At 47.0% G+C, this 70,540-nt stretch overlaps 2 protein-coding genes, 1 long non-coding RNA gene, 1 other non-coding gene and 1 pseudogene across 7 annotated transcripts in view; 1 reads left to right on the top strand and 4 right to left on the bottom strand.

The window, feature by feature from the left end:
• LOC141418878 (uncharacterized) overlaps positions 1-1,834 on the bottom strand; it is an 8,949-nt gene extending 7,115 nt beyond the window's left edge. The window contains exon 1 of the long non-coding RNA XR_012443539.1: positions 1,729-1,834. This is a non-coding gene — a long non-coding RNA (uncharacterized lncRNA). The remainder of the gene's footprint in view (positions 1-1,728) is intronic.
• A 19,922-nt stretch (positions 1,835-21,756) lies between these two features.
• On the bottom strand, positions 21,757-29,063 carry LOC141418877 (dnaJ homolog subfamily A member 1 pseudogene; annotated as a pseudogene).
• On the top strand, positions 29,053-40,344 carry Dgcr6l (DiGeorge syndrome critical region gene 6 like). 3 transcript variants are annotated; one of them, XM_074061108.1, is made up of 6 exons: positions 29,053-29,289; positions 29,367-29,527; positions 33,517-33,617; positions 34,229-34,369; positions 34,918-35,005; positions 38,830-40,344. In XM_074061108.1, exons 1-5 carry the CDS (start codon positions 29,180-29,182, stop codon positions 34,999-35,001), a joined length of 597 nt encoding a protein of 198 aa, XP_073917209.1. In that variant the 5' UTR covers positions 29,053-29,179; the 3' UTR covers positions 35,002-35,005; positions 38,830-40,344. The 3 variants fall into 3 exon arrangements, with proteins under 3 accessions (XP_073917209.1, XP_073917208.1, XP_020016461.2); XM_074061107.1 differs by lacking the exon at positions 38,830-40,344 and adding an exon at positions 38,153-38,796 and having other exon boundaries at positions 29,092-29,289; XM_020160872.2 differs by lacking the exon at positions 38,830-40,344 and having other exon boundaries at positions 29,099-29,289; positions 34,918-37,636.
• On the bottom strand, positions 36,067-57,097 carry Prodh (proline dehydrogenase 1). 2 transcript variants are annotated; one of them, XM_020160871.2, is made up of 14 exons: positions 56,783-57,097; positions 52,392-52,591; positions 46,908-46,942; positions 46,243-46,392; positions 45,123-45,187; positions 44,785-44,901; positions 44,300-44,379; positions 43,491-43,569; positions 41,892-41,984; positions 41,624-41,770; positions 40,341-40,516; positions 39,021-39,119; positions 36,763-36,851; positions 36,067-36,676 (listed from the first exon to the last, which is right to left on the bottom strand). In XM_020160871.2, exons 1-14 carry the CDS (start codon positions 57,050-57,052, stop codon positions 36,492-36,494), a joined length of 1,785 nt encoding a protein of 594 aa, XP_020016460.1. In that variant the 5' UTR covers positions 57,053-57,097; the 3' UTR covers positions 36,067-36,491. The 2 variants fall into 2 exon arrangements, with proteins under 2 accessions (XP_020016460.1, XP_073917207.1); XM_074061106.1 differs by lacking the exon at positions 56,783-57,097 and adding an exon at positions 54,968-55,182.
• On the bottom strand, positions 48,353-48,541 carry LOC141419046 (U2 spliceosomal RNA). The gene has a single exon (XR_012443722.1). It is a non-coding gene; the product is annotated as a U2 spliceosomal RNA (small nuclear RNA).
• Positions 57,098-70,540: the final 13,443 nt, after the last annotated feature.

The raw sequence follows: 70,540 nt of genomic DNA on the forward strand, positions 1-70,540 counted from the left end.
CCACATAGTAGAGAATTTTCTTCACCAGAAGCCTTTATTTCTTCTCCAGCCACCCCTCTGTATTTAAATCTCACTGAGATTCTGCCTTCATCAGACAGGTCTTCCTCTGGACCCATTTTCTCCCCAACCTCTGCCTTGTCTTTCTCCACTTTCCTGCTGAATCTGGAAGAGGGGAATTTGGTTTTCAGTTTTTCACGTCTCACTCTCTGCTGCCTTACTGATTGTATCCTTCCATAAATAAATACTGCTAATGTCACAAAGTATCTCTTTTAAATTAGATGGTGAGAGTGTCTCCATCTTGTACTTGGAAATGAAGCAGAACGGGAGCAAGACCTCGAGGCACCATCTCTTCCCAGGCTCCTCTGACATCTCAGTCTTGTGGTTGCCATCAGACTGCTCTGGTCCCTCCTGCAGAACCTCCTTCCCCAGTCATGGTATTTCAACAGCTCAGGAATCCATCCTAGCCTCTCCCCACACCTCTCCTCTTTCTACATGGGCCACCAATGTCACATGTTTCTTCAATGACTTCAAGGCTTCCATGATCATCTCTGAAATGGCAGTGACAACATGCCTGTCTAAATTCCATTTCTGACCTGTCATCTGTCCTCAAATAGTTACAAGCACCTACAAAGATGTATATGTTCAATACATATACATCCTTCTTGTCCCTCCCTAATGACTCCACCAGGCATGGGAGATTCCCTGACACCTCCACTCAAAGACACAAAGTCAACTAAGCATTGTTACTTTATTATCTCTACCCAGCACTGACATCATCCTCCATTTACATGCCATCCCCTCAATACTCTCCTGCCACACTTTAGGGAGAGTTTCAGTGTCAGTACTTCTAAACTCCAACCTAAATTGGCCTCCCTACCTTCCCTATATCTAGAATAGAACCTGGCAGTCATTGGGCTATTTATCTAATTTGACTTTACTGTCCTCCTTCAGTATTTTATTCATGGGAAATTAGTTCCCCTACCCCTGAGGGCACCCAAGACCCTTACAGAAAACTTCATAGCATTCACATAAAACCTAGACACCCCCTCCCATATACTTTTAGTCATCTTTAGATTACTTAAAATACTTAGTGCAATGTAAACAGCAGGTAAATACTTGTTATGTTGCATTTTTTAGGGAAGTCTGTACATGTTCAAATACAATTTTTCCAAATATTTTCAACCCAAATTTGGTCAAATTTTTGGATGTGGAATACACGGATAAAGAAGGACGACTGTATATTCATTATTTGTTCATTTTTATATTGCTTTCTTCCTTGCTAGAATAACTGAGAAAAAAATCAAATCCAGAATTTTAAGGTAAAGGAAATATTCCATGGAAACATTAGCTATAAATTTTAAATTCACATCAACAATAACCTAGCACAGCCTAGAGTCTACAGTTAGATTAAACTACGATCCTTGCCTTAGAAATTCAGTCACAGGGCTGGGAACATGGCTTAAGTGGAGGCCCTGAGTTCAAACTCCAGTAATGAAAGAAGAGGGAGGAAGAGGAGAAAGAGGAGGAGGAGGGGGAAAAGGACAAGGGAAACAGGAAAAGGAGGAGGAGGAAGAGTAGGGGAAAGGGAGAGGAGGTAGGAGAAAAGAGAAGAGTAGGGAAGAGAAAGGAAAGAAAAGAAAAAAGAGGAAGGAAAAGAAAAAGAAAAGAAAATTCAGTTACAAAACCAGGAGGGTGGGCCCTGCTTGGAAATTTTTCTTCCTTACTCACCAGATCCACACAGATGGAGAAGCTAGTGATGCCACCTTGCCATCTTGCCAGCTTCTTAGAGAAGCTGCTCTCAAAATACAGAGCTCCTTTCTCTGTCTGGGTAGAGCAGGGCTCTGATGCATTCTACCTTTTATGCAGCTGAGGATCCCATCAGTCACATGATCCAAAGGACCCACCCTATTTACACTGGCTGTGTCATTAGATCTAGAAAGAGCTAATTAAGGTATCCTTTTAAACCCAACCTCTACAGGACATGGAGGCACATGCCTGTGATCCCAGCACCAGGAGGCTGAGCCAAAACCCAGGCTTTCCCATTCATGCAGGTTAACTGCAGACACAATGATTGGAAAAAAGTGTGTTCTTTAATCCTGTCATCCCTCTAAAGCCTTCATGCCCAGTGAGGTTGGCCTGTGCTGGGAAGTGCTGCAGACCAATCTCATACTTAAAAGGCCTCGAACTTACCAATATTCTCCCAAGCTGTGGGCTCCATTGACTGCACAGAGGAAGCAGGGTTCGTGATCCAGTGATCAGTGGATCCAGTGAAGTACTATCATGGCAGAGTCGGTTCAAGAGAGAATCAAAGACTCCCCATGTTTGCGGACGGAGATTGGATGAGGAAGAGGGTATTGACATCATCTCACATCATCTCCTCCTAAAAGTCTACTCTGTCCAATGTGAAAATGAGTCTGGAATGCGCAAAGGAGTCAGGCACAAATGTGACCTTGTTACCAAATTGTCATCGGCTGTGGTGCAGGTGGACCTCATGTCCCTCTGATGAGGGGGCACAGAGCTGTGTGTCCCTGCCAGTGATGCAGGGCCTAGGTCTGTTCTGGAGGAGACATTGGGCAGACCCAAGATGGAGTCATCTATGCTCGGGAACCTGTGAACGATGTGACCAAGAGAGAAAATCTGAGGAAAGTTCCAGACAGGAGGAAAGAGACTGGGGTGGAGGAAAACAGTTAGGACAATTAACAAAAGTTGAAGCGGGTCCTCCAATTGGATTATAATGTTGGAGCAATGTTGATACTCTGTTCCCAGAATGTTGTTTTTAGGGGAATCTTTCCTGGAGTATTTTCTGGGCAGTGTATCTTCATGGCAAAAGAATATGGGAGTCCATTGTGTGGCTGTTGTGACTTTTCTATAAATTTGAACTTATTTCAAAATGAATTACTTTCTAAAATAACCCTGTCACCTTCCTGCCAGTGAAACAGGAACTACAGATGCTCCAGGACTTCCTGGTGGGCTATAACTCCACTGTATCTTAAGAATATAGTTAAATTGAATATTTTCCAGTTACAGTGGTGCATTTCTGTAATCTCAGCACTCAGGAGCTGGGGGCACGAGGATTATGGGTTCAAGACCAGCCTGAGCTATATAGTGAGACCATGTCCAAAAAGAAAAAAAAAAGCACTTACTACACCTACCCTATCAAACATCACAATTTTAACCTCACAGTACACTATAGTGTGGCCCTTGGTCACACTATAGTTGGAGGGGGTGGTTCCTGCCCAGTATCACCAGAGACTGTCACTCTGCATATTTCTAGCCAGGAAAAAGATACTCCAAATACAGTTCTACTGAATATGTATTGCTTTCACACCATGGTAAAGTCAAAACATCATAAGCTGACTCACCCTAAGTTGGAGACCGTCTGCCCATGAAATCCTGCTGTAGAGGCACCTAAAACCCAGTGGCCATCTCCAAGTCCAGCTCAGCTGGAGCAGTGGGACCCACTGCCGATGACGTATTCTGTGCAGTATCAGGGCAGCCGTGGTGAATAGTAGATGAATGGCCACACAGTGTGTCTGGCACATGTTCCTGCATAGCAGCAATCTGTCCTTCATATAGTTCCTGTCATCAGGCAAATTGTGAGAGCTCTCCCTTCCTGATCCTCTCCTGCTCCACTTGTCAGAGTTCAGCACAGGTGACCCTGATGACTTTCACAAGCAGCAACAAAAACCCACGATACAGATGCAGCCTTGTAGGAAATGCAGTAGCCTCTGCTGAGGAAGGGGAGAGCTCAGCCTTCACTTTCCATGCAATTTACATATGTGCTGAAAGTTAGGGGTCCAAAAACCCTGTGCGTGCAAGCCTAGTGTTATTCCCTAGTGCGGAAGGGGAAGAACTTTGGGACCATCACAAAAATGTCTCACTTTTAATAAGTTAACCACACATGTGGCTTCCTAGATAATGCTCGCCCATTAATTTATGTCACATGGAAATTATTCATAACAATCCATATGAATGCCTGCTGTATAACAGACTGGTCTTCCAAATACCTCATGTTGGTAACCTTCTCAGAAAGGATTATAGGCTCACATCTAAAATCCTACCTACCTACTCAGGAGGCAGAGATCAAGAGGACTGTGGTTAGAAGTCCACCCCATCAAATAGTTCATGAGACCCTATTTAAAAAAAAAAAAGAAAGAAACAAAAAGTTTTGAACACACACTCCTAATATTTTTACTTGTTTTCTTTTCTTTTTCTTTTTTTTTTTTTTTTTGGCAGTGCTGAGGTTTGAACTACAGGGCCTTATGCTTGCTAGGCAGATGCTTTACCACTCGAGCCATGCCCCCGACCTTTCTACTTTAGTTAATTTTCAGATAGGGTCTCACATTTTTGCTGAGGGCTGGCCTGCACTGTAATCCTCCTATGGCTGAGATGGGGATCTCTGTAACTTTTTGCCTGTGTTGAACTTGAATCTCAATCCTCCCCATCGAGATGAGCTAGGATTACAGGGGTAAGCCACCCCAACCACACCTTGTTTTCATTTGTATTATTATATACGAATTTATAATACCATTATAAAACATTGTATATGATATAAAATACATATTCCCCAATAAATATTTTAAAAGAAAGAAACAAATCTATGATAAACCTCTTAACCTTAATTTAACTTTTTATTTTATTTTTTACATTACTGGGGGTTGAATTCAGGGACTCTAGATTGCATGCTACCACTTAAGCCACAGCCTAGTCTCTGAATACTTATTTTTATTTTATACTTAGCAGGACATTATCATTTGCTCTCACAAAAACTGTGATGAAATTATATGAAATGAAATATCAGTGTTAATATTTGTGAGAGAAATGTGTAAGAATGCTGCTTTCTTTACATTTTGCTTTACACTTTCTGATACATTTAAAGATCTCATTCAGAGCACAACAGATTTTTACAAATTAAACAATACTATGATTTTTATGTATAAAAATTTTATCAGTGTTTTATTTTAGGACTATGAAAAAATACAAACGCAGGCTGAGTATCCCTTATCTGAAGTGCCTGGGAACAAAAGCGCTTTAAATTTCACATTTATGGGATTTTGGAATATTTGCATATACATATTGAGATATTTTGAGCTTCGGACCCATTTATGTTTGTATGAACACAAAATTCATTTCTGTTTCACACACACAATATACATAAAGTCTAAAGACAGTTTTATGTGATATTTTTAGGGCCCCTGAGATTTGACTACAACTTGTCACATGAGGTCAGATGTGGAATTCTCTACTTGTATCATGATATCATAATCCAAACAGTTCCAAGTTTTGAAACACTTCAAATTTCAGATTGGGGTGATCAACCTACATGTATCTAAGAGGAGGAAGGTCATTGGTCATTTACCATCAGCTGGCACTGTTTTTAAAATCTTCTTCACCAACTGTGCAAAGAATTTTGCTGAATTATGGCTAGAAAATTCCTGTTTTTCCTATGACAAACAAATTCACCTAAATAGCATATTTTTCAATTTAAAAATATACTCAAAGCTGGGTCCTGGCAGCTCACGCCTGTAATTCTAGCTACTTGGGAGGCTGAGATTGGGAGGATCACAATTCAAGGCCAGCCTAGGCAAAACCCCATCTCCAAAAAAAAAAAACAGAGCAAAAAATGGACTGGAGATGTGGCTTAAGTGGTAGAGTGCCTGCTTTGCAAATGTGAAGCCCTGAGTTCAAGCTCCAATCCTACCAAAAAAAAAATGTACTCAAGTTATTGAAATTCTTTACTTAGCAGGCTTCAAAAAATGTTTAGAAAATCCAATATACTGATATTTTACATGAATAAATGTGCAAGCTATCTATGTGATACACGTAATTTCTACCAACAGAATCACATAATGATAGAAACATTTACATGCAGAAAGATGCAAGCTATCTATGCAACACATAGAATTTCTATCAACAAAATCACATAATCATGGAAATATTTCTAAATATCCAAAATTTTGCTCCTTGGGAGATGAGTGCTTCTGAAAATCCAGTTTTATTTACTTTTTGCTAAAACATTATGCTGAATGAAATAAGAGGTTTTATTCATTTCTATTTTTATTTTATTTTACAGAAGCATGGGAGCACATCACCGACAATCACTATATTGCAGAAAAGTTCCAGAAATAGTTTAACTTATGAAAAAATGAACATTGAGTATTTTCCAACAAAAATGAAATGTGGGCTGACAGTGTGGCTCAAGTGGTAGAACGCCTGCCTAGCAAGCACAAGGCCAGTACCACTAAAGAAGAGGAAGAAGAAGAAGAAATCCATACATTCAAGTTTCAAATACTTTGCTTCATAATTCTGATTTTTAGCCAACTTCTTACCAGCCCTGATTAGAAGGTCATTGCCTCTTGGACTTTGAGCACATGATAAAAGAGAGAGCACACAAGGGAGGGGTGAGGATGGGTAAGACACCTAAAAAAACTAGCTAGCATTTGTTGCCTTTAACACAGAGAAACCAAAGCAGATACCTTAAAAGCAACTGAGGCCAATAGGAAAAGGGGACCAGGAACTAGAGAAAAGATTAGATCAAAAAGAATTAACCTAGAAGGTAACACACATGCACAGGAAATCAATGTGAGTCAATGACCTGTATAGCTATCCTTATCTCAACCAGCAAAACCCCTTGTTCCTTCCTATTCTTGCTTATACTCTCTCTACAACAAAATTAGAAATAAGGGCAAAATAGTTTCTGCTGGGTATTGAGGGGGTGGGGGGGAGAGGGAGGGGGCGGAGTGGGTGGTAAGGGAGGGGGTGGGGGCAGGGGGGAGAAATGACCCAAGCCTTGTATGCACATATGAATAATAAAATTAAAAAAAAAAGGTCATTGCCTCAGCAGCTGGTGCACAGCTGGAAGAAGAGCTCACCATTGGTACATGCATCCCTGTGGCCATTTTCTTGTCCACCTGCTGATTGCAAAATTAGAGTGAACATGTGTTGCTCATTGTCTCTTGACAGGAATACTTTTTGGGTCACTTGTCCATTTGGAAAGGGCTAATTTACTTGGTACCAGTGAAGATAACCTGTATGTCCATGTAACAGATTACACACCAACTGCAGGGCTATACAATGAGCTGAAAGCTCTTGAAAGACATTCCCTTCCCCCTCCTGCAGACTAGGCTGATAACTACAGAGAACATTCTGGATGAGTGAGTCTATCATAGCCACTGAGGAATGGACCAGTGCCAATCCACACCTAAATATTACTAAAAATACTCACCTGTCACCATCAATGGTCTCCAGTGGCCCCAATTAATCAATTTCTCAGGGCAAATTATTCCCCTTTTTCCAATGGTCAACACAGATGAACCCTAGGAGTATTTGATATTCACGGTTATTCTGGCAACCCTTACACAAGATGGATAAGAGAAGCAGGCCGGTGGCCCGAGCCAAGCTCAATCAGGGGTCAGATGACTGCCTGAACAGACTTCTGCTTCAAGGCTGTTCTAAGTTTTGGGGTCTCTTCTTATACATGTAGTCAATCAGAATCAGTTTCCAGGTGCTCTCGTCACAAAGGGGCTTAAGCTATTGTTTTAAGGATCATGAAACTTGCATAAAAATAGCCTTGACTCCAGGGCAGTTTTAGGACCTGTTATCATAGGAACCTAGTAATCCCCAAGTCAGAGCAAAGACCCCCAAGTCAAGCAGGAAATCCCAAGCCAGGTGGCACTATTCTGCTGTCTAACAGTACCCACGCTATGAAATGCTTGGGCAGGTCTATGGCTATCCTTAAGATTATAGCATGACATGTCTCCTATACATTACCTTAGCAAAATATCTTTTAAAACCTCTTTGGGTGGTACTGGGGTTTGAGCTCAAGGCCACACTCTTGCTAGGCAGGCACTCTAGCACTTGAGCCACTCCACCAGCCCTATTTCATGTTGGGTATTTTCGATCTTGAGAACTATTTGCCTGAGGCTGGCTTCGAACTGCAGTCCTCCTGATTTCTGCCTTCTGAGTAGGTAGGATTACAGGTGTGAGCCACAGACACCTGGCTTAAATTTTCTTAAGATAACTACCGTCTTGAACATTTTGTTTTTAATTGTTACATTTTGAGGGTTCTTTTTTGCATCTCAGATTCTAGCTTTTGGGTCAGATGTGTGGGTTGCAAATGTGTTCTCAATAGTTGGTGAGTTTCTCCTCTTAAAAGGGATCTTTCACAGATCCCACATTACATTTGATGACTTCCAACAAGCTTTTGAAAGGCAATGCTGTGTTCATAGCTGTGATGCCGACTAAGTTCCTGACATCATCACAGAAGAGAATTTAAGGATGAGTCTACTTAGGTGAGAAGTTTACAAAAGTTTTATTTAGCAAAACAGAAAAGCAGGAAACAAACCACATCCCAGTAGGCTGGAGATGTGGGCACAGAAGCACACAAAGTCCCTTGTGTAAGGCACACTTATAAGGCTCAAGTCAGTCTTGGGGGTCTATAGGTCCTTATCTCTGTCCATGTGCCTTCATTTCCACCATCTGGCATTTGCTGTGACAACCCTCCTCTATCTGCATCTTATGTTCTTAGAACTGATCAGTTTGAGATTCCCAGAGATGGAGTCTTCTTAATTGACACAAGTGATACATGTTTCAGAATCTGCCAGGTGCTTTCTTTTAGAAGATATTTATCTAGGGCTTTTCGATCTTTATTTGCCTTTAACAAGGTTTCCTTTTAGTACAAGGATGGGTTTTGCCAGATGTGTTTTCTTGAGATATCCACCCAGGGTGTGCTTATCCAGAGCTCTGGGGAATCATTAGTGCAAGGTTAAGAGCCTGGCCAGCTGCTACTGGCAGTGAGACTGAGTGGTGAGACTCTAAATTTAATCTTAGTCCCTGGATCTTGGTTCCCATGCTGTAATGTCCCTAATTTAGCCTGCCTCAATGTCAAGTCTAAACTCTCTTTGCCCAGCCCAAGATGCCAAGTTTTTCTTAAAATTTTTTCTAAAGTTCTATAATTTTGCATTTAATATATAAGTTGTGATCTTAATGGTAATGGTGTGAAGGTTATTTCTTTTTTTCTTTTGTGCCACTTCACCAGCCTTTTTTTTTTTTTTGCGAAGAATTTTTTTAGAGATAGGGTTTGGAAAGCTATTTGCCTGGGCTGGCTTTGAACCGCAATCCTCCTGATCTCTGCCTCCTGAGTAGCTAGGATTGCAAGCATGAGCAATCAGCGCCCGGCTGGTTCTTTCCTTTCTTTTCTTCTTTTGTAGGGGAAGTCTAAAGATCACCTCTACCCATCTTAGCTCTTAAGAGGGACCTTCAGCTGGATCTACAAAGCCAACTGACCAATGACAGATTAACAGGAAAAAGGAATACAAGTCTTATTTTCACATGTATTATGAGGATTCTCACAAGGAAGTGAAGACTGAAAGAAATGGCCAAAGCAAAAAGAAATTTGTAAAGAAATGTCAAGACAAATGGGAGTATGGGCAGAAAATTCTAGGGAAGGGCACATCTCTTGGATAAGATCTGTGAACGATAAGGGTAAATCTTAAGTTTATTTATACAAGTCCATTAAAGCATCCAAACCCAGCCGGCAGTGATAAGTAGTGTAGCCAGGCGGCTGGCGGTGCGCCCTTCTCTGCCGGCGATCGGATTGGTCCCCCTGACGCTCGCGCAGGTTTTCGGGCGTTACCTGGCGATCTCTTCTGCAATGGTTTCCTCCCGAGCTCCAGCCCGATGCGCAAAGGGTAGAATTTGACTACGGAACGGAATGCAGAGCTCCAGGAGGTTTGCAGCTCTAACTGCATGGTCCTGGCCAAGTCAAGTCATGGGCGCACCACCTCTGTGCTTGCAGGAGTAAGTGGGGCGGCCGTCGTCGCACTGTTGCGCAAGGCTGACCAGCAAACCCGGGGACTCCTTCGCATGTGGCCACCCACACGCTGCCGCGAATACGCAGGAAAAGCCACCCCAACCGCGAACGCTATTCCGCTGGTGTCTTGGTGGTAGTACCTTCCGTTCTCCAGATTTTCCCGAGCCCCGTTCTGGAGGAGGGGACCGGGCTTGGTGTGAGAAGGGGGCTCGCTGGTCGCCCGTGGGGGCCCGGTTCGTCCGATACCCGTTCCCCTGTTTTCCCAAGCCCTCCTTGTGGGGCTGTGAAACAGCCAGAGATGCCTGGACGAGGAGGCCCGCGGAGGCTGACCCTGTCTTCCTTCCCAGCGCAGCGTCCCGGCCTCTACAGTGAGTTGTCACCGGCTCCAGTGCCATCCTCGTAAATGGTGCTCCCCCACCAACACGGCCGCTTTTACATTATTTTTCCTGGAGAAACAACCATGGGATCGGATCCAGAGGCTGGACCCGAGGCAGAGCTCAGAGTTCTCCAGCAAAGATAAGGTTGTCCTAATGGTCATCCAGGACCGACGTCCAGCGACTCCCCCAAAACAGGACCTGCAGCTGCGTGGGAAAGCGGCCTTCCCCACTACTCTCCTGAGGACTCGCCGGGGTAGCTCGTGCCTGCAGATCAGTCCACGCACCACGCGTGACTACCCCGTGCCGTCGCGGGCAAATGCTGTGGGCCCGCACGTGGCCGGAACTCTGGAGATCCCCCATTGGGACCAGCCTGGGTCCTTTGGTGAGAAGCGGAGTTGATCGAAGCCCGCCAAGTAGTTTATCCAGTTTCTCCCCGGCGGAGACAGGGATCTTCCGGGTTGACAGTCGCGCCACTAGAAGATGGGTCACTTGTCTGGAACCTGAGTCCAAAAGAATAATTTTGGAAGCTGAATTGCAGTTTATTTCAAGGTCGGAGTTTTCCCAGACGGTGTCGGGCTTCTGCATAATACTAAAATAATGATATAGCATCATTTCATCATGCGGTAGCTGGTTATTTGGAGTTGAATGTGGGACCTCAGAATCCAGGCGGGGGGCTGGCTAGGCGAGTCTTCAAGTGGCAGACAACAGGACCACGGAGTGCCGCAAGTCTCTTGTCCTCCAGGGGACAGCAGGGCACTGCAGAAGCCGACTAGCTGCAGGCTTTTCCGCAGCGGTTCCCAGCAAGAGACTGACCGAGCCACGCGCTGGCTCTACGGAAGCTGAAGATCCAGAGCCGGGCTCTGCTCAAGCGCAGAGCGCAGAGGGGGCGGGGCGGTGGAAGGGGAGCGGGGAGAGGAGGGACTGTGGGAGGGCAGTGGGAGGGGGTAGCGGGAAGGGTAGCGGAAGGGGCAGTGGGAGGGGAGGGGAGGGGAGCAGGGAGCCCGGCGGCATCTAACCCGACTGTCGCCCTCCAGAGCCAAATCTCTCTGAAAGCTTCCGTAAGGCCCACCCTCTTCCCACCTCAGATGAGAGGCTAGAAAAAAAATGGGTGGAACCTTTCGTCCCACCACCGAGTGGCACTGTCTTGTGCAGTCCCGGCACAAGACACCGTACCCACAGAGCCCAATTCAGTCGCTGCTGGTGGCGCTGCTCTCAGACGCTCACAGCAGGTTGGGAAGACCAGCTTAGCACCGTCCACGTGTGGCTGGCCTGAGGTGCTGCATAGGGACCCTGCTCTGAGGAGGGTGACCCCGTGACCCCTGTGTGTTAGAGACAGCTGTGTGGTTCAGAGGCTGCTCCGAGACTGTGACCACAGTTCCATAAGCTATGCATTATATGTCCAGGCTGGCTTTGTTACTTTCCTGTGAAGTCAAGCCGTGTCAGGGTCAGCCTCCAAAATCTCAAAGCGTGATGCCACCCTTGGGTGTTGTACCATCTCTTATGGTGAAGTGCACTTGAGAGAAGGATGACAGAGCCAGGCGCTCAGGGTCCTTGCTCTACCTTTAGCAAATGTTCCACTCTGAGCCAGTTCCCCACTCCCAACCCCCATGTATCAAGGAGAGAGAGCCTGGATCAGTGCTTCCACATTTTTTTATTTCTTTCCTTTTAAAAAAATTTTTTAATCAATATTTACTGAATTAAGTTTAGATTTTGGTATTAAGATCATAAATTAACATTGACCACTGGGTCATTTATTTAAAGGTACTGGGGTTTGAACCTAGAGCCTCAAGCCTGCTAGGAAAGTACTCTACAACTTGAGCCACACCCCCAGTCCTTTTGTTTGTAATTTTTGTTTTTGAGATAGTATCTCTCCATAACTTTGCCCAGGCTGGCTGTGAACTCACAATCCTCCTACTTCTGCCTCCCAAGTAGCTTCGATTACAGGTATATACCACCATCCTCATTTTCATTCAAGAAAAGAAATCTTTTTTTTAAAAGTACCCCTCAGAACACCAGTATGCATAACAGGTAAATATGGCCTAGAATGACCGTGGTTGGAGGAATGGAGTTGGGATCCTATTACTTATTGCTTAATTCTGATTTCTCTAACTCCCCTTTCTTTTTTTTTTTTGCGGCATTGAGGTTTGAACTCAGGGCCTCATACTTGCTAGGCAGGCACTCCACTGTCTGAGCCACTCTGCCAGGCCTTTTCTGTGGTGGGTTTTTTCAAGATACAGTCTCTCCAACTATTTGCCTGGGGCTGGCTTACACCTGCTATCCTGCTCTCTGCCTCCTGAGTAGCTAGGATTACAGACATGAGCCACCTGCGCTCAGCTCCCTCTTTGTTCTTGACCCCAGCAAACACCCCACCCAATGCTTCTGTGGCCTTCCTGTGTATCCTAAAATGCTAGCCTTGTTTAGGCTACACCAGCTCTAATCTTTGCTCATCCCCTTTCTCTATGTGGCTCTTTCACCTTCCATTCCTTTTCTTTTTTTCACAGAGAAACTTCTGCAGTTCTGTCCTGATTACACAGGTATAGAAATATGTTTGTATTCTGTATGTGGATAAAATAGCCTCAGGTCTGGCTGGAATCATATTATAGGTTTTCTGTCCCACCTGTAACCCTGACTGATCTTAAATTTATGATATTCCCGCCTCAGCCTCCCAAGTGGTGGGATTATAGGCCTATCTCACCTCACCCCTATATCAAACAATTGCTTATATTGGCAAGATGAAACACTGGTAAGATAAATTACAATCTAATAAAATTGTTTCTAATATCAGGAGGGAAAGGAGTATTGGTGACATAGATAAAATAAGATTTGAGATTTCGTTAGAAGTCATAAAACAATTGAGAAAATGTAAAATACAGTTGATCCTTCTTATCCATTCATGGATTCAGCCAACTGCAGGTTGAAAGTATGCAAAAACAATTGTAATTGTGCTGAGCATGTACAGATGTCTTGGTCATCATTTCTAAACAATGTAGTATAACAACGATATACATAACCTTCACGTTGAACTAGATATTAGTAATCTACAGATGATTTAATATATACAGGAGGAGATGCATAGGTTATACGCAAGTATTGTGCTAGTTATATAAGGGACTTGAGCACCCTTGTATTTGGTAACTGCAGGGTTTCTGAAACAATCTTTCATGGATCCAAAAAAAAATAAACATGTAAGAATGGATGAGGGGATGAGCACCATGGTTCACACCTGTAATTCTAGCTATTCAGGAGGCAGAGATCAGGAGGATCATGGTTCAAAGCCAGCCTGGTGAGAATCCATCTCAACCAATAAGCTGGGTATAGTGTTGTGCACCTGTCATCCCAGCTATGCAAGAGACATAAATAGAAGTATCACAGATCAGACTGGCTGGGACAAAAACCTCAAGACCCTATTTGAAAAATAACTAAAGCAAAAAAGGCTGGGGGCATGACTCAAGTCATAGAGCACCTGCCTAGCAAGCATGAGGCCCTAAATTCAAACCCCCAGTTTTGCTTAGATAAAAAAAAAAGAATAATGAGGGAGGATATTAGCAAAGTTGTGCTAAGACACAAAGGAATAACATAGAACTGAGAATAAATAGTGAGAAGGAAGAATATAATAGTTCAGCCAGGTGTGGTGGTGCATGTCTGTAATCCCAGCAACTCAGGAAGCTGAGGCAGAAGGAGCAAGCAAGTGTTAGAGGCCAGCCTAGGCTACATAATAAGACCCTGTTTCAAAAACGAAGTAAAACAAAATGAAACCAACAACAACAAAATAAGAAACATGAGAGACTTGAAATTGAAATAGTATGAACACGAGAAAAGTACATACATAGGCATATTGGAGTGACCTGAAATTAAAAATATCTTCTGCACTTTGCATCACACTGTAGGAGAATTAAAGATAAGCCAGAAATGCAAGCTGGTATGGTCACATCTTTAATACCATTGCCTGGGAGACTAAGGGACTATATAGTGAAACCCTGTCTATAAAAATAAAAGAATATTTGCAAAGCAGAGAATCATGGAGAACAGTGCCGAACTGGTTCGTGAAGATTTACCATCAATTCAAATAGCCAGAAATGGAAAATTCTACAAAAGCAGAGAAATATGAAAAGATGTCTCTTGAACAGGGAAAAGCACCAGTAGGTTCTGAAATAGTCTTCTTTTAGCATTAATGACACCACAACAGTATCTGGGACTGGGGCTTCTGAAAAGACTCTTGTCTGTGAGCAAAAAGACAAACCAAACAAGAGAAAAGAGTTTGAAGATGGTCTTGTAGAGGAAGACACTCTGTCCACAAAAAGAAAACTTGGTGTTGAAATTATCTCAGAGGAAAAGGGTTCGGGTGATGATGAAGGCATTTCAAAGAAAAGAGACCTGGAAACCAATGATGTTCCAAATGACGAATCTTCCCCGGGAGATGGCACTCAGAAAAAGAGAAAAATTGAAATGGAAGGTGTTCCTAAAACACACACACACAAAAAAAGCCTGGAAGAAGGTCACAGCTCTGCAGTGGCTGCCCACTACAATGAGCTTCAGAAAGCTGGTTTGAAGAAGTGTAGTCAACGTTGTATTTTGTACCTAAGACTTTAATAATTGGATTAAAAGTGTTCTTACTGGTTAAAAAAATGTATTTGCAAAGCAGGTATCAGGCAAAGGACTCAAATCCCAATTTAACTTATAGATTTGGTGCCATTCCTACTAAATTTTCAGCAGGATTTTTTGGGGGGACATTGGGGGCTGGGATGAAGTTTGAATTCAGGGCTTTGTGCTTGAAAAGCAGGTGCTCAACCACCTGAGCCATACCACCAGCCCATTTTGCTATGGTTATTTTGGAGATGGGATCATGAGAAGTATTTGCCCCAGCTGGCCTTCCAAGTAGCCAGGATTATAGGCATGAGCCACCAGTGCCCAGCTTCAGCAGGATTTTGTTTTTAAGAAACTGACAAACTGAATCTAAAATGTATATCACAATGCAAAAGACCCAAATTTTCCCAAAATAATGTGGAAAAGGAAGAATCAATTTAGAGAACACACAACCTGATTTCCATACTTTCCATAAAACTACAGTAATCAAAACTGGGTGATGTTTACCTAACCACAGTCAAATCGAGAGCTGGAGGCAAGGCTCAAGTGGTAGAGCAGGGCTCTGAGTTCAAACTCTAGTAAAAAAAATCAAATCTATATGACCCAGTTTGAATAGACCAGATAATTCATGTGAGAGACAGCAGAGCAATGGTTGCCTCTGAGGCTGGGGTAGGCTGGAACATGAAGGAAATTTCTCATGTGTTGGATGGAAGTGATCTGCATTTTGGTGGGGTATGGGTTATAGGGGTGTTTACATTTTCTAAGGCTCATTAAACAAGTACACCTCAATTTTTTGCACCTCACTGTGTGTTAATTATACTTCAATGGAAAAACAGACAAATCACCTTGCAAAGGACAAAAATCAAAAAGATGCAGAATCAAATGAAAATCTTTCAGTGAGAAAACAGAATGCAAAAGGTGTCACCTACTTTTTTCCCCCATTTTCCTCTCTGCCGCCCACTTGATTGGTGATTTAAAATGTCATGATCCTATGCCAAATTCTTGGGTCTGCTTTCAAATTTTCTGTTCTAAAACAAAATATATTGCTTTTTCTGTGTACTACTTCACTGATGACTACACACACATTTAAATGACTTTTTTAAAGAACATTTTCAGGTTCGTCGCAAAATTTAGCCGAAAGTCCAGCACTCCAAATACTCCTTGGTCCCTCCTTCCCCAGCCACACTCCCTCTCTACCTCCCCATCTCAGCATCCCACCTGCATCATCAAATCCCTAAGCAATCTTGACATTGTGCTGGTGGTCGGGCCCCACCTGGCGGTCACTTTATATAAACGGTTCTCCAGTTCTCTGAAGTCTGCACAGGATGACAGGTGGCTGCAGTGCCCAAGCAGGGTCCCAGGAGGCCAGCAGTGCTAGAAGAATCTTCCTGGCCCATGCTCATCCTTTTGTTGGAGACTAAACTGGCCGGAGTGTGGGAAAGGCCGTGGCAGCCTGAACTGGTCATCAGCCCCTCTGCCTTCAGGGACTGACCAAGCACATTTGGATGAACCTTACAGGAGTCCTGCGTTGGGACGTTGTCCCAGGTGTCCTCAGGCCTGCCGTTCAACTCAGTTTTCCCAAGGCCTGGCCCGGAGGTGAGGATCGGCTAGGACATAGGAGAGGCACAGAGAGGGTGCCACAGATGAACGCTCACATGGATTGTAGTCATCAGAGGCGCCTCCCAGAATTTTTTCCAACTCCCCCTCAGAGTCAGGGACCTGCACAGACTGTGCCATGAGGGTCGGGCCCAGAGCTGGACTTTGGTCTCTCCTGAAGTCCAGACGGAAGTACTTCCAAAGAATTTTCTCAATTCCTCCCTTTCCAGGGATACAAGACACTATTCCATGAGGTTTGGACTCTGCTGGGGACACTGGCCAGCAGGGTCGTTGCAGGTGGACTTGATTTTCCGACCAATTTTTACGACTCTTCCTCCAAAAGTAGCTGTGGCTGGAAGAGTACCCAGATTCCCTCAGAACTTTTCTCACAGGGTCAGGCACAGTGATTCATGTCTGTAATGCCAGCTACTCAGGAGCCAGCCCCAGCAAAAAGTCAGAGAGACCTCCCATCCCAATCAACAAGCCAGTTGTGGTGTCAGGCACTTGTAAGCCCAGCTACACAGGAGGCCATAGGTAGGAGGAACATCACTGTCTGAGGCTGCCCAAAGCAGAAAGACCTTACCTGAAAAATAACTACAGCAAAAAAAAAAATGGCTGGGGGTGTAGCTCAAGTGGTAGAGCACTGATGAAGCCCTGAGTTTAATCTCCAATACTGCCACACACACAAAAAAAAAAAACCTCATTTTTTTTCAAGTCTCCCTCCCCTTCCCCCGTCACCACAATTCAGGGCTGATCTATACAGAGCATCCCAAGGCTTCCGCTCTTTCTTCCTCCTGCACCAAGATCAAGTCCGCAAAGTGCCCTGTGGTGGCCCTCACATCCTGGTGCCATTCCCATAGGTGGTGCTTAGTTACCTGGCGGCAGCTTGTACAGCTTCTTCCTGTGGTTCTGGTCGAAACAGGGATTGAATCAGACCCTGCCATGGTTCCAGAGGCAGAGTTCCTGAAGCCACCACTGAGGGTGAGACGATCCAGATGGCAACCCTGTGCCTTCAGTGCACAAGTCCAGGAGATGGGACCTGCAGCCCTCGTTGCCACTCTCCCAGAATGATGAGCATCATGGAGCTTTTAGCTGGGCCAGCCCAAGGTCCCCTCCATGTCATCAACACCAGTCTTTGCCTGTGACTGAAAAGTGTGGCATGGGCCTGGTTACAGTTGGATATAAGGCCTGTTGGTTAGAGGCCCTACCAGGAAAGTTTTTTAAGTCCCCATTCAGAGTTGGGAGATGACATGAGGTATCCTTGTTAGGACTGAGAAGAAGACCGTAAATTAGGCCACAGTCCTTTGTAAAAATAGACCAGATCCTGTCTGTGCTAGTGGCCAGAGAGAAAACCTCTTGCTAAGATATATGACCTGAGGTGGACATGAAGGAGGCCAGGTAGGAAGTGGGCACCTGCTTTTTTTTTTTCTGGCACTGGGATTTGAACTCAGGGCCTCATGCTTGTAAGGTAGGGGTTCTTACCACTTGAGCCACTTCACCATCTCTTTTTTGTGACTTGTTTTGTTTTGTTTTTGATAGAGTGTTGAGAACTATTTCCCCAAGCTGGCTTTGAACCATAATCCTCCTGATCTCTGCCTCCCAAGTAGCTGGGATTACTACAAGGCGTGAGCCACCAGCACCCAGCTCTGCTTCTTCAGCATGATGTTCACACAGGTTGTTAGGTACTTTTGGGTGACTGCTTTTATAGCTTTCCAGAAGGCTGACCAGACGTTGAGAGGTAATAGTGCTAAATGAATCATGAAACTATATCAATAAATCTGAGATCTGCATGGATGAGGAATGGGGGTGGGGTCTTGATATGTACCATTCATCATGATTTACAGTAACTGAAAATTGTTATAATCATTATTTCCAATTAATTATAGTTATACTTCTTTTTTTTTCTTTTAATAGTACTGGGGTTTGAACTTAGGGACTTTCAATTGCTAGGCAGGTGATCTACCATTGAGCTCAAACTGTACTTATAAAAACACAAAGTGTCCAATTAAAGATAACAAAGGACTGGTTTCGGACTTTGGACTTTTCCAAATCCACGTGTGATTCTCAGTTGATTCTCCAGCAAACCAACCTACCTTAGAATACCCTAAGGCATCCATCCACCCAGACCAGACCCACAGGGATGTCAGCCCCAAGAGTAGCTGAAAGGAGAGCTCCTGATAGAGAGGATCTCTTGCACAGAGGGTAGCTCTCCCATGTGACAATGGTAGTGTGTGCACCGGCCATGATAAGGAGCAGATGACTTGGGGTTGGAGTCACTTAAATAGCCTCAGGAGTGCAATTCAGACTGGACCCATGATGCCAGAGGTCAGAAGAACACTTCTCATGTGTTTTCTGACTGCTTTACCTTATGCTCTTTCTGTAGGATGGCACCAGATGTGCTTTTCAAATAATCTGTTTCATGGAAACAGTGGAGATGCATGTGACAAAGAGGACTGAGTCCTTAGTCACTCTTCCAGAATGACACTGTCCTCATACCTGAACCAGATGCAAGAGGACTTTTAGGTCAGTGTTCACATGTTCTGATAAAAGGAACCAGGCATCAATGTGGGAGGGCGAGGGAGGAGTGGAAAAAATACATAGAATGGCCACCAGGAGGCACCTGACAACCAGCAGGAACACCACTGGGATGGACTTGATCACACGGCTGCAGTGTACCGCCCAGAAGCAGGGAAGACCGACCTGGTTTTGGTTCACCTCAGATCGCATTTCTTGGCCTGGATGGGTCATGGTGTACACCTCAGCATTCCCAGGAGCATGGCCTGGCAGGCACAACCCTGGCAATAGAAGAGACAGCCACCCATGTGACACTCCCTATGTGATGCAACTCCTGGGCCTGCACAGGAAATGGATTGAAATGTTTGGAGATGTATATTGGAGGTAGAATGGACTGGACTTAGACTTAGGTCAGTCATAACAGGGAGATAAAGGAGCAGGAAACTGTTCAGAGTCTGGATGGGCCCACTAAGTAAACCGCTATGCAGTCTATTTACACAGAGAGTCTAAATCACAGCCTTGTCCAGATTTGAGGATTGGATCATTTTTAATATGTCTATGAGGCTTATTCCTTTCTCACCTCTGATCTGGTGGTTCTACCATTATCGAGAGTGGAGTGTCTTGGCCTCCAATTATTACTATAGAATTGTGTGTTTCTTCCTACCAATCTGTCAGTTTTTGTTCAACATGGTGTTATTTGGTGCATATTTATAATTACATGTCTTCTTATGCTATTTAACCTTTTACTAATAATAATTTCTTTTCTCTTATAAACTCTTAAAATTTAAAACCTATTTTATCTATCATTATAGTGACTACATCTCTGTTTTGGTTACAATATACATGGAATATATTTTTCCATCCTTTTACTTTCAAACTACATCTTTGGATCTAAAGTGGACAGCGTAGTTAGATTATGTGTATTTACCCATTCTATGTTAATTCATTTGCTTTTAACAAAATTACTGAAGGGCTGGACATGTGGCTCAAGTGGTACAGTACTTGCCTAGCAAGTGCAAAGCTCTAAGTTCAAACCCCAGCACCACCAAAAAAAAAAAAAGAAGAAGGAATGAAATTAGGAGGCAGAGATTGAGAAGATCACAGTCCAGGCAGGCTGATCAAAACATGAAAATATATCTGAGAAATTACTTAAAGCATGGCTCAAGTGGTAAAGCAGCTGTCTGGCAAGCCTGAGGCTGAGTTCAAACCCCAGTACCACCCAAAAAAGGTGGAGGAGAGGAAAGAAATTACTGATGAATAAGAGGTCAGAAGTTTTCAAATCTTATCCTCCACAACCACCATGGATGACAGCACCACGGGCCTAGCTGAGAGGTTTCAGCACACTAGTGAAACAAAGTAAATCTGAGAGTTGGGTGCACCGAAGAGTAAGAAGAGTGGTTTCACTTTACCTGCATTATGCTTCCATCAAGGTGGGGCAGCTTGGTGCTGAGAGAGAACATCTCCAGCGGAAAGGGAGAGCGAAGTGACTGCTCAGCTTTCCCATTTCTGTCTCAACCCTCCAAGAACAAGGAGGGGGATCAGCATAGTTGAATTGTCTGGGACAACCAGAAGCAGGAAGGGAACAGATAATGCAAGAAGCTGGTAGCTTTGTAACTAAGCAACTCTGGGGTTTTAAAATGTTGTGGCCTCTGGGGAGTTCCAGGTCTGGGAACCACAATGTCTGCCTGGGAGATTGCTACCAGAGGCAGACAGAGAGAGCACTGGTGAAGTTCTGACTAGGGCAATCTGAAAAGTGGCAAGAGGCAGAAGGTAAAGCAACCAAAACACAGAGGACAGGTGCTTTCCCCCTAAAGGGGAAAAAAAATAAAGGAAAAGAGGAGGCAATGGGGAACTGGCCCTTTAAATCTCTTAGAAGTTGCTTCAGTCTGAAGGGAAGGAGAGTGCAACAATCAGTGGGGAGGGCAGCGATTGTGTGCAATAAAGGCTACCTGCCTCTGTGTCTCCACCTCCATGATCAAAAGCAGCAATCAACGATCAGAACACAAGTCCCAATATTTAGAGGACAGGGTCTTTATTGCCTACCCTACCTCCCATAATTCTAGATAAACTGCTCTAGGATCTCATGCGTGGCTACTTGTCATGGGACTGGGGCACTGGGAATGGTGTAGTCACTGTACAGTTGACATTAACAAAATCAATTACAAGTTATCATCCAAGATTTCTCTTGAAAGTTGCAACCTTTCAGGAGACTCTAGCGTTCCAAACAGTTAGTTACATCAGATAGATTTTACTAGTGTGGATTCTGTCCAGATGGGGAGATTCTGGTGCTTTCTGCTTCTCCATCTTCTCCTAATCCTCTCTTATAATATAGTTTTTTTACTTAAAGCCTATTTTTTCTGACATTAGTATAACTGCCTATGCTCTCTTTTGATTACTGTTTGCATCCTTCTCCATCCTTTCACTTGCCAACCCGTGTGTATCCTAGACCTAAAATGACTTTTGTATAGAGTATATAGTTGGTTCCTGTTTTTTTTAATTTATCCATTCTTGTTATTGGAAAGTTTAACCCAATTAAATTAACATTCAATGGAATTACTGATAAGAACTTACTATCATGATTTTGCTAATCCTTTTCTATATGTCTTAGAATTTTTTTTGTCCTTCCTTCTGTTTTTGGCCTTCCTTCTGTTTAGTTGATTTTTTTTAATTTTTATTTTTTTATTATTCATATGTGCATACAAGGCTTGGGTCATTTCTCCCCCCTGCCCCCATCCCCTCCCTTACCACCCACACCGCCCCCTCCCTCCCCCCCCTACCCCCTTGATACCCGGCAGAAACTATTTTGCCCTTATCTCTAATTTTGTTGAAGAGAGAGTATAAGCAATAATAGGAAGAAACAAGGGTTTTTGCTAGTTGAGATAAGGATAGCTATACAGGGAGTTGACTCACATTGATTTCCTGTGCATGTGTGTTACCTTCTAGGTTAATTCTTTTTGATCTAACCTTTTCTCTAGTTCCTGGTCCCCTTCTCCTATTGGCCTCAGTTGCTTTTAAGGTATCTGCTTTAGTTTCTCTGCATTTAGGGCAACAAATGCTAGCTAATTTTTTAGGTGTCTTACCTATCCTCATATCTCCCTTGTGTGCACTCGCTTTTATCTTGTGCTCAAAGTCCAATCCCATTGTTGGGTTTGCCCTTGGTCTAATGTCCACATATGAGGGAGAACATATGATTTTTGGTCTTTTGGGCCAGGCTAACCTCACTCAGAATGATGTTCTCCAATTCCATCCATTTACCAGTGAATGATAACATTTCGTTCTTCTTCATGGCTGCATAAAATTCCATTGTGTATAGATACCACATTTTCTTGATCCATTCATCAGTAGTGGGGCATCTTGGCTGTTTCCATAACTTGGCTATTGTGAGTAGCGCCGCAATAAACATGGGTGTGCAGGTGCCTCTGGAGTAACCTGTGTCACAGTCTTTTGGGTAAATCCCCAAGAGCGGTATTGATGGATCAAATGGTAGATCAATGTTTAGCTTTTTAAGTAGCCTCCAAATTTTTTCCCAGAGTGGTTGTACTAGTTTACATTCCCACCAACAGTGTAAGAGGGTTCCTTTTTCCCCAAATCCTCGCCAACACCTGTTGTTGGTGGTGTTCCTGATGATGGCTATTCTAACAGGGGTGAGGTGGAATCTGAGTGTGGTTTTAATTTGCATCTCCTTTATTGCTAGAGATGGTGAACATTTTTTCATGTGTTTTTTGGCCATCTGAATTTCTTCTTTTGAGAAAGTTGTTTAGTTCACATGCCCATTTCTTTATTGGTTCATTAATTTTGGGAGAATTTAGTTTTAAATTAACGTTCAATGGAATTACTGATAAGAACTTACTATCATGATTTTGCTAATCCTTTTCTATATGTCTTAGAACTTTTTTGTCCTTCTCTTTTGGCCTCCCTTTTGTTTAGTCGATTTGTTTTTGTAGTGCCACGCTTTGATTCTGTTCCTATTTCCTTTTGTGTATATTCTATAGATATTTCTTTGTGGCTACTGTGAAGATTGTCCCTAAGAGATCTTCAAATTATAGCAACTGATTTTAAGTAGATGAGAACCTAATTTCAGATATAAAAACTCTACTCCACCACTTTGTGTTACTGATGTTACAGATTACAGCTTTATATACTTTGTAGCTATTAACATAGACTTAAATTTATTGCTATGCTTTTGTCTTTTAATTAAAAGATGAGCCAGGTCTGTAATCCTAGCTATACAGGAGGCAGAGATCAGGAGGATCACAGTTCAAAGCTAGCCCCAAGCTAATAGTTCTTGAGACCCTGTTTAAAAAAAAAAATCACATAAAAGCCACCATCACAGAGTGGCTCAAGTGGTAAGAGCACCTGCCTAGCAAGCGTGAGGCCCTGACTTCAAACCCCAGTGCCTCAAAAAAACAAACAAAAACACATGCAGAAAAGTTGACTTATGAACCAAAATATACAATAATACAGGTTTTTATCTTTGCATTGTATATTTACCTTTACATTTTCTTCAGGCTTGAGTTACCACGTATCATCTTTCACAACAACTTAAACAACTCCCTTTACCATTTCTTGTTGGCCAAGTCTAATATTAATAAACTCAGCTTTTGCTTATCTGGGAATGTCTTACTATTCCCTTTGTTTTGAAGGACAATTTTGTTGGATACAGTATTCTCATTTGGCAGGGTTTTTTCTTTCAGCACTTTAAATACACCATTCCATGCTTTCTGGCCTACATGGTTTCTGCTGAGATATTCCTTGATGATCTTACAGAAGCTTCCTCATACATGATCAGTTACTTTTCTCTCCTTATTTTCAAGATTCTCTTTTTACTTAATACCACTGAATTATAAGCTAAAAAGCGGTAAAAATTTGTTTTGTTTTTGAGACAGGGTCTCACTATGCAGCCCAGGCTGGCCTTGAATTTACAATCCTCCTGCCTTAGCCTCCCAAGTGCTGGGTTTAGATGCGTGTGCCACCATACCTGGCTCAAAAGTGGTAACATCTGTTATATATGTATGCATGTATGTATGTATGTATTTTACCACAACCAAAAAACTTAAAAAAAGATGGGTATCCATGGCTTATGTCTATAATCCTAGCTTCTCAGGAGACAGAGATCAGGAGGATTGCATTTCAAAGCCAGCCTGGACAAAGAGTTCTCGAGACCCTATCTTGAAAATACCCAACACATACACACAAAGGGTTGGTGATGTGGCTCAAGTGGTAGGGTGCCTGCCTAACAAGCATGAAGCCCTGAGTTCAAACTCCACCCACAAAAAAACCCTGAAAAACTTTGTCATGTAAGAATATATGACATCACCATACACTAAAAAACATTCTTAGGGATTATGCTATTTTCAGTAATTTATAAGTTATAAGTTACTTATAAGTTTTCCATAACTTACACACCTAATTTTTGCAAACAGAGTTTAAACAAATATCACCATACAAAATACTACACTATGTTCAACAAACATGCACTACACGATGTTCAACAAAGTCTTTATCAGGGATAATAATATACTTAGTTGCTCATACACCAACCTCTGCTAAACACAGATTTAAAATATATCCCAAAAGTATGTATTACATGCACCACACACAGCTAAATACAGTGTTTCACTGAGAACACTAGATGTGATAAACTGTATAGCAGGTATCACTGAGATATACACTTTCAGGAAACACACAATGCCAAACACACTATTTGCCAAAGTCAACATTACACTCAGGCAATCTTGTTCCTAGCTCTGTTAAACACAGGGTTTAAACATAGACAACAAAGAACGCAGTACCTGCACCACCCTCTGTATGAAACAGGGTTTCATAGAGAAAAAACCTATCCCTGATGAACACAGAGATTAAACGCCTATTAGAGAGCACTGTATTAAATGAAAAACATTAGCTATATTGATTTCCAGAGATAATATGAGGATCATTCACTAGCATTTAAGTATGTACCTCAGAAGAATGTAAGACACAAACAACATATTCCTAAACATAAGGTTTTATACGGGTAGCACTATTCTCACTCAAGTTCTGCCTCTCAAACACAGATTAATATGTATCAATGAACAACATGCCATGTGCAGTATACATCAGTCTCTATTCCTTCTCATGGCAGTCACATGATATCTTACGTGACAGTGAGACAATATGCCAGAGGTCTGCATTCCCCATCAGATGTCATATTGACATGATACTATGATGGGACTCAGGTCTTCACCCTGTTTCTCAGTCATCATAGGATATATGTTACATAGTGAAACAATGTGATTCAGGTCACAGCTGTCATAGGATATTCTGTCACACACTGGTATCATGTGACTCAATTTTGTGTCCCTGCTTTGGCTATCTTTTTTTTTTTTTTTGCTTTTAATCAGTGTTAAGGAGACATTCATACATGCAAGAATTGCTTAGACTCTCATATCTAGATTTAAGCATATGAACATATGAAGACTCATATTTAAAGCTAGTCATCATAATTTGCTATACTACAAACACTAAATTACAGTTACTTTGGGGGCATAAGTCAAATGGTTTAAAGTAAGCTTATAACATACCTAAAGAACATCTTCCTAAATTATACATGTAAATTCATCCTCCATATACAGGTCTCTTCACTTCAATTTCTAAGTCACCCAGCTTTGGAAGTCAGTACTCAACAGCTTATCATGGTCGAAAGAGAAGGGAAAAAAATATAACCAGGACTGGTCAACATAGTTATATACACACACACATATATATACGTACTATGCTGCCTTCAAGTAATAGTTGAAGCAATAGAATGCACAGGCATTACAATGAGCCCACTTAATACAAGTAACTAGACAGACCAATACTTCCCTACAAATTGAGTTTTCTTTTTCTGATTGACAGTTAAATACAGAGTTTTAACGCATATCTTAGAATTTCGACCTAAGCTTCTACATGAATACAGATGAAGTTAATTACAAGGTATGGCCTAACAGATACTAGTGGAACTTTTTTTTTTTTTTTACTGGTTTTGTTTTGTTGCGACTAGCTATTGCTATGTAGCCCAAACGATGATATCACTATGTATACCAGATTGACCTTGAACTCAAGATCCTCCTGCCTCCACTACCTGAGTGCTGGGATTGCAGGCATGAACCACCTTCTTTTCTGGTGGGACTGGAGTTCGAACTAAGGCCTTGTGGTTGCAAAGTAGGCAAAATACTGCTTGAGCCACACCTCCAATCCATTTTGTTCTGCTTATTTTGGAGAGAGGGGGTTCTCATAAACTATTTCCCCTGGTTGTCCTCAAACCATGCTCCTCCCAGTCTCAGTCCCCCACGTAGCATGAGCCACTCTGCTTGGAAAGAGAATTTTTTGTAAAGTAATTTTTACAAGTATTAAACTTCACCTTGCACACTGAAGTCATCATCACACAGGGCAAAATCAGAGCTTTTACATTTATTTTTTTTCTTAATTTAACTTTTAAAACATTACTACGATTCAATATTTAAACAAAAACAATAACAAGTAGTGAGCAGATTATGACTGTAGTCCTTTACTCGTTCACTACCAATATAAAATGCCAGCAGAGTGTTATTCACTGGCCCCATGAAGAGGTTTGATGCTAAGCTTTACCTCTGGGATGATGTTCACCAACCCCGTACACCTCTCCATTATAATGTTGCAGTCTCTCCTGATTGGATCACCAGTTCTATCTGATCTGTTTCATCAGTCTCTTCTACTTCATTTCTTTTAAACAGAATTCTTTCCAGTAAAGAGTTTATCAGGAGAGAGAAAGCCATTTTCTGGAAAGTTTACCTTAACCTCCATGATTAGGCAACCCTTCTCATGCAGTCTATCATAGATATGCCTTCACTCGGCATACACTTAATATCTCCATGCTTGACAATCTGACCTGAATGAGAAATAATTACTATGGTTTTCTTGTCAAGAGTGGATATTGGCTTTTGGAAGCCACACAATGCTTCAACCAGCTGTATGTCCATACACATGAAAAGGTCTTCACATTAAGTGAAAGCAGTATGGTCCTTCTGATCCAGCACAAAGATCTCCTAGCTTTAGTCCTGCTTCTTGGTCATTTCACTGTGGAATGTTTCCTTCTGGTCATCTTTCATGCCTTTTTTAGTATGAACTTCTAGAATCTTCCCTCAGACTATATTCCTTCCATTGCACCTTTACATCTATCTTTAGGACTGATCCATTCTCCACAGCTCTGGTATTCCAAACAACTAAACTTGTCAAACTATTCCATGTCCTAGCTGATAAGTTATTTGTATCCCAGTACCCTGGCAGTCACATTCTTTTGCAGAGTCAGTTTGCATGCTGCACCATTATACAAATCTTCTCGGGTTACCAAGAGCTGATAGATAACATTTTTACCTCTCATTTCTTGCTACATCCTTCCTCCTTCTCCAAAACCTTTTGAGTGCAACATGACATCACAAGAGGAAAATTCCATACATGACTTTTTCTAGGCATCAGAGAGAGCTTCGTAAGCTTGAGAGATCTTTATTTGGATTTTATCAGGGTGGCACTGCAAGGATAATTCCCTATAAGCCTTTTTCAAATATTTTCAGATGGCCTTGGGTTTAAACCCTCCCCCTGCCCACCCCAAACGATGTAGTAAGTTGTTTCTTTCACCATTTTGTACAGCCAGTGAGTAGGCTGGGGATGATGTGTGGGAGAAGGAAGGAGTACACAGCTGTGCACAGCTCAGGCAGCCACTACTCTTCTACTTCTCATCTAGCATTCTGGAAAGTTTCTCCTTGCCTATCATATCACATCACATTGTCACAATGTAGTCTGGACCCTGAATGTGAGTTTTCAGTCCTGACCATAGGCAATTACAAAGGCTTTACCTGGCATGACTCATGGAAGGACTCTATCCTCGTCCCTGGTGAATAGCCAGTGCATGGGGACTCAGAAGGGAGCTGCAGTTGAGGGGTGAATTGCTCCTACTCACATCTGCACTTGCAGCCCAGGCACCTCTCTCCAAGGCCTTCCTCAGGCACCTCCACTGAGATCTCCTTGACAGGGAAGGGGGACAGAAGGAACACCACTCAGACCGAGGATCTAGTATTTTCACACCTCTGGCCCTCCTCCCTACTCATGCCTCATCTCTATCCATGAGGTAACATTCTAGAAATGTCCCCTACTTTTGTCAACGGATGTTTGGTTACTGCCAATTTACTTCTCCTGGGTGTACAATGAGCACTTAATAGTGGTATGTGCTGAGCCACACTCGCCTTGTGTTTTCATCTAGGGACATTAGGGAGAAAAGTCTGGTTTGTCCTTTTTTTTTTTTTAAACTGTGTCCACCTGCATCCACTATCAAGTCAGTAATGAACTCCTGGATGAAGTAGATCTTGTGGTGATGTCAGGCCAGTGCCATGTCCAGAACCCATGGGGTGCTTTGCCTTGCTTTGCCTAGTGGTCAAATCTTTTTGACACTATTAGGTAAATCTTTTGGAATTAATCATTAAACTTAGCAGACCACTAATTTCCACCAACACTAAAACTAAGAATGTTGTAACATCTTAAACGTATAAGGAAAGATTTCCTCTGCTCTGCCATAGCCAGCCTACCTGAGGACCTCACCAATGTATTTAGTAAACGCATTGATTTGACTTTCTTTTGTTCTGACTATTTAAAAAAAGTTCTTGTAACCTCTTTCACGGTGGAACACATCATTCAGGGTAACCTGAATGTTCCAGGGCCATGGTTATTCATATTTGGCTCAGAATAAACTCTCTTATTTCCTTTGGAACGAGAGCTGTGTTTTGCTTCTGACACTGGCCAGACAGCTCCAGTGTGGTCCTTTTTCACAGTCTGAACCACAATGGGAGAGGAATGAGGGAGGTGTCAAGGTGACCACACTTCTTGGTCTTACATGGTGCACTAGGCCCAGGTGCAGTGGTTTCTGACGTTCTCCTTGGGACCCCTGGCGGTGGACAGCAGAGCTGAGCTCGCAAAGGAACGCCCTCCTATTACTCGGGGCGGGGACCTTTGTTCGCGCAGACTCTATGCAGGTGGGACAGGATTATTCGAAATACCGCGACATGGAGGCGATGGGCGTCCTCTCCTCTAAGGTCACGAGCACTGAGCAGAAGAATCACTGGCGTGAGAGTGGCACTCTCCGGGGAAGTCCGTGGAGGGGCGGGAAGCGCCGACAGCCTGCTGCGCCGCGCTCAGGACTGACGTAAAAGGGGCGGGGCGAGATGCGTTGCGCCACGCCGCGCCCGAGACTGACGTAAGGGGGCGTGGCGTGCGTCGCTGTGGCGAGAGGCCGGTGGGCGCCGGTGCCATGGAGCGCTACGCTGGCGCCTTGGAGGAGTCTGCGGACGGGACCCGGCAGCAGGAGCGTCATTACCAACTGCTGTCGGCGCTGCAAAGCCTGGTCAAGGAGCTGCCCAGGTGCGCGGCCGCGGGGGGGACGGGCGGCCTTCGCTGCTCGGGTCCTGCTCGCACTCACCGCGCCCCTCTGCCCGCAGCTCCTTTCAGCAGCGCCTGTCCTACACCACGCTCAGCGACCTGGCCCTGGCGCTCCTCGACGGCACCGTGTTTGAGATCGTGCAGGGACTTCTGGAAATCCAGCATCTCACCGAGAAAAGCCTGTACAACCAGCGGCTGCGGCTGCAGAACGAGCACCGAGGTGCGCGGGGGCGGCGGGACGGCGCACGCGTCTCCTCGGGGTCTGCCCGCCCGGAGAACGCGCGGTCTGTGTGCTGGTGGGGTCCTTCCCTGGGCGTCCGTCTCAAGAGGAGCCTCAGATGGGCCAGATCAAGGGGTACAGAGCCTTCGATGGTTTAAGTGACCAGTGAGTCGCGCCCCTTTAGCACGACGTCCAGAAACTGTTTTCGGACTTTCCCCATGCCCCCACACTATGCTAGGCAATATGGCCTAAGGGGCTTTGTGCTTGGTTCGCCCACAAATAGACTTTCGTGGCGGCCGTTGACCACAGGTGTCACTCGGTAGATGATCGGAGCACCCTTTAGCGTCTATTTCCTCTCGCACCGTGGCAGGGCACCACAGTAGCTGCGCATGAAGTCCCGAGCACTGGTCCCTCAGCTTCCCACTTGAACCACAGGCTTCATATGTCCCCACTTGAGGCTTGGGAGCCCCTTGCAAATTATACTAGGCAACTCCCTCTACGCCATCAGATTTCCTCATTCCGTTGTTTTATTTCTCCCAAACCTTTTATTGTTTAAAAAAAAAAAAAAAAGCTCAACCCCGGCGCCAGTGGCTCACGCCTGTAATCCTAAAAACTCAGGAGGCAGAGATCAGGAGGATCGCAGTTCGAAGCCCGCTCGTACAAATAGTTCCTGAGACCCTGTCTCGAAAAACACATCACAAAAAAGGGTTGGTGGAGTGCCTTAAGGTGAAGGCCCTGAGTTCAAATCCCAGTACCGGAAAAAAAAAAACTCAGTCATTTAGAAAAGTTGAAAAAACAGTATAATGAATACCATTGGGCTCTCCACCTAGATTGAATAATTAGTACTTTGCCATAGTTCTTTATATGTGTGACACCATAGCACTTAACCAGGAGTCTTCAGCATTCCTCAAGACCAGGATTTTCAGTCCAACAATGTTGACATTTGCAGTTGGACAAGTGTTTATGGTGAGACACTATCCTATGCATCACAGGTTGACAATAGCACCTTTCCCTAATCACAACAGCCAAATATATCTCCATACAATCCTCGGGCTTGGGAGAGCCACCTTTGTGCATTATTGAGAACCAGTGCTCTAGAATAAAAACTCTCTCCTACACAACCACAATGAACCATTCCAGGGTGTCTCCTGACTTCGAGTTCATGGTTACATTACCTAATGTGTTTCAAGTCATCACTTCATAATTAAGGATTCAGCCCAGGTTCATGCACTACAATCAGTTACTTTGGTCTCTGCTTCTGGGGCTTGAACTTAGCACTTGCTAGGCAAATCCTTGAGCCAAGCCCCCAGCCTTTTTTGCTTTGGTTTATTTTTAGATGTGTCTTGCTTTTGCTTGGGCAGGCCACAGACTCTGATTCTCCTATATATGCCTTCTGAATAGCTGAGATTATAGGCCTGGTGGCATTGGCTTTTGAAATGTTCCTGCTGTGGATCTGGCAGATTGCATCCTCATGTTGTCATTTAACCTATTTTTCCACACTGTTGTCTCCTGTAAACTGGACAGCAGGTAGAGACTTGATTAGATTCAGGGTAAATGTAGCAAAAATTCCTCCTAAGGATGCAAGGCCCTTTTCTTCATGAGGGCCAGTGATGTCTGCTGTGCCTCAGGATTAGTGTTGGATTAATGTTGGATTTTTGTTAAATCCTTTTTCTGTATCTTTGGAGATGATCAAATGGCTTTTCTGTCACAAGTGAATTATATTGGTTTCTTGAATTCCTGGAATAGAACTGCATTCTGGGAATAAATCCTACTTGGTCACAATGTATTATCCTTTTTATATATGTTGTATTTGATTCATGAAAAATCTTCAGAAGTTTTACTTCTGTTCATTATAGACATTGGTCAGTAGCTGGAATGTTTTTGTCTAGTATGGGGTGTAAGGTAATGCTGGACTCACAGGATGCATGGAGCACTCTCCAGTTTTGTGGAAGTTCATAGAATTTATATTACTTCTTCCCTAAATGTTTGGGCCATTGTGTTTTATAAAACATTTTGATTGAGGTATAAGATGTATATTGTTTACAAATCAATATATGGCTTGTTCTTTTTTTTGTTTTTTTGAGACTGGATCTTGTTATATAGCCCAGGCTGGCCTCAAACTCATGGTCCTCCTGCCTCAGCCTCCAGAGTGCTAGGATTATAAGCATGTACCACTGCACCTGGTTTGCCTCACTCTTTGATACTCAAACTGTGCCATGTTTGCCCAGTAGGGAGTTTCAGCCTGGCTCCTTCTGATGCCTCCCCGTGGTTCTTCAATCATATCCTTGCTTTCTGATACAAAGAAGTGTTTAGGCTCTCTTCGTCTTCCCCTGCCTGAGTCCTGGAATTGCCCATTTCTCCATGTAGCCCTTTTAGCAGGACAGTTTTGGGTAACTGTCTGGACCCTTTGCTATTTGTCCTTCAGAAGACTGGGGCCAGAGGCCAGACATAGCAGTGTACACCTGTAATCCCAGCTACGTGGGAAGCATAGTAGGAGGATCACAGTCCAAGGCCAGCTCCAGGAAATAACTAAAGTAAAAGGACTGAGGACGTGGCTCAAGTGGTAAGAGTGCCTGCCTACTAAATTCGAGGCTAAGTTCAAACCCCAGTAACAAACATACACACACACTCACACATACACAGGTTTTGGCCAGCTTTGGTGCAGCTCTCAATAGGCAGGCCTTTCTGACTGTCCCAAAGCTGATTCTGCAGATGGTGTTTTGACTGGCCTCCTGTGCTTTCTTTGGTCATTACTAAGGCCAGGCCCCTTCTGAGCAGGCCACCTAAGTAATCCTCTGTCCTTACCCAATAGAATCCAGGAGTTGACCTGAGCTCATAGTAGTGTTTGATAAATGAAATGAAGATCACATTTCCCTATTTGCTGCCTCAATTCTGCTTCTACCTCGTGTGCAGACACATAACTAGGGAGCCTCTTTCTTGCCCGTGTTCATGGTGAGGTCTCGATTGTTGGTTTTAAACACATTAGATATGATAAATGCCATCATAGAGGTATGTAAGAATGCCAAGAAAAGGGACTGGAGTACAGCAGAGGCCAAGATACCTGCTAGGGATCCTCAGGGACCTTCTGAGAAGAGCCATTCCTTGAGTCTCTTCCTAGGAGTAGTGATGAGTTTTGAGGTTTTAGGGACTGCCAGCCACCCTCCCTTCTGGGAACATGTAGCTACTTAATGCTTAGACTAACAAAATCTAAAGTATGGCAGCAGTGTTGTATATTTTTTGTGAAGGTTTCTTTCCTTTCCCTGCTCCCTGCCTCTGACCATTCCTATCAGAGTTCAGTTTGCACATCTGTGTGTGTGGCAGTTTCATGGGGACCACAGAGCTTTGCTTAGTGGTAGAGGTTGAGTCCCCTTTGAAGCAACAAAACAAAACCTCTGTTGACTCAGTATGAGAGGTTTAACCCAAACTGGGGCCTCCTCCTTTTCACCCTCCTCTGGCCCCAACAGTGAGAATAGCACAGCTACTGCTGATGGGCAGCAACCTCACTCCTCCCTCCTTTACCAGGCTTTTGTCTCTTGAACATTTCAGGTGTCCCACAGGTGATGGCATGCCTGGGACTGCACCATCTGAGGCCAGAGCCCCCAAACCTCAGTTTCTCACTGCCTCTTCTTGCCTTTGATCTTCCAAGTCTAGGCTGCAGCTCTGAGCTCACCTGTGTGCCAGCCTTCCCTGCCCTAACCCCCCCTTAGTGCCCTGCACCTTCTGGAGTCCCCTGGAGAGGCAGGAAGGTGCCCTGGGCACAATGCCCTGGATGAAGGCAGGCCTAAGGGATTGAAGCTCCACCCAGCTTCCCAGTGCAGGGTTTGGGCAGGGTGGGATCATAAGGTGGGGCTTTCCATCTCCTTTGGCCTGGCTGTTGGGGGCAGGCACTGAGAGGGGAGGTGTGCCCTGGGTCCCCTCCTCATCCTGTCTTGGGGCTGCTCCCCTCTCCCCTGTGCTTGCTGGTACTGATGGCTCTCATTGCCTCCCAGTGCTCAGGCAAGCCCTGCGGCAGAAGCACTTGGAAGCCCAGCAGGCCTGCCGATCACACAATCTGCCCATGCTCCAGGCAGCTCAGCAGCGTGAACTGGAGGTAGGGGAGCTGGGATAGGGTGGCATCGCCTGGCTCTGCAGAAGGGGGCTCTGGGTAGCACAGGGAATGCTGATTGCTCTGAACCTGGTGAGTCACTGGAGGTCTGGAGAGTCCCAGCACATAGCTTTTCCCTGTGAGAGCACAGAGAAGTGAAGCCTTTGTGATTCCCCTGCTCCCCAAAACAGCAGCTTCTTGTGTGGTGGGGCCTACATAGAGCAGGTCCTGAGTGCTGAGTATTGCCCCAGTGGCCTCAGGCTTACAAGCCACATACTGGAGCACCAGCCAAAAAAGGACCCATCCTCCTTCCAGGGAACTCAGGGTCAGCTGGAGAACATGTAATCAACAAGCCACTGGGTTGGGGTGGTGATTAAGGGTGGTAGCAGCAGAGATAGTTGGCAGATCTCAAAGTAGCACCCAGATGGAGCTGGCAGAAAATGCTCTTGGAATTCCCCTGCAGGGTTTGGTGAGGCCAAGGAGAAGGGAGAGGCTTGGGTATGGTGAAGGCACCCATCATCCTGGGGCCAGTACTACTGGGGACAGACAAGGTAGCCAGGAGGTGCCAGCAGGTGAGAGGCTGAGCCTGGAGCCACTCTTACTTCCTGCCCACACAGGCAGTGGAGCATCGGATCCGGGAGGAGCAGCAGGCAATGGACCGGAAGATTGTCCTAGAGCTGGACCGGAAGGTGGCTGACCAGCAGAGCACACTTGAGAAGGCAGGGGTAGCTGGCTTCTATGTAACCACCAACCCACAGGTAAGCACCTGGGCCTGCCCTTCCCGCCTTGTGTTACAGATCCCTAAAGGCCCAGTTCCATCTGGAGCTTTTGGAGATAAGGCAGTTGTTTGGCTTTGTTTTCCTAAGACAAGATCTCCATTCATAGGCCAGGCTGGTCTACAGTCATAATCTTCCTACCTCAGCTTCTGTAGTGCTGGGATTACAAGTGTGCACCACCACGTCTGGCCCACCTTGGTTTTTACAGCGGTCCCTGGCAAGTGAGTCCAGGTCATCAGGGGTGAAATGGAAGTGAGGCTCTAGAAGGGCAGAGAGGCCAAGTCCCACTGTCTACCTTCCCCAGTCCTGCTGTGTCCTTCAGGGCCTTTCTGTCCTGCCCTCATGCGTGCCTCTGAATGTGCTGATCAGACTGCTGATCCTGCTGGGGACAGAGGCCATGGTCAACCTCCACAGGGAAGTCAGCCCTATGGTCTCATTGCCTGCACTCTAGAACCTGGTGTCTGCCTGTTGGGGCAGGGCACAATGGCACTAGATGGCATTCTGGTCTTCATGGGTCTCTCTGCACCCAGGAGCTGACACTGCAGATGAACCTGTTGGAACTCATCCGGAAGCTGCAGCAGAGGGGCTGCCAGGCGGCGAAGGCAGCTCTATGACCAGGTAGAGTCCCTGCTTTCTACTACTGCCCAGTGTGGCTGGGAATGCAGCCTTGTCCACTGTTGCAGGAAAGCCACACAGAGCTTGTCTTCCTGATATTTGGCCACTGACTTCCCAGTAGCCAGCAGCTGTCACCTTTCTGAGAAGAGGAGAGCCCCTGCTGCACCTATGGGATTTTTTTTTTTTTTTTTTAATCCAAGCACTAGGACTGTGTCAGAGAGAGGCCCAGCCTCACTGCTGACTGCTGCAGGACCTGTGGAGAGCAGGGCTGTTGGTTCTAGCACCTTCCCACTCTTAGCACATGCCAACCTCTCCCAGGCCCCAGGCCTTGTACTTGTTTTGGTCTTGGCCCCTTGACAATGGCAGCCCCCAAGTAGAAGGGGCTCCAAAGCCCAAGCCCTGTGTGACCCAGAGAAATAAGGATACTTTCATGTGGCTTGTATGTCTGTGGTTTCTGTCATAATCAGAGCCCGTGTAGGGCCCTTTTCTGGTAGCTGTGTGGCTATGTTGGAACCAGCAGAGTGGCCCCCGCCTGATGTAACCATTACGTTGTGGCAGAGGCCTCACCTGAGACTCCCTTCCTCCGGGGATGCCCAGCCCCACCTGTGTAGTCTCTGTGAGCCTCCTGGCCTTGCCAGCCCCAGCTCTCATATCTGGCACTGTCATTGCTTTATCTGCACGGGGCACGAAGGCCACACCCACACTGCTGTGTGGTTCTGGAGAGCACAGAGGCAGAGGTGGGTTGGTACTGAGAGGGAGCACCTGCCACAGACTTGTAGTGGTCTATCAGAGCAGCAGTAGCCTGGCAGGACACTGGGACTGCTGGAGTGAAGGGCACAGAGTGGCAGGCAAGTCTGAGGTACCAAGGCTCAGGCCCCACTGGTTTCTGGGTTGTGGAGTTTCAGGCAGCTGGGTATCATGACAGCCAGTTAGAGGTGTTGCCCAATGACCCATGGCAGGCCTGGCTTCCAGAGCCTGAATGTGGGACTTCACCATCCATGCCACTCCCTCTGTCCTGCTGGAGTGAGCTGACTTCAGGAGAGGGCACTGCGTGGAGCTGAGGCTCTCAGCTGCAGAATAGTGATTTATTGACCAGCTGGACCACTGCCCACCTATGGGGCTCAGGTACATGGGTTGGACCTTGGCTGAAAGTGGGTCCTGCAGGTCCAAGACCATGGAGGCTGGCAGAGGTGGGGCCTTGGGCCATAAGTTCTCAGAGGCACATATCAGACTCCTCCCATCCATGCTTCACGGCCTGCTCCTGGGATGTAAGGGCACCAAGGGAATCTGGCCCCATCTCCAGTGGGTCTCAAAGCCTTGGGTGTAAAAAGGTGAATCCTGTAAGGCTGGAGTTGCGTGGCAGCTGTGGCAATAGCCTGGAGGCCACCCCAAGACCACCCAAATCCCTGCCCAGGCCTGAGGCTCTGGGAGGTAACAGACTGAGTGTGGTAGAGGTGAGCACAATGGTGGCCCTGGTAGCAGTGTGTGGTTAGGACAGGCGGAAGAGACGGCCAGTGAAGAGCCGCTGCCGCAGCTCCTGCCACAGCAGCTGCCTCTCCCGCTGGGCACCCTTCATGATGCTGCTGTTCTCCAGGGCCCGGCGTGACAGGTAGGGCAGCACATCCATCACGGGGCCATAGGGCACATACTTGTACACAGGGAAGCCTGCCTGGCCTGTACACAGGGTAGATGAAGCTGTGAGTAGACCCATCCCCACCAGGGTGCCCCCATCCCACCCAGCCCAGGGAGACCCAATTCACCCAGTGGGAAGCTGATTTGGTCACACATGCCCAGCAGCTGTCCAAAGTACACCTGGCGGTCAGCGGGATGCAGGCCTAGCTCCTCCATCCTGTGGAAGGGGATGCCACGCAGGTGAGGACTGGCCCCAGATACTGCCTCTGGGGCAATACAGGGTCTACTGCCCCATCTGAACAGCTGCTGTGTCCCACACACAGCAGTCTTACGTCCACCCCTAGACCCGCCTCCCTATACTCTAGCCTCTGTCCCCTGCAGCGTGAGCAGGAGGTGTGGGCTTTCCTGTACCCCAACCTGGTCTCTTCCCAAAAGGACTTGCCTGGGTGCCCTGCTGATGGGGGAAAGCTTGGCCCATATCCTATAGGACTCCACCTTCCCTCTTTGTCCCTGTCCCCTCCCCACTGTCTTTCCCACACCTTCTCTCCCCCTCCCCAACCCTAACCTTGCAGGGCCTGCCCTTGACCCAGGGAAGCTCCTGTGCCCTTCTGCTGGCCCTCTGGGATTTTTTCTGCTGCCTGTTGTCCTACCCCCCTTCCCCATCCTCCCCTTGCTGACAGCTCCTCTACTCCATCTGTACAGCTGCTGTGTCCCCCATGCAGCCTCCAGCAACCTGAGTCCTTAGAAGGTAGCTGGTCTGCATCAAATGTGCTGCAAATGTCAACTACACACTGGATGTTGAAAACTTAGTTTAAAAGAGAGAGAGAGAGTGCAAAATTATAATTTTTTGTGGTCCTGGGGATCAAACTCAGGGCCTGGTACACGCTAGGCAAGTGCTCTTACCACTGAGCCATTCCCCCAGCTCTAAAACATTACAGAAATTAATTTTATCTTTGTCTTTTAAGCTGGTTACTTGAAAATTAAAATTTCACCTGTGTCTTACATTATACTTGTTAGCACTGCTCAAGTATTGGGATGGGGTACCCCAGTTGTCCAGCACCTCTCCTCTCTTCATGCCACCTCTTACAGGATCTAACCAAACTTCCCAGGTATAAAATACCTATGCACTGATGATTGCCATGTTTTCATCTCTAGCTTCCTATTTCCAGGTGTTAGCACACATGCACTTGGGGTCACCTTGGGGCATGGCCTCCCTGGGCCTCCTCACCCCCGCCCCCAACACACACACACACACACACACACACTCTCTCTCTCTCTCTCTCTCTCTCTCTCTCTCTCTCTCTCTCTCTCCATCCTAATCCCATCACTGTCTGTCTCAGGGTCTGCCTGCCAGCTCAGCCTGAAGGTCCTTCCCTTCCCTCCTGGGCTTGGCTCCAAGATCAGGTGGTAGTGGGGCATGTGTAAGGAGGGCTGCTGACCCCTCCTCCAACCCACTGGTGTTCCCTGTCTTCCCATGTAATTGAGGTCGGTGCAAATGGGGTACCCCTGTGATTTCAGGCTGTGAAAACACCACCACAGCAAACAGAGTTTCAACGTCACTGAATGACTTTAAAAACTTCCAGTTGGCTCAGCAAGCAGTGCCTAGAAGTATCCTTGCTCTCACTGCCCAATCCTACGGCTTCACGCTTCACTGTTCCTTCAGGAAGACACCCAGTGTCCAACATGAGATGGGGCTGCCCCACTGGGAGTGGGGGCTCCCAATCTGGCTCCTGGAAGGATGAGGGCCAGCAACGCTGCTGCCAAAAGTAGCCTCTGATGGGCCCAAACACTGGTGGGGACCAGGAGAAACAGGAGAGGGAACCCTAGTGCAGGCACTGCCAGAGCTAAGGTATGAACTATGAAACCTTTATGAAAGTACTGGAATATTTAGAAATTTACTTCACTTTATTTCTGTATTTGACCTGTTAGAATTCTACCAAAGTTATGCTCCATGGGACAAGCATTTAAAGAGAAAACAGACTATATTAAATCTCAAATGCAGTTTAAAATAAAACAAACTGTTTCTAAGTAAGGTGGCACATTGGAGAGGAGTACTGAGACCTAACACTGAGTCTGGACATTTTAATCAGCTATTTAAATCACCTGGCAACATGTATTTTTTGAATTTGAAACTTTAATAAATTGGGTATTAATTTTAAAAACTGAAGTAACTACAAATAGTCTTGCTCCTGCAGGGCAGCATTAGGAATTCCAACCAGGCTTGGGGCCCATGGGGTGCTAAAAGCTGAGCCAGCTCATTCCGCAGACATTACCCATCCCCAAAACATCCAGCAGCACTTGGTGTTGTGTGTACCCTGAGCCCTGGGCCACTACGGACTCACCCCAACCATGAAGAACCCAACATCTGGAGGTGGGCAGCACCTACCTACGCAGGGTGAAGCGCACTGTGTCCTCATTGTGGGTGGCTGCCATCACCTCGGCCTTGGCATTGTGTTTCACCTCCTCTAGGACATAGTTGAGGCACCTGGGAAGAGCACCATGTGAACCTGGTCCAGGACCATGCCACTTGTACCCCCACTGTGGCACCAGAGGAAAGAGGTTCTGCGGGCCCAAAACCATCTGGCAGGCTGGCTCCTCCCACAGGTGCCACAGTGGCAGGAGGAACAAAAATTGCACTTGGCCCTCCTTAGTATCTGGTGAAGAGGAAGAATCATCAACCAGGAAAAAGCGAGCAACAACTTGGATGAGATGATTCAGAGAAAAGGCTAGGGCATGACATCTCCACATTAAACCGGCGGAGACCTGCCTGGATCTGCAGCTTTGCTTCTGGGAAGGGACCCTACAGTGCATTCCTCACCCTTCAAGACAATAAAAGTAAGTGGATCCCTGGAGGCCTTGCGTGAGGAGGGTATCTGTGCACCAGGGAGATACAGTGCTACTGTCGTCATACAGCAAGAACAAACGTCAGGCTTGACGGTGAACATTCTGACTCAGCAATGCCATTTCTAGGACCATGCAAAGGCTCAGACACAGATCTTCAAAGAGCATGTGTAATAACAGAGGAAAACAAGATGTTCAGTGAACCTGTTCAGAGCCTGGATATGTAACCTTGGGCACCCCATGCTGGATGCTGCTCTTTAGGCTGACACAGGAAGAGTATTAAATAAAAACAGCAAGAGGCAAAGGACAGACTGTACAGTGTAAACACTGACAGGGCAGATGTGCATGGCACGGCAATGTGCCTTGGAAATGGGTGCACCAGCAAGAGCGCTGGAGCTGGCAAGGAGACACCCAGAGCCCCTTCAAATCTGCAACATGCACACAACACAATTTGCAACCAGCTTTCTCTGACAGAAGACACACACAATTGGACTGCTTGCCCTGTGCAAAATATCCCTGAGATAAACAGCAAACACAGCAGGCACACAACTGCTGATCCACTGTGTGGACTGAAAAGGAAATGCCGAGCCAGTGGCATGGGGCCACTGGCTCAATGCATGTTAACAGGAATCAGCCAAAGGATCAAGGCTAGTTTTGTTTAGTATACTTCTGTATGCTTAAAAGGGGGAAACATTAATGTTTTTTAGAAAGTAACACAAAATCAGAAGAAACATGGCCTGTGCCCTCAGGATATACATCTTGTGCACACACTGGAGGCTTCTAGCTGAATGGGTCAGCACAGCACTGTCTCCCAAAGCCCTCACTTCCCACCGCAGGAAGCATGGTCACAGGAGAACCAGCTCACCTGTAGTACATGGCATTGGTGGCCTCATATGTGGGACAGGTGGGGTCGTTGTAGCCAATCTCTGCAGCACAGGCACGCTCCTGGGTCATGTATGCACCACGTACCAGCTTGGCCCCAAAACACCAGCCCTCACGGCGAGCCAGCTCCACACCCAGTGTCACATTGTCATATGCTTCCTGTGGGGCCAAGGCCAAAAGTCACAGAGAGCCCCACTGGTAGCAGGACAGGGCCCTTCTGGTGCCTAGGTGTTCCCAGGTATGTCAGCTTGGGGCACCTAGCCAGGCAGCAGCTGCCTGAAGGATGTGCTACTCAGTATCTAGGAGACAGGTGTGGGAGACGCTGGGCTTCTGACCTCTGTCCCCAAGATGGGATGACAGTAGGGCCTCCTCCGTGTGGCCTGGGGACAGCCATGTGTGTGGGCAGGGGTTGGCGGTGGGGAGAGGGGGGGTCAGTCTCAGTACCAGGTGTCATTGTGTACTGGAATCTCCTTGTCTCGCTGGGAGCAGGATGCATGCAGGTGCCACCAGCCTGGACCTCACAACCACACTGTGTCCTCTTGGTACCTGATTTGTGCCCATGAGCTCTGGACCTGTACAAGCTCCCAGCAACTTAGCAGCCTCAGGCTGCAGCACTGAGGTTGGGGGTATACCCCAAAACACATCTGGCTCCCCTGTAAATGGAAAATTCTGGGCAAATCTTGGAAGGAGCCCAGCGTTTTCATTAGATTAAGATAGTCCTGTGTGAAAACTGGACAGAAAGAACTGGTCATCTGTGAAGCTTTCAAAATCTGGGGGGCTTTTTTTGTTGTTTTTGTTTTTGGCAGCACTGGGGTTTGAACTCAAGGCCTCACATTTGCTAGGCACACACTCTTACTGCTTAAACCACTCCACCAGCCCCAAAATTTGGGGTTTAAGGCACATCACAGGAACTCTTAGAAAGTTCCTTTGTCTTTCCACCCTCACACACTCTTGTGTAAGTCCCAAGGCCCACAAAGGGGCTGCTGCTAAGATCCTTGGAAGCCTTGCTTCCTACTCTGAGGCAGTCACCACAGCCTCAGCTCCCTGCAAAGCCAGGCATAGCCACTGGGCAGGGTCCTCTTTCCTGGAAAATAGAGCCCAGTCCCAGATTAGTGGCCTGTTCCCTCCTTTTCCTGTTCCATATACCCAACCTCTGCACAGAGCAGAGCCAGGCAGATGGATACCCCACACCCCAGAGAGTAACCAGTCACACTGCAGAGCAGAGGGCTTGAGATCAAGCCTTGGATACAGCTGGGGAGGCTGTACCTTGAGGTAGCACTGGTATGTGTTGAAGATGAGCGGCTTCTCTACATTGAATCTACGTTGCATTTTCAGGGTCAAGCAGTTGATGGCTGGCTGGAAGTAAGTCTGCTCGGCATCAATCATCAGCCGCACACCCACCTCCATGGCTTTCTGAGAGGTGCAGCAGGGGCAGGAGAGTTGTAGCTCCAGTGAGACAATTTCCCTCCCTCTAGGCAAGTCCCAGGATTCTTAGCACCTTGACCCCCCCACCCCACATGGGGCCGGCTCACACATTGGCCAACACATCCATCCTCTGCAGCATCCTTGTCATCTGCAGCTCCTTCTCCTCGGTGAGCCATGACAGCAGGGGCTCCAGCTGTCCTGTCTGAGAACACAGTACTCAGTCAGGACACAGTGAGCCTAGGGAGGCTCTGCCTTGAGGCTAGCATTGTACCTTTCAGCAGTGCTGCCCTTAGCCCACCAGTACCGTTACCCCTCAAGCAGGTCAGGAGGGCCACTGGAACCTATCCCAGGACCAGGGAGGCCTCCTTTCCTTGTGTCTCCCCTACTATGCATGCCTTGCCCTAGACCAGCCAGCCACATTGGCATGATGCCCTGGAACGCTATGGTCAGCTAGCCCCCCGTCCTATGTGGAGCCTGACAGCATCAGCAGGGAGCTCAGTGCCCATAGTAGCACCTTCAGGCCCAAGACAGGCCCGCACTCCAAGGTATTTGTTTCCACAGCCTTCCACTGCTGGGGGAGGGGTACTGATGCCACACAAGGCAAAGAAAGTGAAACTTGACCACCCAATCAACAAGAGGGGCTCAGCTTGGAACATGGAAAGGGCTCCAGAGAAAGAACTGTGCTACAGGCCACATGGGATGGCCATAGGATACAGACTGACATGCAGCAGAAGAACCAAGATGGTAGCCTTCATGGAGTCAGGCAGATCAGCTGAGGATTGGTGACTGGAAGGAGCAGCACCCACTTTAGGGAACCCATGCAGCTCCAGGGCCTCTCATTCTCCTGCTGACATGGCCCAGGATGCTCCTGGGAGGGCTGATGACCCTACTCCACCCCACGAGCTCCCAGCAGCCTCACCTCCCTGGGTACCAACACTTTACTTCTGGCCACATATATGCATATAGCTCCAACAGCCTAACTGTGGAACAGAGCTGCATTGAACATGGTCACACCCTGAGGCTCTAGGTCAGTGGCACAAAGTTTGGGGCTGGGGCTGAAAGTATGGAAGAGGCATCTGCAGGACACTTTTCCATGGTGCTTCTTCTATCCCTCCCTCCCGTTCGAGCATAGGTGGGGCTTCAAGCAGTCCCATTCTTCCCCTGAATACAGGAAAGCCTCACAACTCGCTTTCAACAAACTGAATGAAGCAGAAGTAACACTGTGACTTCAGAGGCCAGACTGGAGAAGATACAGAGCTTCTATCTAGCCCTGGCTTCAAGGGACACTCACCCTCAAAACCCAGCCAGATGGGAGGAAGCCTGGCCAATAGCCAGCATCAGCCTCAGGACATAAGTGGAGCACCTCTAAGCCCACTCTGAGTACAAACGCATGGGAGACCCCAAACTGTCCCAGCTGAGCCCTGTCAACACAGACCTCCGAGAGGGAACAAAGCAACTGCTGCCATTTCTGAACACATTTGGGGTGGCCTAACACACAAGGCTAGATGACTTGGGGTGACCCACAGACACCCTTCCCTCATGGTGCCTCAAGGATCCACATGATCTGTGTCCTACTGAGCGCTCTGTGGACACTGTGGTTTGTCTCCTCCTCGTGGAGCTAGAAAGGATGCAATATCAGTCACACGAGTCCCCAGGGTAGGCAGCAAGTGACATATTCCCTTCTTGGCCCAATGAGGGGGAGTATTACCTGTGCATTGGGGACCACCAGGTGCTTGGAGAGCCGGGTCTTGTCAATGAGGCTGCTCCAGTCCAACAAGTCCACAGTGCTGAGGGACAAGGTGAGTGAGCAGAGTGGCCGCAGTCTCTATCCAGCCAAGCAGTTTTACACACAGGCACGAGGGTTCTTTGGAGGTCCCAGGCCCAAACCAGTCTATTCCTTGAAAGAGTACTCCCAAACCAAGCCACCAACAAAACCCACAGTGGTGTTCATTTTTTAAAGATACTAGTATTCCCCCATTTAAAAAATTAAAACCTAAACATGAACGTTCTTGCAAAGGGGTGCCTGCTATAAAAATGCAAAGTGTGCACTGAGAATGCCAAGGTCAGGTGGGCACAGGGAAGGGGCAAAGGTAGGCGACCAGGCAGGAGACAGACAGAGTTGCAGAAAGACTGGGGAGCTGCAGCAGGAAGGGCTGGCCCAGGGCCACATGCAAGGCTCAGTGGCTCTACCCTGAGCCACCTCCCTGACTTGACTAGAGGGGACCTGGTGACCTCAGTCCTAGCCCCTAGCCCTGAGCGTGCCAGTGTGGCTCTCTCCATGAGGGCTGCATGTGACACCCTTACTCTGGGACCCAGGTAATTCTATAGGAAGCCCTGTGTCCACACTGCCCAGCTCCAGCAACTAGCAACTCCCACCTCCCCATCAGGAACCACCCTCAAGGCCCACTCTCTCCAAGGAGGTGACCAGGATTAAAAGAAGCCATTGGAGCTCAGCTGGTACCATGGCTCACCAGGGTAGATGGTCCTCCTTCTTCTCAGCTGGGACTCAGCTCTTACCCAGACTCTCCCAAGGTCTCCAGTGTGAACCAGTCCTCAATCTCAGCCTTGGATGCGATGCCCATCTTGGCAATGCTTTCCTTGAGAATTGAGAAGGCAAAGTCAGAGCGGTCATCTCCCGGATGCATCCATTAACTTCTCTTCCCCTGCACCATGGTTCTGTAGTGCTGTTTGACTTTATTACATCATTACCAAGAACAGAATTCATTTCAGCCTCCTGTTTTTTGCTGCAGAGATGAGTCTACTAGTACCCTTTTCCATCCCTGTAACTCCCCCAATCTACTACCTGCAGAGCCAGCCCCCTCCTCTCTTGCCAGCACTTCCAGTCTTTGTTACTGTTATGATTTGAATATGAAATGTCCCCCCCACAGGCTCATGTGTTGAACCCTTCGTCCCCCGCCGGTGGTGCTGGGTAGGGCTCCTTCCCAAGCCCCCATGGTGCCTGCCCCTCACGTCTACAGGGAAGCAGGGAAGGATTGCCCCACCTGCAGTGCTGCCACCTCCAGCTTCACATCCACAGCAGCAAGTCCAGCCTGCCCTTGTTCTGCAGCCATTTGGTGGAAGAACCGTCTCCACTTGATCAGCATGTCTGAGAATTGCAGCTGCAAACATACAAACCTGAGCTAATGTCTGCAGAACTTGCCCAGGTCCCCCAGACCCCCATACTACCCCAGGGACCCCCAAGACGACATGCATTCCGCCCCAACCCTGCAACCCTAGTTCACAGCCTCCAAGGTATATGCACATCTGTTGTCAGTTAAGGCCCATGGCATCACCCCAAAATCTTGCAAAGACTCTGTACATGGAAGGTTCTAGCACTTACCAGAAACTGGGGTCTCCCCAGTGTAGTGAGTTTAATGGCTAAGAAGTTATCATCACTGACTGCACCTGTCAGAAGCCAAAGGAAGAGCTGTGAGGGTCACTGGGTAGAAGAGGGAGACCAGGAGCCTAGAGGACCATGTGTGCCCTGTAGCTCCCCACTCCCCCAGGTTGGTCCTGTTGCCAGGTCCCTAACCCCAGTGCTACCCAGCCCCTCAAACATCCTCTACAGAGACCCTGCCACAGAGGCAGGAAGTTACCACTCGTATTTGTGTCTGCCACATGGTGCAGGAAAACAACAAGGAAAGGAACCAGCAAGACCTGCATATCACTGTGCAGCCCTGATGGCCTCCCCAGCTCTCCCTACCTCAGTTTCCTCCCCATGCTGTGAGCACTACAGGCTGTCCATGCATGGATTACAGGACACAGAAAGGCCAAGCAAAATAAGGGCTGGGGCAGGAAGGGTGCCAATCTGTGCTGAAATGTCCCCCTACCTTATGTTTGCTCCCAAGGAGAGTTAGCAGGGGGCAAGCAGATACCACTCACCAAAATGACAAGAGCACTGGCTCGACTTCTTGGGACTCCCCCCACCAGCCCATTAGGCAGCCACTTCCAAGCATCCCTTATTCATTGAGCTTTTAAAATGTTCAAAAGCCATGGGACCCACTACCACTAATGGCAGAGCTGCTAGGGACAGCATAGGGACTGTGCTGGGGTCTCTGTGTTCTTAAAGACTTAAGAACTTGGGGTTTAATGACCTATGGCCTAACTCACCTCCCCCCATCCCTCACAGGCTGCAGCAGGGAATGATTCCCTATCAAAGCGTATGGGGCACCAGCTCCTTGAACTGAGCCTTGACCCCAGGGCTGGACTTCTATCACTCCACATCTGAGTACCATGCCCAGAAGAGGGCAGGAGAATGGAGGGTAGGAAGAAAGCAGGGCAGGAGGAGCCGTCTAGGAAACAGCCAGGACCCTCAGGAAGGGACTAAACATGTCACAACCCCAGTGTGACCTCAACCCAGTCCTTTCACTCCCACCCCAGCTTTCTTCACCAACCAGTGTGTCCACCTCCCCAGGGGTCTGCCCAGGCTGGGGCCTGACAAGTGTGTGCAGCAGACCTACCTAAGGCCTCAATGGAAAACAAGAGGGTCTCCATGTTACTGTCACACTTGGCTTCGTTGGCATAGACGTTGATGCGGGCACAGATGACATCATCCCTGCAGTCTCCGAACACCACATGGTCCTCATACTGCTTTTCACTCTTACTTGTGCCTGCGAAGGTAGACACACGGCCTGAGCACAGACACCAGCTCTACTCAGAGATACACCTCTAATCCCCAACTCCTGACACACACCAGTGATATCCCAGGGCCCCACCGCCCTTAGGATGGGTCAAACCAGGCCCCCTGTGCTGTGCACCCTGCAGTTCCCAAAAGCTATCCCTCTCCCCGCCCCACTTAGCCATGCTCCCCCGCCCTTGCTGTTCCTTCCACCTAGCTAAGCCACACTGTGGGCAAACCAAGCGTGTCACTACCACAAAGGCTTGGTTTGTTGCCCACGGAGGGGGTCAAGGAAACTGAGTCCACCTGGGAGGGATGTGAGAACTAAGTGGGGCCTGCCCCTCACCAGGGGGCTGTCAGGTGTGGGAGGGCCCACAGAGCCACACTGAGAGCCATGGGCCTGAGGAGGAGCCTTAGGCCTTATCCCTCGCCCCAGGGCTTGGTCAGACCCCAAACACAGATGGGCCACCAGGATATGCACAGGGATGGAGAGGGTATCTTACTTACCACTGCCATCCCTCTGTACTTCAGAGGTACATGACCTGCAGGAAGGAGGAAGAGGCAAAGGTCAGAGTCACACCACCTGAGCTGCAGGTCACAAGGAGGGGCTGCTGAGGCTGAGCTGTGGACTTGATCATAACCATGATGGTGACATTGACAGGGCTGGCTCCAACGCACAGTCCTGCTCAGGGTTGGCCAGGCAGACCCGGCCCCTCCTCCACCCCTCCCCAACCCTCAGGCATGACCAGGGAGAGACAGCAGCCTTTCAGCACCAAGAACCTCCTATATCTTGTGGATGGAGCCCCTCCCTACTAGTGAGGAGTAATAAAAGCTATCTGTGGGGAGTCTCAGAACAGCCTAGAGCACATAGCTCATTCTTGGGAAAAGGTAGCAAGAAGGCATTGCTTCTGCCCAGGGAAGATAAGAACACAGCCAGATGAGGAATGAAGGCAGGAAGCCATCCGCACACAAAGTCCCACTTGCTCTAGCCTCTACACCCACATCGAAGGTGCATGCTCCTCAGAGGACATCCATTCTTTTTTTATTTGGTTGGTTCTGGGGTTTTTTGAAACAGGGTCTCACTATGTAGCCCAGGCTGGCCTCAAACTTGTGATCCTCCTACCTCAGCCTCCTGAGTGCTGGGATTATAGGTGTATATCACCCTACCTGGCTCTCCCTGCTTCATTCCTGATTCTTGAGCTTATTTTCCAAATTAACAACCAGAAATTTTCTTTCAAAATGTAAACCAGGGCTGACGGAGTTGGCTCAGGCCCTGAGTTCAAACACCAGTACCACAAAAAAAAGAAAAGCAAACCAGATGTTACCTGTCTCCTCCTCCAGCTCTTCATGTGCCCCTCTCCTAGTGCTCCATCCCCTGGAGTACATGTTTCCCCTGAAAAGCCCTTCTTAAAAAGCTTCTCAGTTTCCCATAATATCCTAGGACTTCCAAAATCCTCATAAGGTCAGGACTTTGAGGCTAGTATACTGGCGCTCATAAGAAAGGACAGTGGCTTTCCCCAACCATCCCTCAGGACAAAGGCAGAGATGGAGAGTGATGACAGGCAACAGTTACCTGTACCTTGGAGGCCTCATGTATCAAGTGGCCTTGTCACCAATGGCTTCTGACATCACTACTGACAGAGCAAGTCCTAGTTCACTGAACCCCTTGTCAAAAAGCCCTCCCCTGGACCCAGTTCCTGTCCCAGGGCTCTTATCTGGGGACTTTGAGCCAGAACACCCACGTCAGGACTCAGAAATCACAGTGGGGCCAAGTCTTTACAGGCCTGAAGCTCCCCTCATGACACTCAGCCCACAAAGCCATGACCCAGGGAATGGGGGAGGAGGGGTGGGAGGAGCAGGAGCAAGGCAGTCAGCTACAGCTATAGCCACCTCATGCTCAGAAGAGAGTGAAAAGTCACTATGTGACGAAGCCCCACACATGACCTTTTTTTTTTGGTTACTGTTCCTGGAAGTACTGCAATACCAGGTCAATGCATGGAGTGGATGGAGCAAGCCCCTATTCCATCTTCCTGTTCCAAAAATCCATTTAATATATTGTCCTCGGATAGAGGATGTATCAGATATTAAACTGATAAGAGCAGATACTACACTTGATCTTAGCCAAAAGGCCGAGAAGCGATACGCACAACCTTTTTGCCTGGGACAGAGAGCTCCTGGGCCCCTTCCCAAGATCCCTGATGTGGGCTCAAGCAGACCAATCTCAGGCTTAAGAACAGCCAACCAAAGCCATCCCCCATGGATAGCCCCGCTAAGGCAGAGAAAGCAACCAAGTGCTGCCCAGGGCAGAATCCCTTATGACAAGGAAGGAGAGACGCTGGGCCTCAGGGCACCTGAGTGACTTCAGATGGGAAGATCTGGCTCTGTAACCACGTAGCTCCACCTCCCTCCATTAGGCAGGTGCAGGCCAGAGACACCCTCCCCCCCTCCCCCACGGCCTTAATTCAGAGTAGTGGCCTTCACATCCTTCCCCTGTGTTATTTAGTCTATGGGCCTTGTGACAGGAGGGTGGGTTAGGAAAACAGATCTCTACCCCCTCCCCCCTCAAGGGACATGCACAGGAGTCTGCAGGGCTGGTCATTCCTGGCCAGGCATACCCATGGAGGTCACAAGATAGGGTGGAGGATGAAGGACCTCTTGCAAGTCCAGCCCTGCTCTACAGCACGGGCCCCTCCAAAGGTACAGCCACCAGAAGCAGACCTGGGCATGCATCCTTGTCACCTGTCACTGGTATTCATTGGATGGCAGTAAGTAACCCTGTTAGGTCAGGGAGGAATCACCATTCATGTCCCATAGCCCAAGCACAGCATCTGTAGGACAAGCAGAAAATCTGAACAACCCATGGAGGCAGTGCCAGAGAGATGGGCTCCTAAGGGCAGGGTGGGATGGAAGGGGCAGCCTCAGGCCAGGCACAGGCAGGCCCACCTCCAATTTTCTTTTTCTTTCTTTTGCAAGGGCTGGTCTCACTATGTAGCCCAGGCTGGACTCAAACTCTTCATCCTCCTTCCTCAACCTCCCTAGTGCTGGGATTACAGGTATGTACCACCATACGAGGTTTCTACTTCCAATTTTCATACCACAAGAGCCTAAGAGAGAAGTTCCCATTATGCAACCACCAAGTCCTCACCCAGTCTGGGACTGAGGCCACAGAACCCATTAGTGATTCAACAGGCAGCTTCAGTAAAGACTACAATCAGGTTCCCTGGCAGCAGAGAGGCTCACAGGGGGGTGCTTGGGCTGGGTAACCCCTCCACTCCACCTTCAAAACAGCCAATCACAAGGCACAGGCTATGATCCTCAGGCCAATCAGCTATGAACCAGCATGCTGAAACAAGGACAGACATTCTGTTCCCAGGGTAAGAGGCCTCATGTGACTGTCTTTCCCTACCCCCTCCCTGCAGCTACCTGGGGAGGGGCAAAGCAAACCCTGGGGCCTGACAAGGTCTACAGCTGGCCTGTCCTAAGCCTCACATGGGTCAGATGCAGCCACAGTCAGAGTCAGAGAACCCAAAACCAGTGAGGGCTGGCCTGCAGGGTTGCAGGCACGAACTCTTTGCAAAGAAGGGACTGTTCTTGCATGGACTTCTGGTGAGTCTGGCATTACACCAGGAAGCAGAATAAGGTCATTCTGTCCTGTTGCCCACAAGGGCACGTCAGTGAAATCTGTCCCCAGTACTCACTGCCCAGGGAATAGGACAGTAACGTCAGGAGGAGACTCGAGGCTGGCCTGCCACACTGTTCCTCACAGCAATTCCCTTCAACATGGATGCCTGGGCAGAGACCCAAATTGGCAGGTTCCATACCCTCCAGACAGAGCCACCTGCAGATTAGGAAACGATTTCAGGATGGGCCAAGGCGGGTGAGGGTGGGGTAGAGGACCCACCCAGCCAGTCAGGAATCCTTAGGAAGAGAGACTGCAGAAAAGCAGGAAGCCAAAGAAGCTTCCGACACCAGGGCCAGCAAATGTTTGTGTCAACGGCCAGTTAGTACATATTCTCGGCCAGCTAGTACATATTCTCGGCCAGTTAGTACATATTCTTTCTCGGCCAGTTAGTACATATTCTCGGCCAGCTAGTACATATTCTTTCTCGGCCAGTTAGTACATACTCTCGGCCAGTTAGTACATACTCTCGGCCAGTTAGTACATACTCTCGGCCAGTTAGTACATACTCTCGGCCAGTTAGTACATACTCTCGGCCAGTTAGTACATACTCTCGGCCAGTTAGTACATATTCTTTCTCGGCCAGTTAGTACATATTCTTTCTCGGCCAGCTAGTACATATTCTTTCTCGGCCAGCTAGTACATATTCTTTCTCGGCCAGCTAGTACATATTCTTTCTCGGCCAGTTAGTACATATTCTCGGCCAGTTAGTACATACTCTCGGCCAGTTAGTACATACTCTCGGCCAGTTAGTACATACTCTCGGCCAGTTAGTACATACTCTCGGCCAGTTAGTACATACTCTCGGCCAGTTAGTACATATTCTCGGCCAGTTAGTACATATTCTTTCTCGGCCAGTTAGTACATATTCTCGGCCAGTTAGTACATATTCTCGGCCAGTTAGTACATATTCTCGGCCAGCTAGTACATATTCTTTCTCGGCCAGTTAGTACATACTCTCGGCCAGTTAGTACATACTCTCGGCCAGTTAGTACATACTCTCGGCCAGTTAGTACATACTCTCGGCCAGTTAGTACATACTCTCGGCCAGTTAGTACATACTCTCGGCCAGTTAGTACATATTCTCGGCCAGTTAGTACATATTCTTTCTCGGCCAGTTAGTACATATTCTCGGCCAGCTAGTACATATTCTTTCTCGGCCAGTTAGTACATACTCTCGGCCAGTTAGTACATACTCTCGGCCAGTTAGTACATACTCTCGGCCAGTTAGTACATACTCTCGGCCAGTTAGTACATACTCTCGGCCAGTTAGTACATACTCTCGGCCAGTTAGTACATACTCTCGGCCAGTTAGTACATATTCTCGGCCAGTTAGTACATATTCTTTCTCGGCCAGTTAGTACATATTCTCGGCCAGTTAGTACATATTCTCGGCCAGCTAGTACATATTCTTTCTCGGCCAGTTAGTACATATTCTCGGCCAGTTAGTACATACTCTCGGCCAGTTAGTACATACTCTCGGCCAGTTAGTACATACTCTCGGCCAGTTAGTACATACTCTCGGCCAGTTAGTACATATTCTCGGCCAGTTAGTACATATTCTTTCTCGGCCAGTTAGTACATATTCTCGGCCAGTTAGTACATATTCTCGGCCAGCTAGTACATATTCTTTCTCGGCCAGTTAGTACATATTCTCGGCCAGTTAGTACATACTCTCGGCCAGTTAGTACATACTCTCGGCCAGTTAGTACATACTCTCGGCCAGTTAGTACATACTCTCGGCCAGTTAGTACATACTCTCGGCCAGTTAGTACATATTCTCGGCCAGTTAGTACATATTCTTTCTCGGCCAGTTAGTACATACTCTCGGCCAGTTAGTACATATTCTCGGCCTTAGACGCGACATGCTTACACAACTCTGCCCCACAGGGCAAAAGCAACTTGAATTCTATAGTTTTTGCATCACAAAACGTGATTCAACTTGTTCTGATTGCTTTCAACCATTCACAAATGCAAAAAACATTCTTAACTTGCAAATCGAGGCAAGACCAGTCAGATGGCTGGAGAGGGCCAAGGGCCAAAGTTTACAAGCCCTATTCTCAACTCTCTGCTGGGCTCACGCACACATCAGGCTTTCCATGAAAGTCCAGAGCTATCATCTGCGTGAAGCAAAACTGCAAGAATTACAGGCACAATGCAAGACAGCCGCTGGTAATCAACCTGGCTCTCCTAGCCATGGCCTCCACCTAGCAGATGCTGAAGCCCAGCAGTTGGACATGGCCCCCCAGAATGCCAGTATAGTTTGGGGTTACCACCAGACGCCTGTTCAGCTCTGGAGAGGCAGGTCTTACTCCAACTTCGTGCGCACAAGGTTCAGATCTTCCTCCACTCCGTAGTCCAGGATACAACCAACACCAAAGGTCTTGTTATGCTGGATCAGAGGCCGGATAGACTCCTGGTCCTCACCGGCCACAAACTGCCCATAGAAGGTCATCTTCATGAGCTTGTTGAACAGCTTCTGGCCCAGAAGTTTCCTGGCAATATGGAGCAGCTGAAAGGCAAGGGAAGCAACTGATCTAGGCCATCTGGCCTCCCCCTCCCCAGCAGGGACCCCTGCTTACACCTCCCTACATACTTCAGTCCAACCACAGAGCCTGATATCATTCATCTCCCCTAGGTCAAACTTGGCCCATGACACTGGTTTTCTAGGGAACACCCAGAGTATCTAGCTTCCTTCACTCATAGCAACCGCGAGTCAGTCCTTCTCCAGGGCAGAATGGCAGAATCCAGATGCCACCTCCCACCCATCCTCCACCTGCTCTGATTCCCTCCAGAAGCCCACCCCCAAAGGCCTGGGCACACAGCGGGCGCCTGACCACTGCTTGGTGGGTAAAGAGGAGCATGGTGGATTCCCTGACGACATTTTCCTTTCTCCGTATCTATACCTCTGCAGTTCTGCTGGGGAGGAAGAGAATCCAAGGCAACTTTTTAGAATAAAAGTGCCTAGATTTTTCAATGTTTTCTTCACTCTTATTCCAACTCCCCAAAACAGCACCTGGCACAAGGCCAGCCCTCAAAGTAGTTGCTGAATAATGAACACATACAAAACTCAAGCAAAGCCTGAGCTCAGCTAGTGCGAGGCACGCCCAGCTACAAAGGTCTCTGCAATGAGGGTCCACCATGGGACCAATGGGGCTGGTCCAGGGCTGACCAGCTGCTCTGATGGTTGTGCCCCTGACCTGAGGAAGACAGCTGCCCAGAAAACACTCAGCTTTCCCCTCCAACCTCATCTCACCCTGTCTCAAATTTCTGTCAGCATTCTCTCAAATGTCCTGAGTTGCTGTGTGCCAGGCACAGTTCTAGGAAAAGGAAACTGAAAGAAACAGATGCCATAATGGAAGGGATATCCCAAAGGGGAAGAAGTAAGGTCACTCATGATGAAGGAAAGGGGGACAGACGCAGTGCTAGCAGATAGGGGTGGGGGATATTTACTAACCTAGATCCAGGGAAGGGGCTTAGTAAGGCAAGAAGTGACATGAAGAATGAGGGGGGGGATCCCAAAGTGAGGATAGCCAGGAGGGAGGGAATAGAGATAGCCAGAGTCTCCTGGATGCCCAAAAGCATACCCACCACCCTCAATGGAAGCCCCTGTGCCCGCCGTCTCCCCACCCTGAGCCTCTGCTCCAGGAAACCTCCAAGCCTGGGGTTTTTCAAACCTCATGGGCAATAGAATCTCTCTTCTGAAAGGAAACCATCTCGTCTAAGCAAAAACACTAGCAAATTAAGCACCTCTCCCCATCCAACCCCAACCAGTCCTGAGCAGCTGTGACCTCGCTACCTTTTCCTTGAACTATACACTGGTGCTCCACAGAGATGCCTCCCAGCCACATCTGCACACAGGTGTCCCTGCCTTTGTGCTGCCTCTCTGCAGCATCTGATATTTCTGCATTTTGTTGTTTTATCAAGAGGATTTGAAACTGGAAAATGATCATGCCAATATCTGAGATGGGATTGGACCTCTGTGTCTCACCAAGCCCAAGCCAGAGTCAGGGAACCTGAGAGACGCAGCTAGCCTTGATTCCTACCAGGGCAGGGGCCAGGGGTAGCTAGAGGAAAAGACAGATCTTGCCCAAATCAGAGGTCACTCAAATGGTGAGCAGGGCTGACTCAGGGACCTAAGAACCATTATGCAGTGCTAGAGAAACTTTCTGACCTCATCCACATCAGCTCTGAGAGAATCAACAAGAACAAGCCATGAGGAAGGATAGGCAACTGTCTATGGCAAGCTCCCTCGTACAGGGCCACACAGTCTGTCTGTGTCTAACTAAATATTCAATCCTGCCACAAACCCAACACCACATGAAGAAGGAGTCATGCTGCACTGGTGCCAGGAGTGCCTTATTTACACAGATAGGGAACTGGTCCAAAGACCATGGCTGAAAGCTCCCAACACACCCTGCATGCTGACCTGCTTTCCACAGGAGGTAGGTTCAGGGGTGATTGGCCACCAGAGGCAACCACATGCCCTCTCACCCCGGCCAAGGGGAAGCCACCTGCCACTGAGGACTGCAGAAGTGCACAGGCTGGCAATATTAAAGCAGATTCCATCATCAAACAGCCATTTGAAAGTCTTCCTAGGAAGGCACCACCTGAACCATGCCTTTGAGAAATCATTTTGAGAATTTACAAATTTGCACCAGTAATATATACACTCATTTTCACTGTAAAAGACAGTCAGGTCGGGCATGGTGGCACAAGGGAAGCTGAGGAAGAAGGATCACAAGTTTGAGACCACATAGCAAGACCATGTCCCAAAAAAAATTTTAAAAATGCCAGGAAGCAAGCAACTTAAAGCCAGTTCTCTCTCCTTTCTACCCCCCAAAAAACCAGTATTATTGTCCATTCAGTCCCTCTGAGCCAGCCTCACCTCCAAGCATGGGAGCCCCAGACTTTTCTAAATCCTTCTCAAACAGATGGCTTTCAGGCAAGTGTGGCCCCAACTGAGTTCTCACTTAAGGCATTAGCTCCAACCTCAGCTCCTGCAGCCTGACACTCCTCAGAGCAGGTCTGATGACCTCACAGTCCCAGCCAGAGCCACACAGAACAGCAGGAGCTCGGCATGAGGAACTCTCCCACAGGCCAAAGAATGAGCCCAATAGTCTGGGTTCTGGTAAGCAGCTGCCAGGCCCAGGGCCCAGCTTCTGCTCCATTTCCTTCACCAGGCAGTGATGCCATGGGCACCAGTGAAACCACTAGCAATGAGCAGTACAGACCCCACAGAGGGGTTCCTCTGGGCACAGCTTGGACAGAAGGGGAGTCTGGAAAAAGTCATCTCTGGGTCCCCTATCAGTCCTGATCTCCAGTACTTTCTCTGGACAGGTTCCTGAGGAACAGAGGAGCTGATACATGCCTACCTTGGTTAACCCACAGGACCTTAGTCAGCATCAGGAGACTGGGGCTCATTTCCCTTGAAATCAAATCCTGCAACCCCCACCCCAACTCTGCTGGCTTCTCCATAGGATGACTGGCTTTGAATCTTGGAAGAGAAAGTTTACTGCTGTGCCTATGGAAATCTGGCCTGGATGGTTCTTAGCCTTTTCTCCCTCCGTGCCAGTCACAGGTAGGGGTGGCTTCTTAACTGCTTATCACGGAGGGAGCTGGGTCCAGTTCTTGCCCTCCATACAGAACCTGTGGTTGGCCTTCCCTCCTTCTATTCCTGCCCCAGCTGGCAGCCCACACCTGCCTGATTGCTGCCCCTGAACTGCTGGGGCTCCCTAAAGGGTTCCTTTACCTTACATGTCCTTTCTCACCCTCCTCCCCAGTTAGGCTTTTGCTCAGGACATCACCACTTGACACAAACACAGCCACAGCTTCCCAGAGGCCACCAACACTCCAGTTAAGCCCTTTCTTCACCTCTCCCCACTCCTGCCACCAACAGTCCTAGGCTCCAAAGCTGTCATGAAGTTCCTTCCAAAAGATTCAGGACAAAAACTGCTCAGCACCTAAGTGGGCATCTGCCCCCATCTCCCACCTGCCGTGTTCTCAGTTGAGCTGTGTGGTTCTTACTCTCACCTCCCCGTGGGGCTGAGTAGCACGGTGCTCTCAGTGCAGTCTCACCTGAAGAAGTCAACACACAGACTCTCAGGACCGACAACTGGACCCTAGCAAACTTCCCAGATCACCTTGAGATAACCGTCATTTTTAATACTTACAGACTGGCTAAAGCAGTGTCCTGATTTAAAAAAAAAAACTTCCCCCAAAGCTCTCAGGCTTCTTAAAGTTACCATGTTATAGTTTAAAGGTAGGTATTTGGGCGGCTTCCCGTGTTCCCCAACACCGTTCAAAGTAGCCGTGTAAGGGAGTAGCTGGTCATAGCTTGGTGGAATTCTGAGGTCTCGAATTTCTGCCAGACTACCCTTTGAGCAATAATGAAGGATACTCAAGTTTAAATTCCACGTGTTAACTCTGTATTCCTGCAAGTGGTGTACATCTTAAACATCAATTGGTCTTTGCTTCTAGTTAGTAGTAATTAACAAGTAGGAAACTTCACAAGGTCCAAAAGTGCATGCAGGAAACGCCTCCCTTCCTGGCTTCCCTAGCTACAGGCGATGCTTGAATAGCCCGCCTTTTTTACGCTTCCAAACTCCATCGTGGTTCCTGGGCCAGGCAGATGTCCCACGCCACCCTTGTCCACCTGCCCGCCCCCCCATCCACCCATCCACCCACCTGCCCACATGCGCACCTGCTCGTGGTACGCCAGCAGCGCCCGCGACGAGCACAAACGCAGCACCAGCAGGTTGCGCGCCAGCTCCCAGCTCTGCCGGCTGCGGTACGCCTCCTGAGCGTTGCCGAAGTCCACCACCGGCACCCGCGGCCGCGCAGCGTCGGCCGTCCCGCATGCCGGCACGGCCCTCGGGCCCAAGGTGGGCTGCTCGCGGGCCGCCGGCGCAGTGGAAAGTAAGGCGAGGCGTAGTGTGGCGGTGCGCACAGAGAAAACGCGCCTGAGAGCCATGGCGAGGCTTCTATGCGCTCTGGGGCAGCTTAAGTACTCACCGCCCCCCTCCATCTCCCCTCAGGCCCCCGCCCTGGAGGCCCCGCCCTCGTTTCTAGAAGCCTCTCCCCGCACCCAATCCTGGGGAGGCCCCACCTCGTGCTTTCCAGAACCTTGTGCGCCCAGCACCAGGCCCCGCCCGCCGAGCGCGCTCCGCGCGCCTGAGCCCCGCCTCCCCAGCCAGTGGTCCCAGAATTGGCAGCGCGCTCCAAGCTCCGCCTTCCGCACAGGATACCCCGCCCCTTGGGATTGGGAACGGGGACCGGGTGCAGTTTGATTTCGGGTTTCCCAGGTTCCCCAATCTGGCCAGATAAGTCCCGAGCGCACATATACACACTTGGGTTCCTCCTTGTTGAGCAGTGTGGACTCGCAGCTGAGACCAGACCTGCAGAGAATCCAAGGTGGTTCCGCTTGTACTCTGGTTTAAAGGGACGTTTGGGAAGTGGACCTCTCTCCCTCACCTCACCCGCACCCAAGGTGAGAGCGTGGATAAGGCTTACCCCCGCTGTTCCTCTCCTGTCCTCTAGTCCCACCGCCCTCCCACGGGCAAGCATGGACCCCATGGTTCCTTCTTTACCCACCTCTCCACCACCCCGCTCCCTGTCGCCCATAGGTGGCTGAGCAAAACCACCTGCTTTGTCACCTCACTCAGGCATCTGTCTCCTCCTAAGGGACTTCTCACACTGCCTGTCTGCCTGCCGGATGCAACATCTTGGACGGCCAGCCCCGGTAGCAGATGTCACCTCCCCTAGGGACTGACTCACCCTGACCGCTCCTACCATAGCACACTCCTTCCAGTCACTCACCCATCGGTGCCCCCTCCAGACATTCCTGTACCTCCACAGAGGCTGAGTCTCACCGGGGTGGCAGCCAGGCTCCCAGCATCATCCAGTGATTGGTCCTGTGTTTCCTGCATCTTAGCAAAAAGCTCACTGTATTTTGGGTGCTTTGACCTGTTTGAGACTATTGATGTTTGAGGCTGAATTCTGTGGGATGGGTACTGTTGGGTGAATCACAAGATGTTTATCTGCATTTCTGTACACTACCTACCAGATGTCAATAACATACACAGAGAGAGAGAAAGAGAGTTAAAGTTGTGACAACCAAGAATGTCTCCAGATACTGCCAGATGCCGGTGGGAAACACAATAACCTCTTTTCTAGATTGAGAGAGGCTTCCTAAAAGGACACAGATTTTTCTGGCCCCTCTGGCCCTTCTGCTGGAATTGAAGGAAAAAAAGGCAGACATAAATAGCAGATAGTTCAAGGATCAGATGCAGGAGGTGAGGTGTCCTTCCAGCAGCCCAGAAACTACTTACCAAGAGTATTGGCTGGCTTTAGAAGCTGGCCACGGCCACCAGTCTTCCCCATTTCCTTTCATGATCATTGTCCCTCCCTCTGGTGGCCCCACGGTACCTCTCCCACTTGTGCTGGTCATTTAGTTGACCCTTTGTCTGCGCTCCAGGCTGTCTGCATGTTGCTCTGAGGTGGGCAGCAGTCCCCGTGCAACCCTGCCCCCTCCTTTCTCCTCCTCAGGCTCAGTTTTGTGGGCACTTCCCCGTAGGTCCTGCCTGACCCTCAAGGCAGTCTGGGACCTACTTGATTGCAACTGCCTCTTCTTTTCTCGTACTTATACTGTAGTAGGAAGGAGCACCAGAAGAGAAACAGACAGGCCTTTGTTCTGATAAAGTAGCTGCAGGAAGGGATGGTATAGCAGAGAGATAGAACCTAAAGAATCCAAACGTGAAGAAGGTCACATAGCACTAAGGGGTAGAGGTGATCTGGGGTGAAACCAGGTCTCTCAGGTTTAGGGAGCCAGGAATTAGGGAGGTTAAGCTTTTCCCAAGAAATAGCCACAACTGAGGTTAAGGGATGGATAACAAAAAATTCAGTTCCAAAGGGGGAGACTCACAAGAGAACAGAGGCATCTTCCACCATTCCACCGGATAGTCCTCTGGGTATAATTTTAAAGTTTTTCTTTTTTTGAGAGTGCACTCTAGGAGGTGTGGCTCAAGTGGTAGAGTTTTTCTTCAGCACTAGGCTGAAGTAGCCTATAGAATTACATGTAACCATATATGGGTTAAATCTTATTTTTTTTTAATTTTATTGCCTCTGTAACCTGCTTACAAGGGTATATAAGGCAAGGCCCCTTTGTTCTTGGAGCTCAGTCTTTGAATGTGAATTCACTGAGCTGCTGCCAGTAAGCTAATTAACAGCTTGTCTGGGTGTGGTTGTGTGCCTGCTTTACAAGCTTGAAGCCCTACGTTCAAACCCCAGTCTCACTGGAAAAAAAAAGTCCCTCTAGAGAGTGCACTCTAATTTTGTGTGTGGGTGTATGTATGGGTATAAGTGTGTGAATTTGTTTAAAACATTGGGCAAATTTTAATTTACTCCTGAAATTCCAACTCATCTCATGCACACTTAAGGTGACATTTTTTTCTGGCATGCTTAATTTATGAAACTTTTGTGTATGTGTATGTGTAAGCATCTTCAAAATGGTTCTTAAACTGCTGTTAAAAGGTTAATGTGATATTCAAGGTAACAAAAAAGCAGGGTGTTTGTTTTAAAGATCTCTGTTACAAACTGCTTAACCTTGTTACATATGAATATGTAAACATCTTGAGGATCGTTATTACAGAGTCAATGTAAAAAAATTCTCTGTTCTACAGCTACTTTTAACAAAACTGGTTTTCAACTTATTTCAATCAGGTCTCATTAAGATGCAGGCATTCACTCTGGCTCAGACCAGAGGAGAAAAAAAGAAAAGAAAAGGGGGTCCACAGCCTGCAGCAGAAATCTTAAAATTTGGGTAGTTAAAAATGACCTAGCCTATTAAATCTGGGATTTAATTCTCTCTTATAATACATGGGTTTTTTAACAAATGGGCTTTCTATAAATTGTTTTTATACAAAAAATAATTTTAAGGTTGCTTTCTTTCTGGTTTTTTCATATAACTATAAGGCTCTAAGTTTAAAGGGCTTATGAGTTGTTTTCAACAAGTAACAAAAATTTCATATGTAAGATATTAAGGATCTGGTTTTTAAAAAATAAAAGGTTAAAAAATACTTTTAAATAAATAAAAAAGGATAAAGACAAGCTCCCCTAGAAGATACAAAATAAGTTGTCACAAAGGTACAGAGTAAGTTGTCATAAAAAGATGGAGCTTATAAATGCTTATGTAAGTGATTAAGTTAACTAAAATCCAGTTACATTAAAGGTTGTATAAGGTCAAAATTTAATGTACTGATATTAAACTAAAACTTAATTCTCTAAGCTCATAACAACAAGGCTATGTTAAAAATATTATATTGCTCTTGATAACATTTACAAAAAATTGCCTTAAAAATAGTTTTTGTTTTGCCAAGATAACTGTCGGGAATTTTTGATACTATAGGTTAATCCACAAATTTGTCAAGACAACAAGAGTTTATGAAAACACAGAGAGGCAAGAGGCACTGAGCACAGGGAGTGCTGCTGCACTGGTACATGGGTTGAGACAGATTTACTTATGTAAAACAAAGTAAAAAAAATGCCAAAGTGCACCCTCCAGATAGGATAAAGAAAAAAAATAACTCAAAAAGGAGCACTATACTGGAGGTAAGGACCTCCAGTTTTTATTGGAGTCAACAGAGTGGAGATGTTAGTCCTACTCCTTCCACATGGCAGGCGGAGGGAATTTTTGGCCTGGGATGACCAGATTGGGCCTGTTATTTTAGGGGGGCTCCATTGACTACAGGTTGGTGGGATCCTGCTGTATGTCATAAGCCATGTGTTAATGTCAACAGTCTGGGATTCGATCCCTTATCAACATCTGAGCCATGATTCTTGATCATTAGATTTCCTGACTCCACACTTAGTGTCCATAAATATTTACCTGTGTTCTCTGATTAAAGTACAATATATTCATGGATGAAATACCATAGTGAAACCCCTTTGAACAAGGAATATACAGTTAAAAAATGTTTTGTTAGGATTTTGACTACTCAGGTAACTGAGTTATGTTCACTTAAGAGTTGATTTATGTAAAATTTTCTAGATGACCTCATGGTTAAACAACTGTTGTCTTGAGTGATTCTAACGCAGTTGGTATCCTATATTTGTCTCTGACTGGGCTATTTGGGGTCACTGACACTGTCCCCCTCACAAATGATGAGAAAATCTAGGGTTTTACATTAAGAGCAACAACTAAACTAATATGTATATATAACCTCTATAGAGCTGTGATGCTGTTGCTGGTTCCTGTGTACTAAATATATTTATGTTTTTCAAGTATATCAACCCTTCTAAAACACAAAATTTAGATAAATACAATAACAAAAAGTTAATGGTATGGATATACTGTTCTGTTAGTTGCTAAATTGTCCAACAAAATTTTAATCATGGCTCTTTTATGTTTTTGTCATTACAGTTTTGATCCTTCTGGGACATTTACAATCAACTCCATAAAAAAATGACTCTAATGAGTACTTATGTGTCAACCAGGTTAGCTTTTTAGACATCTGCTTTTGTTAGATTTAGTTTTGTATTGTCCTTGTCTAGAAGCCCACTGCCTAAGAGCCACTCCTTCTAAGTCTCTTTGTTGCTTAAATTTGGTCAAAATTGTCTAGTTGGCACTGACTCCCACCTGATCTGCTCGTTACTTCCCCCACACACCCAACGTGGGACCACAACCAACCAACAAACAAAAATCCAGGAAAGAGAAAATCCTCATGATGAGGAAGCAAAATGACCAGTCGAGAAAGATCTTCAATCTATGGCCATACCTCCCTCAATGTGCCCAATCTCGTCTGATCTCGGAAGCTAAGCAGGGTTGAGCCTGGTTATACTTGGATGGAAAGAAGATCTTCAGAAGAGACTGCTCAGAGACAGTGTGGAGACAAGAGGGGAATGCCACCAAAGCTCAAATGCAGTCACTTGTGCTAGACCTCTCAAAAATAATCCTCCAAGAGGATTGGGAAAATGGTTCTATCTGGCTATCTGGCATTAAAGCCCTTCCAGACACAAACTCATATTTTTTAGACAGGGTCTTCTATTTAAATAGAGACAAAATGACTATTTTTACTGGCTCTAAACGTGTCCTTTAATACTTAAAGATGGTCGTTTTAACTTTTTTTAAACAACGCTTTTTCTTGAACATATATACTGATAATATATTGTTGCCATGGTGATTCCACTCAGTAAAAAGAAGAAATCAAAAGACACTGGGTAAAAGAATAATGTCCAACCATTAAAACCCCGTTAGAGGGGCCCTTTTGTTGTTGTCTTGTCTATCCCCACTGTAGTTAAAGTAGCAAAAATTGCTCCCTGGATCCACCACAGCTGAGTAAAGCCAGCCTCTCCCAAGTGGGAGTGCATCCCTGACCTGGCCTCACCATGCAAGATCACCCTCTGGAACACCTGTGTCCTTCCTTGGCGGGACCCCACTTCCCAGGAGACAACAGGGGACCACGATCAATAGGACAACAGCCCTGCTCTAGTCACTCCAAAAGATGACTAGTCTACACATGGCAGAAGCTTGAACATGAGATGCATCCTGCTCTCCTCTACACACTTGGACTCTTACCTTTTGGGTTGGCCCTTGCAAGGTTTCTCCCGTGTACTGAATGTTACAAGAGAGCCATTGTTGGGACCTCTGCACAGCCGTACTTTGTATCATGCACTCACCAACATTTTGGGTGTTACATCAGCTCATAGACTCCCCAGGTTTGTGAGGTTGCTGGTAAGCAATATTAAAAGTCCCAGAGTAAAGAAAACAATACAGACTACATGTGTCATGGAAAGTGGGGTGATGGGTCTTGTCTTTGGAGTGTGTCTGATGTTACCCTGTCTGGTTCCTCTGGTATTGGGGTCTACCAGGACCCCACTATAGAAAGAAAAATGGCCTCCCATGTAATGATGCTATGGAAATATAAACCCCTAAATCAAGATGCTCTTTGACCCTAGGTGGTCCAAGCATCAAAGGGTGGAATGATGTAGCAGGGAGGAGGACCAGAAGAGAAACAGACAGGCTGTGTTCTGATAATGAGGCAGGGGGAAGGGATGGCATAGTAGAGAGATAAAACTTAAAGAATCCAAACATGAAGAAGGTCACATAGCACTAAGGATAGAGGAGTACTTAGCACTAGGCTGAAGTAGCCTATAGAATTGTATGTAACTATATATGGACTAACCTTTTTTTTTTAATTTTACTTTATTGCTTCTGTAACCTGCTTGCAAGGGTATATAAGGTGAGACCCCTTTGTTCTTGGGGCTCAGCCTTTGGATGTGAATCCGCTGCTGGCAAGCTAATAAACATTGCTTCCCAAAAAGCCTTGGTGTCCTGTGTCTCTGTTCTAGATTCCTGTAATAATACTTGCTGCTGGTGACTTTGCTGTGTCCTAGCCACACTCACTGAAACCTTGATGTGTCTTTACAGAAAAAAGGAAGGAAGGAAGTGATGTGGGGTGTTTGACCCCTGGCTCTAGGCTGGTAACTATGGATTACAGACTCATCTCTAGGTTTTACCCTGGCCCATGTCACACTAGACCACACTTGGCTGTCGCCCAGTAACCTGAGGACCAAAGAGCCTGAGTTAGATAGACAGTTGAACCCTATGCAGGCAGGGCTGAGGCCAGGACCCAGTGACTTTGGGATGGTTCTGCTCCTGCTTTAGACACAGAAACCCTATGATGCCACGTCTTCTTCTCTGGCAGCCATGCCACCCCAGCTTGTGCTGTGTTCCTCTCCAGATCTTCTGTGCCTGATTACCAGGATTGGACCCCAGGTGCCTAAACCTCAGCTCCACCCACACAGGAGAAATAGCACCCTGTATGAGTATTTGAACTCAGGGCCTTGCACTTGCTAGGTAGGCACTCTACCGTTTGAGTCACACCCCCAGCCCTTTTGCTTTAGTTATCTTTCAGGTATGGTCTGGGCTAGCCTGAACTATGATCCTCTTAACTTATGCCTCCTGTGCAGCTGGAATTACAGATGCTCACCACCATTCCCAACTTTTTAACTAAGATGGAGTCTTACTAACTTTTTGCCCAGGCTGGCCTTAAACTGCAATTCTCCCCATCTCTGCCTCTTGAGTATCTGTCATTACAAGCGTAAGCCAACACACCCAGCATCATTCTCTCTCTCTCTCTCTCTCTCTCTCTCTCTCTCTCTCTCTCTCTCTCTCTCTTCTCTTCATCTCCATCCTCACAAGGCTGTTTTTAGCAAGGAGGGCCCCTGTGGAATTGTCGTTAAAACCCTAGTACACATTCCATCTCATGGATCTACTCCTCTACTCTCCATTACATCTCCCTGCACAGGACAGTTGGAATACCGTAACCAGCACCCACAGGGGCTCTGCATGTAGAAAGGTGGGATCTTTGTCTGCATTAGGGCCACAGTTGTTGGACTTGTTGATCTCTTTCTTTTCCCCAGTCTCACTACTCTGGCAATTCTGCAGATAATTTCATGGACAACCTTGTGATACAGGTGGTGTCCGTGATATGTATGATCTCTGCACATTTGCAACCTTGAACTGGAGTTCCACCAGGGCCTATACCAGTTGCTGCCTCTGGACCTTTTTCTTTTCCAACATCCAAGTCCAATCTCATCATTTCCCACACGGAGAAGGAACTTACTGGGGTTATTCTTCTTTATGGCGGATCTAGTGTACGAAGACATCCTTCCCTGCAGGACAGATAGATGAGGACACAGGGAAATTATATTAAAATATTTAAAGGGCACACTGACATTGGCCCCTCCCATCTCCTTTAAGATGCTAATTTACAAAAACAGGGACACAAAGAGGAGCTACCTGCTTCTGCTTTCCTCTTTGCAGAAGTTAAGAAGCTGCAAGCTCTGGTTTAGGGTGTGATTTGGGAGAGTGACCCTTCCCTGTCAGCCATCTCAGTCACCCAGACCCATTATCTTTGACCATGTCTATTCCCCCAGCTCTCCACTATAAAAGTAAGAGTTGGGGACCAGCGTTTTGAGTCTTTGCTCCCATTTTCTGTGTGGGGAACAGGAAATGTTTCTCTCTTTTTCTCTCCTCCCTCCACCTTGTCTATGCTTTATCTTGTTACACTACAATAAATCCCTGCCAAAACTTTCACCTTGTGAGACTCCTTGCTGTGAGACACTTTGAAATGCTTTTCAATGTTTGTGGATCTCAAGGACCTGAGATTTTGTGTGGAAACTGGGAAGTTGTGGGAGTTCCCTCATCTGTCCTCCAGTGACAGTACCATTCTTGAATGCAGATAGTTTGTAAGCACTTCTGTAGTTATAGGAATCTGAGCAGGTCTCTCAGTATAGCAGCTGTCATCAGACTCTGGAGGGAACAGAGACCCCGGCCCAGATGCTCTGGCCCCTCCACACTTCACACCAGCTGATGGGCAGCAGGAACAACCCTCCCCCTGCACCCACCCACTCTCATCACCTCAATCCTGCCTCCACACTACCAAAGGTGTAATGGCAAGAAGTGACCTGAAGTGAGATCTTATCTCTCTAATGTACTCTTATTAGGGGCAACTGGGTTCCTTGGCTCTACCAGCTACCCTATACTCATCACACATGCTTTTGGCAAAGGATTGAGCATATGAAATTGATACCAGACAGTGGGATCTTGTGGCATGGAAATGGTAGAAATTAGACCAAGCCACATATTACAACATGACAGGCAAAGCTCCTTTATTGAAATCTCAACTGAGCTGACTGACTAGAGCCAAAGGGAGCCAGCACTGACCAGAGGTGACCAGGCTACTTGCTTCACAAAGGGAGATGTATTGATTTTCTGGGGGTGGGCCAAAGTTTGGTAATTGTCTATAAGTCATGAGCATGATTTCAAAAGATGATCTCCTTATGCACAGATATCTTGGCCTTGTACTTGGTGGGATAACAGGTGGTCACTGTTATCAGGTGATGTCATATTATTGACGTCATCAACTTGCATAACATCCTGGTCTTATGGTTTGGTTTGAGCGTAAGGCTGAGGGACTTCATGTGCTGAACTGACCAAAAAGCACAGGGGAGAGGAGAAAAAACATATATATATATATATATATATATATATATATATATATATATATTATAGTCTTCAAGTTTCTATAAAGTAACCTAGGCAACTGTTTTTATAACCCACTTTTCAGAGATGTTATCTACAGCAAAGGTATTGGGATGCTAATAATGTATTGCTCAGCTGTGTGACCTCAAACCCCAGTGACTCAGGTTCCTGGTTCAGCAATGCTGTTCGCAATAGCCAAAAGATGGAGACAACTCAAATGGCCATTAATGAATGAATGGTTAAGTAAAACGTAGCCCATCTGTTTAATTGAATATTCAGTCATGGAAAGGGAATGAAATATTAATATATGTCATAGCATGGTGAGCTTTTAAAATAGTATGCTTAATAGAGCTGGCCATGATAGTGCATGCCTATAATTCCAGAATTTGGGAGGATGAGTCAGGAAGATTGCAAATTTGAGGCCAGCCTGGGCTACATAGCAAGATTCTGTCTAAAAAAATGCCTAATGAAAGAATCCAGACCCCCCCCAAAAAAAATACCTCACATGTTGTATGAGTCCACATATATGAAGTGTGATCAGAATAGGGAAATCTATAGAGAATAGGGAAATCTTACAGGGGCAAATCCACAAAGTAGACTGATTGTTGCCAAGAAATGGGGGATGGGAGGAATGGGAGTGATCACTGGTGGCCTGAGGTATGAAGCAGGAGAATATTTTGGTACCAAATAGAGATGATGTTTGCTCAACCTTGTGAATAGTCATCCCTCAGACGCCTCATGATAGATCTCTCCATGGATACCAAAATCAACAGATGCTCAAATCCCTTATTTGAAATAACATAGACTTTTCATACTTCTATGAGCATTCTCCCTTATACTTTAAATCATCTCTAGATTACTGTAATACCTCATGCAATGTAAACACAGTGTTGCTACATGTAGTATAATCGTTGTGATACTGTATTGTTTAGGGAATAATGGCAAGAAAAAAGTCGGTACATATTCAGTACAGATGCGATTTTTTTCAAATATATTTGATCCTTAGTTGAATCCACAGATTCAAAAACCATAGATACAGAGGACTGACTGCATAACAAAAACTCTTCAACTGTGCCCTTGAAATGGGTGACTTGTGTGGTATGTCAGTTGTATCTCAATAAAGCTGTTTGGTTTTGTGCATTTTTTTTTAAAGCAAAGGGCTCAAAGTTAAAGCATTTAACTTCAAGGTTGTTCCTAGCCCAGTCACACCAGCTGAACATGACAATAAATAGAGCAGCTGAGCATTGCAGATGCTTCCTAAACATTGAGAAGCTGGTCTGCCCTCTGCTGGGAGCCGGTGGCAGGTGGCTCCCTGCTATACCAGCCTCTGGCCCCTTTGGGAAGGACAGCTCCCACAGGATCCCAGCGGAAGTGGGGAGGAGGGTCCTCTAGGTCAACTGAGTAGAAGTGAGCCCTGGGGACAGAGGAGTGGGTTTCTGTCCTCCAGCTCCCAAGACTGAGGGGGACCCTATCACCAGATGGGAGTGTGTAGTGGGGACCCAGCTGGTGGTTCCCAGGGAGGTTGGCAGTCACCAGAACCAGGGGCTCCTGAGGAGGGAGCAAGTAGGGGACAGAACTTAAAGAGCAGAGGTTTTGAGTGCTCAGGACACTTACAGATCCCCTTTTGTGCAGACAAACAGACAGACCGGTTAGAGCTAGTCCTATTTTCCCCCCTTAGACTGCTATTCAATGCAATGTGTTTCTCCTTCAGCCTTGAAACTGACATTGGAGCTTTGTCAAAGTTATTCTTTTGCCACATGCATCTTCCCCATATTTCCTGAAATATTTGTTTGTCTTCCTGAGTCGTGGCTCCTTGTGCTCATTCTGATTTGTGGTATTTCGCTGCTTGCTCTGTACCCACTTCTGCTGATATATGTATTCTGTCTGCAGGCAGAGGAATTCATTCACATTTGTTTAATTTGGGGCTTGTCTTCTTGTTATCAGCCTGCACCAAGCTTGTTCCTATATTTGCTCCCCCTGCATGTAAATTCCTTCATTGGCACATTATCCCGTTATCCACTCTGCTGGCGTTCATAGATCCTACTTGAGTTCTATTTAGCTATGTCATTTTATTCTTTTTTTTCAGAGCTAGTAAAATATGATTGCATTTCATTAGGTTAAGATCATGTGCTAGATCCCAGAACACACCATGATGTTTACATGAATGCAATCATGCTTCATCACTTTACATGATCACTTTCAACACATGTACGAAGAAATGTATCTAAATTTCCCCTTAGATTCTTTACTTGTAAAATCAGGGAATACTCTGTCTGCTGGTAAGAATCACATTCACAGCCTTTCCCTACAGGAGCTATGACTGCTGCCCCCATTTATGCAGGGGAAACTGAGGCTCAGAGAGGAGGCACAATTTACCCTAGGGCTCAGAGCAAGATTTGAAGCTACAATCACCATTCTCAGATGCTTTTACCTTTCCCAAGGATCAAGGGTGTGCTAGGTCCATGGAGCTGGTCACAATCTTAGAGTGGCCAGCATGGCATCTTCCCAGGGGCCTGAAAGCTGGGGAGACAAGAGTGTGGGGGCCCAGCATAGGAACAGCAAAGCAATCCAAAGCCCCACGACTCGAAGGGAAGGGTGACAGTGGAGTTGGGACTGGATAAGCATGTCTCTGTGGAAACGAAGCACCATTCTGTACGTGACAAAGGAAGCAGGATTGAGGCACATGATGTCCCATTGGGTGGAGCAGGCCTTTGGAGGGAGGAAGACAGAATAATAGGATGACAGGAACAGCAGCACTGACTCCATTTCTTACCTCCTGGGCATGGCCCCACGAGCGAGCTACAGGCAGAGGCTTTAGACTAGGCGGGGGCTGGAACTTCTTCCCTGAGGAAGTGAGCAGAAGAATCCTCACCCCTACCCTCCATATCCCCAGGGTGTTGCTAAGGTTTGGGGGATGCTGAAGTTGTTTTTATGTGGGACCCAGCTCCCACCCAGTACCCCATAAACCAGCGCTGTGATCCCACCACCTCGTGGGCCACTTGAGAGGCTACAGAAAAGTTTCTAGAATCCCAGGCTCCCTATAGACTAAGAAGGATCCTTGGGGAAGACTGGCTGCTGCCTTGGAGGGGTGGAGGCAGGACTTGAGGGAGTAGGTGACAGAAAGGGGGTGCCCCATGTGGACTTCCAGGACTTCTAGCATTAGTCCTGGAGGCCATGATGTGGCTGTGCCCTCCAGAGCCTTCCTGCATGATGGCTGGTTGCCTGGAGGAGAGGGGTGGGAAGAGGGATAGCCTCAGAAACCTCATCAGGAGAACTGCCAGGTCCCGAGCAGAATCTCTGGACAGAACTATTCCAAGAAGCTGTGACTTTTGTCTCCCTGTGGCCTGTTGAGGTACACACAAGCACCTGCACACATCCTTCAAGAGTCTGGGGGCCTGCTCTGTTAAGATCTGGGTGGGGTGTCTGAGGACATGCCATATGGGCTCTGGTAGGTCAGCCAGGACGCTTGGTGGTACTGGGCTAGCAATCCAGAATGACCTGGCCACTCTCTCTCTGCTCCAGCCCATGTGAGGCATAGCATAAATCTGGATAAGCCAGGTGATACCTATATCCTGGGGTCCTCCCCAAGGAGCAGGGCCTGGCCTCCCATGAGGCTCACCTGGCCTCTCCCCAGGGCTTCAGGTGGGATACAAGTAACAAGCCACTCGGGGGTTCAGCCAGATCTCCCAGAAGGCAAGTCAAGGACAGATATTCACATTCTTCTGCCCACCTTGAGCACATGTGACTTGTGATAACAAAATGAGTTTTGACGTGCTTACATAGTGACTCTAGCAAGTCAGAGCCTGGTTGGCACTCCGCATGCAGAATGGCGTGTCTGGGCTGTGGTCTCTCCCTGAGCCTCCATCCTCTGACCTCCCAGGCAGTAGTGACAGCTGAGTTTCCAGGTAAGAAAGACTCAGAAGTCTGCCACAGGAGTTGATAGACTCAGGACACCGCAGTGCCTGCCGAGATGGTAAGACAGGCAGACCTCTGGGAACTGGTGACATCAACCTGTGTCCCTGATGCACAGACAGGCAAGAATCTGTGCGGGCCAAGCCGCCTGCCTTGCATGGGTTGGGGGGCGTGGTGAGGACATGGGAACGGAAGCAGGCAGACCCAGGATGACTTTGGGTCTTCATAGTAACGTTTTTACAATTGCTCTTTCAAAGAGCGTCTACGTCATTGTTTACAAAAGTAATAGCATCACAAAATAACCTATAACTTATTTTCTAATGTGTAATAAGCAGAGCTGGTCAAGATGTGCCTCACCGCCACCGGAAGTTCCACAGCGGGTGCCCTTCAAGCCAGGTTCTCCTGGATTTATTGGGGATTTATTTGCCTGGGACTGGCCAGCTGTCTAAGGCTTTCATCTCCATCCTAAAAGAGCTCTGAGTGGAGTGGGATGAGGAACCTGTC

Source organism: Castor canadensis, chromosome 18, assembly GCF_047511655.1.
Source record: "Castor canadensis chromosome 18, mCasCan1.hap1v2, whole genome shotgun sequence".
Taxonomy (NCBI): Eukaryota; Metazoa; Chordata; class Mammalia; order Rodentia; family Castoridae; genus Castor; species Castor canadensis.

What these genes read in the sequence shown, in the direction of transcription:
- Prodh (XM_020160871.2), bottom strand. Translation starts at nt 57,052, where the DNA reads ATGGCTCTCAGGCGCGTTTTCTCTGTGCGCACCGCCACACTACGCCTC. An exon ending in TGGTGGTCCCCAATGCACAG is followed by an intron (nt 41,985 to 43,490) that starts GTAATACTCCCC and finishes CTGTGTTCTCAG; the next exon opens with ACAGGACAGCTGGAGCCCCT. An exon ending in GGATGGATGTGTTGGCCAAT is followed by an intron (nt 41,771 to 41,891) that starts GTGTGAGCCGGC and finishes TGCACCTCTCAG; the next exon opens with AAAGCCATGGAGGTGGGTGT.
- Dgcr6l (XM_074061108.1), top strand. Translation starts at nt 29,180, where the DNA reads ATGGAGCGCTACGCTGGCGCCTTGGAGGAGTCTGCGGACGGGACCCGG. An exon ending in CTGGTCAAGGAGCTGCCCAG is followed by an intron (nt 29,290 to 29,366) that starts GTGCGCGGCCGC and finishes CTCTGCCCGCAG; the next exon opens with CTCCTTTCAGCAGCGCCTGT. An exon ending in ATGTAACCACCAACCCACAG is followed by an intron (nt 34,370 to 34,917) that starts GTAAGCACCTGG and finishes CTCTGCACCCAG; the next exon opens with GAGCTGACACTGCAGATGAA.